General features: G+C 43.5%; 2 protein-coding genes across 2 annotated transcripts in view; both read left to right on the forward strand.

Moving 5' to 3' along the window:
* The first annotated feature begins 33,255 nt into the window (after positions 1–33,255).
* On the forward strand, positions 33,256–58,043 carry LOC311246700 (uncharacterized protein). The gene is made up of 5 exons (XM_084336917.1): positions 33,256–33,597; positions 50,922–51,057; positions 54,076–54,314; positions 55,920–56,283; positions 57,694–58,043. Exons 1-5 carry the CDS (start codon positions 33,538–33,540, stop codon positions 57,855–57,857), a joined length of 963 nt encoding a protein of 320 aa, XP_084193043.1. The 5' UTR covers positions 33,256–33,537; the 3' UTR covers positions 57,858–58,043.
* A 10,510-nt stretch (positions 58,044–68,553) lies between these two features.
* Positions 68,554–72,089, forward strand: part of LOC311245896 (carboxypeptidase Q-like) — a 52,657-nt gene continuing 49,121 nt past the window's right edge. The window contains 2 exon segments of the mRNA XM_084335921.1: positions 68,554–68,710; positions 70,378–70,546. Of these exon segments, the coding sequence (XP_084192047.1) occupies positions 70,378–70,546 (169 nt within the window). The 5' untranslated portion in view covers positions 68,554–68,710.

The following is a 72,089-nucleotide window of genomic DNA, read 5'->3' on the forward strand; positions in this document are numbered from 1 at the left end:
CATATGTATTCTCTAAGTGTTAATAATTTACATGTGCCCCTTTAAGGCTTATCCCTTTTCACATGTTTTTATTGGTGTTAACTCTTTTACATATGTATTTGCTAAGAGTTAATACTTTACATGTGTCCCTTTAACACTTTGATTGCCCAAGGTTAAATTCATGATATACCATCCGTTGCCAGCTCTATTTAACATGGAGAAGTTCCCCTTTGCAGGGCTATAACTTTTTAAATTCTATTGCTAGATTGCCATTATTAGGGCCCATTCAAGGTCCTATATGTATTGTTCATGGTGTAGCAACGTTAAACTTTTTCATTCACATATTCATACTAAAATATGATCTAAAGTATAAGTATGTTTTCATCTCTTTCTGCAGCTTTCTCCAGAACGTGATTTATAGCCCCAAATGCATTATATTGATGATGAAATACAGTTTGGTAGGAATCTGTGCGAGATCAAAAATTTCAATTGGACGTACTTCTAGAAGTTTCTACACGTCATCTGATGTTGACCGGATGGGCGAGGGGGCGTTTATAATTCCGTGGGCAACGTTTTACCATTCATCTAATGTGGGTCAAATGTTCATCATAGCAGTTAGTGTCGAACACGGTAATATTACACGCTAAAACTCACCCCAGTCTCCGCGGGCCGTTGGGCGATCAGCGTGGGGTAGACCGTTTTCCATTATGGGATGTTGAAATACCCGGTCCATTTCCAGGTTGTATAATAATATATACGTCCAAATCATGTTGTTTATTCGAGTTATTTGCAGCGATCGATGTTCACTGTGTGAAGACTGAGTCTCTCTAACATTAGCGAGTGCCCGGACCACATATGGAGTGAGTCCTGCCGGGTTAAAGGTAACATCCGTTTTTTCGATCAGATGGCGGTCTTGAACCGCTAGAGGATTGAGGAGATCACACTTGTGTCTCAGGGCCCCGGAAAGGAAATATGATTCCGATCACAGATTTTTGAAATATTGATATCAAAGACGAGTTACGGCATCTTCGGCAACTTGAGCATGGCGGGGAAGGACGCCTAAACTCATCCTTTGGCAACTAAAGTGTTAAGGCTTATCCCTTTCACATGTTTTTGTTAGTGTTAACTCTTTTACATTGTATTTGCTAAGTGTTAATACTTTACATGTGTCCCTTTAAGGCTTTCCCTTTGCACTTGTTTTTATTGGTGTTAACATCTTTACATATGTTCCTTAAGGATTGTTTCTTTTAGATATTCCTTTACACTTGTTTTTATCAATGATGTGAGTTGTTTTTACTATCCTGTGTTCCTCAGCCATGGCCTGTTGCCAGCTGGCACTTGTTAGTAATCACAGGGCAGTAAAAACAACTCACATCATTGATAAAAACAAGTGTAAAAGAATATCTAAAAGAAACAATCCTTGAGGAACATATGTAAAGATGTTAACACCAATAAAAACAAGTGCAAAGGGAAAGCCTTAAAGGGACACATGTAAAGTATTAACACTTAGCAAATACAATGTAAAAGAGTTAACACTAACAAAAACATGTGAAAGGGATAAGCCTTAAAGGGACACATGTAAAGTATTAACACTTAGCAAATACATATGTAAAAGAGTTAACACCAATAAAAACATGTGAAAAGGGATAAGCCTTAAAGGGGCACATGTAAATTATTAACACTTAGAGAATACATATGTAAAAGGAGATGAACCTTTAAAGGAACATGAAAGATAAACCTTTTTAAAAACACAAGCTAAAACGCACCACACAACATGAACAGAGAACACAACAAAGCATTAAAGGAATCCAGCAAACCTAGACTCAAATGCCACAGAGTCCAGGATCTGGAGTTGCTGCGTTTGGCCACCAGAGGGCGGCAGAAAAACACTTCACATTGTTCGAGCATGATCCCTGGCTGGGACCATGACAGTGTGTGCCTGATATAACTACTGTGCAAAGGGAAATAAGAATGTATGACACATTCTATCAAGAACTTATTAACCTTAATTACTTGGTGCTGTTATATCTCAGTGAAGAAGAAAATAATGCTGACCAAGAAATGTGGTTTCAGCCTAAAGCAGATAAATGTGAACAATTTATCACAAAAATAGAAGAATGGATTCAGGCTGCAACATGTAACAATGAGGTGACAAGTAAGGACAGTGTGTCTAATGTAGCCACAGGTGCTTCTTCTTCTACAAGTTCGGCGTGCATTAAAGAAGAAGCCACCAGAGCTGCCCTCATGGCACAGGTGACAGCCCTGACAGAAATACAGGCATTAGACAGAAAAGAAGCAAAGCTTAAAGCTGAACGGGAACAGTTAGAGATCAATACAGCTCTAGCAGTATCCAATGCAAAGATCAAAGTGTATCAGGAATGTGAGGAACATCGGAGCAACGTGAGCAGGAACAAACGCCTTGTTGACTACGCTGCGCCAGGTAAAATCTGAGTCTGGAGCTGGGTATGGCGGCACGAGTGGTGCCCAACCCACCAAGCCACAAAAGAAAGAAATGTCCACGGTTCCAGTGAAAAGTACTTCCAAGCAAAGACACGCTCAGCTGAGACCTGATACGGAACAATGTGATGATCATCAACTACACGATGACAGTCCTCAACAAATGGACAGTGCTAGAGAAATATATCAGCTCATGCAGCGACAGACAGACCTCGCTGAAATGCTCGCAAAGAACCAGGAGCTCTCTCGTTTGCCACAAAGAGACGTGCCAGTGTTTAGTGGAGAACCATTAGAGTCTCCCTGTCTCCCTGTGAGTTGCTGTCCTGGAGTGCTGACCGGAGTGTCGGACGTCCCGTGATGAAGGCTGGGAGGATGCGAGACCCTCTCTGCGTGCCCTCCTGTCTCCCTGTCTCCGGCGGCCTCGTAGTGGTGACCGGAGTGCTGGACGTCCCGCGATGATGTCGGGGAGGTTGTGACCCTCTCTGCGCCGCCCCCCATCTCCCTGTCTCCGGCTGTCTCGGAGCAATGACCGGAGTGTCGAATGTCCCGTGATTAAGACGGGGAGGACGCGACCCTCTTTGCGCTGCCCCTGTGCCTCAAATAGATTCGCTATCAGCTCTATCTTTAATCTTTCAAAATGTTCAGTTGCTATCAGCTCTATCTTTAATCTTTCAAAATGTTCAGTTGCTATTGCATGCACTCATCTGTGTTTCACTACACACTTGAGTGCATGCTTACCAACTGTTAGTCTGCAACACTACTAGACATCTAAGAAGGGAGATCCCCCCTTGAATGGCCCTTCTAAGGTTTCTCTCCTCCACACTGCCTGTGGAGCATTTTTTCCCTATTGTTAGGTTTTAGTGAGTTTTTCCTTACCTTCGCGTGGGGTATGTCTGGGAGTGCTTGCATTCTTTCATTTATTTACATTTATTTTAAATTTGTTGGACCTTATGGTGTTCTTGTTCTGTTCTTGACTTATTGTTATGTTTCTTCTTGACTTGTTTAAAGAAGACTTGTACGGCCCATGGGGACATTAACGTGTGTTGTCGGGCCTTACAAATTAATTTGATTTGATTTGATTTGATTTGAGTGGAGTTTCTGAAGAGGAACGGCTTCTGTTTCGGCTGCCTGGTGAAAGGCCACCTTACAAAGGAGTGTAAAAAGAAAATGACATGTGAACACTGTTCCATGAAGCATCCCAGCATGCTACACTTTGCAAAGCAAGACAAAGGTGCAAAGGAGAAGACAACAGAAGTTGCCTCAAAAGAAGATGAACCCGCCTCCCAAGGAAACGCAGCCAGTACAGAAGAAAACAAAGTGTTAAGTGCCTGCACTGGGGCCGGAGACAACTGCGTGCTCGCCATAGTGCCCGTCAGAGTAAAGAACAAGAAAAGCAACAAAGCTGTGGAGGTTTATGCATTCATGGACCCAGGCAGCTCTGCTGACGTTTTGTACAGAGACACTGGCAGAGCGATTGAACATTCAAGGCAGAAAGACGGAGCTAGTGCTAAGCACCATCAATGCAAAGAAGCGAGTGGAGAGTTACATCCTCACTGACTTGGAAGTTAGTGGGTTAGAGGAGAATAACTTCATTGAACTGTCCAAGGTGTTCACACAGAGGAACATCCCCGTCTCTGTGAAGAACGTTCCACAACAAAAGGATGTTGACAAATGGCCGTACCTCAACGAAGTCAGGTTGCCACGCATCAACGCCGAAGTGGAGCTTCTCATCGGAACAAGAGAACACAAGCTGCTAGAGCCGTGGAAAGTGATCCACAGCCAAGCAAACGGACCATATGCGGTCAAGACTGCTCTTGGGTGGATTCTGAACGGTCCACTGGAAGAGCCAACGGACACTACAGCACGTGACGGTGAACAATCAAGTGCTGCAGTGAACAGAATTGCTGTTGAGACTGAGGATATAGAACGGCTTCTTCTCCAGCAATATAACCATGACTTTCCTGAACGAAACTGTGATGACAAGTTAGAGATGTCACAAGAGGACCACCGTTTCATGGATCTTGTGTCAGGCTCTGCACGCTATGCGGATGGACATTACTACATAAATCTTCCGCTGAAGAAAGCGAGTGTCCAAATGTCAAACAATCGAAGTGCTGCTATGCAGCGAGCACTAAACCTCAAGACCAAGCTGAAGAGGAATCCTGAGTTCCATGCCGAGTACACCAGCTTCATGTGTGACATGTTTAACGCAGGATATGCAGTGAAAGTACCAACAAAACTGTTAAGTCATCAGGATGGAAAAGTATGGTACCTTCCCCATCATGGAGTCTTCCACCCACAGAAGAAAAAGATCTGTGTGGTGTTTGACTGCGCCGCCAGCTACCAAGGAGTCTCATTGAACAGTGAGCTTCTACAAGGACCAGACCTAACGAACACCCTGGTCGGAGTGTTGACTCGCTTCAGACAGGAGCCGGTCGCCATGATGGCTGACATCGAAAAGATGTACTACCAAGTGCGCGTTCCTGATGAAGACACCGATCTCCTGCGCTTCCTGTGGTGGCCCGAGGGAGACATCACCCAGGACATCGCTGAGTACAAGATGGTTGTGCACCTCTTCGGTGCGACCTCCTCACCCAGCTGCGCCACATTTGCTCTACAGAGGACAGCACAAGAGAATAGGAGCAAGTCTCCACCTGAGGCTGTAGATACAGTTCTCAAGAACTTTTATGTAGACAACTGTCTAAAGTCGGTCTCCAACGAAACTCAAGCCATCGCCCTACGAGCAGACCTCACCGCATTGTGCGCCGACGGAGGTTTTCACTTGACCAAATGGACAAGTAACAGTCGCAGGCTGCTTGCGTCTGTCCCAGACAATGAAAGAGCTAACGAACTGAGATACCTGGATCTGACCAACGATGCTCTCCCTATGGAAAGGGTCTTAGGAGTGTTGTGGTGCATCGAGTCCGACTCATTCAAGTTCAGGATCAATCTTAAAGACAGACCCGTCACAAGACGAGGAATCCTTTCAGTAACCAGTTCTATCTACGACCCACTGGGTTTCCTTGCCCCAGCAATCCTCCCTGCGAAGATGCTCATGCAGCAGCTGTGCAAAGAAAGGCTTGCATGGGACAACGAAATTCCTAAAAAGTTTGCCCAAAAATGGACCACGTGGCTGCAAGAGCTTCACCAACTGTCAGACGTGGGTCTGACCAGATGTGTAAGACCAGTGGACTTCGGACCTGTTGCAGAAGCACAGCTTCATCACTTTTCTAACGCGTCCGAAAATGGATACGGGACAGTCTCCTACCTCAGACTGACAAGCAGCAATGGACAGGTTCACTGCGCCTTCATGATGGGACGAGCCGTGTTGCTCCAACAAAGCAAACTACTATTCCACGAATGGAATTGACAGCAGCGGTAGTGGCCGTGAACACTGACAAGATGTTGAGACGAGAGCTCCAGATGGACCTTCGTGACTCGACATTCTGGACTGACAGCACAACCGTGTTGAGATATATAGAAAATGAAACACTGCGTTTCAAGACCTTTGTTGCCAACCGTGTCGCCACCATCAGAGATGCAACGAAGCTGCACCAATGGAAGTATGTCAATACCTCAATCAACCCTTCCGACTGTGCTTCCAGGGGGCTTACACCTACCAAGTTCATGGAGAGCCCTAGCTGGTTTCATGGTCCAGCTTTCCTTCGAGAACCAGAGAGTCAATGGCCGGACAGACCTGCCGAGATGAAGGTCGAAGAGGACGACAGCGAGGTGAGACACGTACATCTTACACACGCAATCGAAGACACAGATGCTGTGAACAAGCTGATAAACCACTATTCCAGCTGGTACAGACTGAAAAGAGCCGTCGCCTGGATTCTCCGACTGAAGGACATGCGGCTACAGTGCTGTAGGAAGAAGAAGACAGATCTACAAACAGATCCCGATGGTCAAACAAGAACTGACAACCAGAACGACAGCAAGTCGACGCCAGACCTGGGCACCTTGACAGTTGAATGTCTAACGAGAGCTGAGATGGAGATCATCAGATTCAGTCAAACCCAGCAGTTTCCTGAAGAAGTACTCATGCTGGAGAAAGGAAGCAACATGAAGAAGAGCAGGCATCTAACAAAGCTTGACCCAGTGATCCAGGATGGAGTTCTGAGGGTCGGAGGCCGTCTCTGTGCATCTGCTATGCCGGAGCATGTGAAGCATCCGGTCATCATCCCAAAGGATTCGCATGTCACTACACTGATTCTGAGAGACATTCATGAGAAAATCGGACACTGTGGAAGAAACTATATGCTCTCACATTTGCGTCAAAGGTATTGGATCCCCTCAGCGAACTCAATGGTGAGGAAGTTCTTGTCAAGATGTGTGGTCTGCAGAAAATTCAAAGGCAAGACCCTCGGACAAAAGATGGCAAACTTGCCTCCAGACAGGCTAGAACCTGACAAGCCCCCTTTCACTAACGTAGGGGTGGATTATTTTGGTCCGTTTGACGTGAAGCAGGGCCGCAGCACTGTGAAGAGATATGGTGTCTTGTTTACCTGTCTCACTACGCGAGCAGTACACATTGAAGTAGCGCACTCGCTTGACACTGACTCATGTGTGAATGCAATCCGTTGTTTTCTGTGCAGGAGAGGACAAGTAGCAGTTATGCGCTCAGACAATGGGACAAATTTTGTAGCCGCTGAGCGTGAGCTGCGAGAGTTGATTCAGCGGTGGAATCAAGCAAAGTTTCAAGATGCACTGATGCAAAGCGGAATCAAATGGGTTTTCAACCCACCTGCAGGCTCACATTTTGGAGGAGTCTGGGAGAGACAGATCCGATCTGTAAGGAAAGTAATGAGATCTGTGCTGAAGGAACAAACAGTCAGTGATGAGTGTCTACACACATTGCTGTGTGAAGTGGAATACATACTAAATGACAGACCACTCACAACAACAACAGACGACCCTTCAGATCTCGAAGCATTGACCCCTAACCACTTACTACTGATGAAGAAACAGCCAGTCATGCTGCCTGGACTGTTCAGCAAGGAGGATTCATATGCACGTAGAAGATGGAAGCAGATACAATATCTCGCCGACTTATTCTGGAAGCGATGGGTGCGTGAGTTCCTTCCCCAGTTGCAAGAGCGTCAACGGTGGACCCAGATCAAGAAGAATCTGTCAATTGGAGATGTCGTCATGATCTTGGATGAATCAGCGCCACGGAGCTCATGGTTGCTGGGAAGAGTCGCTCAGATCATTCCCGATGCAAATGGACTTGTGAGGCGTGTGCTGGTCAAGACGAAGACAAACACCCTTGAAAGACCTGTCTCATGTTGCAGTCTTCATATTCTACCGCTTGGTGACATGCACGCACGGTCTGAGCTGTGCATAGATATACGCACAATCTCAAGCACACGTTCATTTTGATAAATCCCACACTTTGCATAGAAATGATCGTACGCACGGTTTACACATTATCTGTGCGTACACACCATTGATAAATGAGGGCCCCCTGGTCCTCACAGAACCAGCCCCCCTCGACCCTGTTATCCTGCCTCGGCTGGAAATAATAACTTCACCCGCTGTTGGGTTTCAGCTATTCTTGTTCGCCCGTCTATTTCTGTACTCTGCTTTTGGGTTCCTGACTGTGTTAGTCATGACACCAAATACTGAAATATAGCAACCATAAGTTCACCATTGCCATATTAAAATGAGTCAATCTTGTTCTAAGCATTGGGCATTTCCCTGACCTCTAGAGCCAGGTAGTGGACTAGAGACAAGGGGGGGCAGGCGGGGTTAGACACGGCAGGCCAGGTACAGGAATAAACAGGCTACAAGCAAAAACCGATGACTGACTGGGTTAGCTGAGAATACAATCTGGCGTTGTCTTGCGGTATGAGCTGGGTATTAGTAGTCGGATGATTGCCGATCGCCAGCAGCTGTGGATGCCTCAGGACCTGCCTCCACACCAGGTTCCAATCCTGCAATTAACCCCACATACCCACACAGAGACAACGCCACTAGGAGCCAGGGGACATGACACCAACACTTACAGAGACACGTGCGAGCAGCCGCCTGTGGAGGTTATTCTGCAGCATCCTAAACAGCCAACATGGAACACATCTATTGGACTACAACATATAACGTATGACGTATACATCACGCCGGTTAGGGTACCTTATGTATACTGCATCTGTGTATACTGTATACTTTACTTACTCATAGTATATATTTAGATTCTAGTGTCTACTGTAACCATATTTATTGTAATGCATAATATAACTGATACAGACCCTCATCTTGATCACACTGCCTACTTGCTCATAATATACTCAGAGTTAATTATATTGTTATATTGTTTACACTGCTTATTTTTACTTTTCTACTGTACTATAATTTTATTACCTGTATAATGTCTTCTACTATTACCATGTACCTCCCCTCCCCCCTCCCCCATGCTGCTATGATGCTTGAATTTCCCCAAGGGGATCAATAAAGGGAATATCTTATCTTATTTTTACTTTTCTACTGTACTATAATTGTATTGCCTGTATTTATGTCTTCTACTATTACCATGCCCAAATCTGTACCCCCCCCCCCCCCCCCATGCTGCTATGATGCCTGAATTTCCCCCAAGGGGATCAATAAAGGAATATCTTATCTATGCGTATTTGTGATAAAAATTACACCTCTCAATCTGGCCATTAGGTCTCAGAGACATGCTATAAAAGAAAAAGTCTACATAGATATACCTGTTAGAATCTGACTCAAAATATTGATTGATTGATTGATTTTTATTGTGGAGTAAAAGACAGCATCCAAGGGCATCCAAGGGATAAAAACATTAGAAAGTGCAAGCACTTATTTCCATCATGGTCCCTGATTTTGGACATGGACAGACATCAACATAAAACATAATTTGATATGAATTTGATATGAATTATCCTTTTATTGACCGGAAGCCAATTTAGTTGCCGAAAGAAGGCTGGCCTTATAGGTGAGTGTGTGGAGGTAACTTAACCCTTTAATCGCCAAGGACGACTTACACATCATTCTCCGCCATGCGTAATCTGCCAATGACGTCGTACAGCGTCTTTGAGATCAATATTTCAAAAATCTGTCATGGCAATCATATTTCACCCACGGAGACTTGAGATCTCCTGTAGATCTCCTCTCAACTCTCCAACGGTTCAAGACCGCCATCTGGTGGCCGATCGGTGAATCGCCAAAACCGGAAGTGACGCGCCGGAAGTGGTGCTCGCCCATATTTTGTCCGGGCACTTGCTATCGTTAGCGGGACTCCATCTTTTTTTTTTAAACTTTGGCCATTCCCCTGGCTCTTTTATGTGTTTATCACATTTATACTGGTCAAGGATGACCGACAGAAACAGGCTGAAAGGGTTCAGATGGGGGGGAAGACACTCTGGGAAAGGCACGGCTGCAGTCGGGATTCGAACTCGCTAAGCCCCAGATCCGTGACGAGCACGGTTGTCCACGGCGCTGAAATAGCGCTCGCGGTACGTGGTGAGCTACTGGAGCTCCCCTACGGGACTCCATCTTGATACACTGGACATCGATCGGTTGCAAATAACTCGATAAACAACATGATTTGGACGCATATAGTATTATACAACCTGGAAATGGATCGCATATATCAACATCCCATAATAGCGATCTTTCTGCTCCACGCTGATCACCCAACGGTCATAGGAGGCCGCGGTGAGTTTCAGCGTGTTTGATTATTATTAACCGTATAATCTGCTCTGATATATATATCGCCCATACTACATGAATCATTTAACGTCGGCCACGGACTTATAAACCCCCCCCTCCCCTCCGGTCACCAGCAGATGATGCGGCATGACGTGTAGGACCTTGTACAATTGAAATTTTTAATCTGACGTCAATCGGTATCAAACTACATTTGATGATCTAATATATGTATTTGTGGCTATAACTCACGTTCTATGGAATGCTGCAGAAAACGATAAAAACATATTTATACTTTAGACCATATTTTAGTATGAATGTGTGAATGAAAAAGTAGAACGTTGCTACATCCTAAACGATAGATACTTGATGTTGAATGGGCCATAGTAATGTCAATTTAGCAATACAATTAAAAAAGTTATAGCCCTGCAAAGAAGGGGAACATCTCCATAGACAAATAGAGCTGGCAGAGGACGGTATAAGATCAGAATAATCCCTGGCAGATAAAGGGTTAAGGACTACCCTCAATAATTTATTTTGAGCTGTCTAAAGTTTGTTTTTTATGTCCTGTGGAGCGCCACTAAACCAGGAGGTGGCAGCATATGTAACGGATATGTGCCGCGATAGTGTGACTACGGCACATAGAAGTGTGTAAAACTCACTCCCCAGAGGCATATAAACCGAGCGCTTAGGGGGGAATTCCCTTCTTGGCGCAACGGTTTGTTATGTCGGCCCCGGTGCAGACGCTCGGGGTTCGACTCCCACTCGAGGCACGGTCGAATTTCGTGGCAGGTGCTAGGTGGCACCTGCTACAGTGGTGCCAGTGACCGGATACGCAAGAACCAACGCCAGCTTGGTCACCGGGAGGTCGTCGAACAGAACTACAGAAGAAAGATGCTGTGATCACAAAATATTTTTTTTTGCAATGAGGGTCAAGGCCAGCTTGATCATCGGAGGTCGGAGGAAGAGGAGGAAGAAGAAGAAAAAAAAATAAAGTTCCCTTGGGAGGTTTGTGTCGAAGTGACTGTGTCACGGTTGAGAGGACATCGTGTTCTTTCTAAGAAGAAGAGAGAAGAGGACATCGTGTTCTTTCTAAAAAAGGAGGACACCGTGTTCTTTCTAAAAAAGGAGGACACGTGTTCTTTCTAAAAAAGGAGGACATCGTGTTCTTTCTAAAAAAGGAGGACATCGTGTTCTTTCTAGAAAAGAGGACATTGTGTTCTTTTTGAAAAAAGAAGAAAGTTGAGTTGTTGAAAAGGACTGGTGGTCAGTTTTTGTTTTTCTGGTTTTGTTAAAGGTGCTGAAGCATTGAGTTTTTTTTGTGATTAATGGAATATGTATAATTTCTTTCCCTTCTTTCCTGATAGCTCGTTTTGTAGTGAGAGAAGGAAGATGGATCCCTATGTCGTAGAGGGGAGTTCATAATTTTTTTTTGATATTGGTTTATATACTTGTACATAGTATAATTGGGGATATGGTTATATGGCAGTGAGCAGAGCCTGGAATTTTGTTGTCATGTCACTGGAACTCTCTGCTCTGGTGCAGAGCTGGTGCCCTACAGTATACGGAGTCGGGAACTCTCTGTCATGTCACAGGGATTCTGTGCTTTGTGCAGAGGCCAATTATTTTTTTTATTTCTCACGCTCCTTGATTTCCACGTCCTGTGTTTGTATCTTACGTGTTTAGGTTGGAGGGCAGGTTGCCGTAGTTGCTGCAGTTAGCTCACACCGTGTGGTCAAGGGGCAGTATACTATAGTGACTGCGGTTAGCCTTTGCAGGGCAGTGTGCTGTAGCGGCTGCAGTTAGCTCACACCGTAGAAACCGACGTTGTCTAGGTCAATGGGCAGTATACTGTAGTTGCTGTGGTCAGTGCATATTTGTTTAGTCTGTGTACACTTTAGTCTTGCAATGTGTCACTGTAAGTAGTGTTACTGCATGTGCTCACAGGTAGGATATGGGACTTGAGTAGGCCGGGTAGGTTTGGTGTATAAGGCACCAAGCGTTTCTAGGAGGAACAGGGGCCTGATCAACCTTTTGTTTTCTCTGAACCTGTTTGACAGGTAGCTTCTAGCTGATTCTGAAGATGTGTATCTTCAGGTAAACCCGTGCCGGTTCTGACGTTGTGTTGGAGGTCCCTGTTAGTGTGTGTCATGTCTGTAGGTTCTGACGTAGTGTTGGAGGTCCCAGTTAGTGTGTCCTGTAGGTTCGGGATTTTAGCGGAATTCAGGGGGGGAGTATGTAGCGGGTATATAAAATATACTAATGTTGTATTCCACAAAGATCCCTCCCTAACGTTATTACTTTAATTTGTTTATTATTATCTTTTACTCATAGTCTTTTATTTTGAAGCCGTCGTCACTTCCTGCCGAAGTGACGTTTTTCCCCTTGCACCTCCCCTTTCGCGCCAGACTATCTGGAGTGCTGAAAGGGGTAAGACGTGCTTTCAGTGTCTGTAAATATATCAGGTCTAAAAGAACGCACTATTGTAAATAAGTTGCCGGGCAATGAACCGGAGTTGTATATAGTGGTAACTGTGTTAATGTGAACAATTCTGCACTTTTTGTAATGGGGTTTAACTATGGTGACTATCTTTTGTATGACACATGTGGACAACTAGTAGTTATGGGCTGAGCAATGCGTTGTAGGCCTCTTCCTGACATTGATTTCCCTCGTTGCAGCCTGTGAACTGGAGCCACCTAGTGGACAAGAAATAATGCCATATTATTCTTGCCTGTGGAATGTCTTTCCAGGTAATTGGAGATGTCTTATTATTTAATTTGTATTATTTCATTGTGTATTTTATTATTATTGTGATATTTCAATGTATCATTTAAAATGTTCAGACTATCTGGAGTGCTGAAAGGGCCTGTGAACTGGAGCCACCTAGTGGACAAGAAATAATGCCATATTATTCTTGCCTGTGGAATGTCTTTCCAGGAGAAATAAAACACTGAATTGCCACAACTGAGTCATCACTTCCACTGCACGACGACGACACAGAGGGTGGCCTTTAGACCAGTTACAGTGGTGCCGTTGACCCGGATGCCTTGGGTGGTGTGAGTTTAGGGGGGGTGAATGTAACGGATATGTGCCGCGATAGTGTGACTACGGCACATAGAAGTGTGTAAAACTCACTCCCCAGAGGCATATAAACCGAGCGCTTAGGGGGGAATTCCCTTCTTGGCGCAACGGTTTGTTATGTCGGCCCCGGTGCAGACGCTCGGGGTTCGACTCCCACTCGAGGCACGGTCGAATTTCGTGGCAGGTGCTAGGTGGCACCTGCTACACATAGTCAAAATTACTTTGAACTAATGCACCCGCTAGCATTTTGAGTGTTGCCCTAGTAGTTCCTCTTTCCTAGCTAACAATTTAGTTTTCTGGCTGATTTTAGTGTCGGCTTTTTTCGCAAATGGCCTCCCCTGTAAGATGTTTGTCTAGAAGGCAACCCAGATAAACTACAGCATCCTTGGTTGGTATTTGCTTCTAACCTACTCTTACCTTCATCTCAATTTCCTTACCCAAGCCGTTTCTTCGATCCAGACAGGATGGCCTCTGTTTTCCCTAGATGAAGAGACAGTTTATTATCCAATGTCCCCACATTTAATAGCTCCTCACTCAGGGTCCTCTCCACTACTGCCAAGTCCGTATGGGAGACCAGAATGGCTGAGTCATCCGCATAGAGAAAGAGGTCTGATGAACAGGCATTCTTCATATCATTGATGTAAATTAGAAAGAAGAGAGGCCCCAGGACACTCCCCTGAGGCACCCCTCACATCTCTAATTGAACCAATTGTATTGTATTGCAGTGAAGTGTGGGGTCCTCTTGTAAATAAAAATGGGACAAACACCCCTTTCCAAGATGGCAGCAAGGGAATTGTCTCTGCTTAGTGTTTGTTAATATCTTGTTAGTTTTATGTGTTTTTATTCACTTTTAAGACACTATTTTTAAGAACAAGTATTTTATCCTTCACCCTGCCATTTCTTCAACCCCAAATAAGGATTTTTTTTATTGTGGATTGGTGGACCATCCAGCCCTGCAACAGCTAGCTACCAGCTGCTAGCTGTTGCAGCTAGCCACCAGCAGATATATAAATTCCTTACCAAGAGCCTTGCAGCAGCTAAATACCAGCAGCTACCCACCAGCCCTGAAACAGCTAGCTACCAGCATCTACTCAACAGCCCTGCAGCAGCTAGCTACCAGCATCTACCCACCAGCCCTGCAGCAGCTAGCCCCAGTCCTCAGGAGCTAGCTATCAGCAGCTACCCTCCAACCCTGTAGCAGCTAGCTACCAGCAACTACCTACCAGCCCTGCATCAGCTAGCTATCAGCAGCTACCCACCAGCCCTCCAGCAGCTAGCTACCAGCAGCTACCCACCAGCCCTGCATCAGCTAGCTACTAGCAGCTACCCACCAGCCCTGCAGCAGCTAGCTACCAGCAGCTACCCACCAGCCCTGCATCAGCTAGCTACTAGCAGCTACCCACCAGCCCTGCAGCAGCTAGCTACCAACAGCTACCCATCATCACTGGTCTGTTCAAACCCTGGTGAGGCCTGCACTATCATACTCCTGGTGTGGCCTACACTGCACCCTGGATCATGTTAAACTGCTACCAGCAGCTACCCACCAGCCCTGCAGCAGCTAGCTAGCTACCAGCAGCTACCCACCAGCCCTGCAGCAGCTTGCTACCAGCAGCTACCCGAGGGAACCTGTGTCTGGCCTGTTGGTCTCCTGCCTGCCTGCCTGCCTGCCTGCTTACTACCAGTCTGGGTCAGCCTTCCTGGGACTGCTTCACTGCCTGGGTCCTGTGGACTGCAAGGTAGGGCACTATGCCTACCTCACCTCCCAGATGCGATGGATGCCTCCGCCTGACCCAGAAAGTGTCCATGCTGGAAGGGAGAATATCCATGCTCTACAGTATCAAGGAAGATGAGCACCTCTTGGACTCCTTGTTTGAGGCATCAAAAATCTGTCGACATGACCTGGGTGACTCAATCATCCCTGAGAAACCAGCCCCTGAGGAACCAGCCCCAGGAGACGCAGATCCGACCCCCTCAGCTCCACCCCCTGCAGGTGCAGATTCATCTGACCCAGAGGTTTTTCTGGGTCGTGTAGCTGGTACCTCAGTTATTGAGGAGTTGGGTAAGACAGTACTGTACACACAGCCTGAAGAGCGATGGATCCGAGAGGGAGCTAAGTCCAAGCGGCCCCCCATAAGCTCCACCCCGGACCCATGGTCTTTGGCTGGTCGGGGCCATCCCCGGGGAAACCGTATCCCCCATGCTCACCAGTCTGCCCCTCCGGTATTCACTACCAATCCCTTCTCTGTCCTGGATGATGACTTCCCCTCGATCACCTCGGCCGTTGCCCAGTCCTCCAGTAAAAGTAGTGAGCGACGTCATCTGTTAAGATTAGCAGTTAAAAAACACTCTGGTCGTTCTCTCTCTCCCAAGTCAGCTGAGGTCTCCCAGCCAGTTTTGCCACGACCATCCGGTCCCCCAAGGCCTCGCCTGGCCTCAAAACTGTCCCCGTCTCCACCAACGACAATCATAATAGGCGACTCGATAGTCAGACGCGTCTCAGTCAAAAATGCACACACTGTAATTTTTCCAGGTGCCACAGTGGCGGTCATCACGGATCAAATCCAAGAGGTTATGACATCCTTCCCCGCTGCTGATTCGCTCATAGTGCACGTAGGTACAAATTACGTTAGGAAACAGCAGTCTGAGCTGTTAACACTATGGCGTCCGTTCACAAGTATATACGTGTTTCGATAGTATACTCGTGACGAGTTGTTATTGTTTTATTCCATATTTATAACGCTTATTAGGTCCCAGATCGACTTGCAGGATCTTTCCACATATTTGATTTTCGAAACATGCAGTACCGGCCAGATCCGCTTAGGGGCGCCATCGCTCCACTGCAGTATCATTTAGGGGATTTCAAAAAAATTGCTTTTACAGTCCTGTGGGCGGATCATAGAGCCTTGATTCCAAATGAAGACCCTCCATCTTTGATCAGCTTGCCGAACGTATTTTACAGCGTGGAATAATGGGATTTATGATTAGCCAATGTGCATATCGATCTACCAGAATCCGATGACTGGTGAGGAAATGCTGCCGGCGATCACATGGCCTGACGGTAGGATAATATTACCCCAAATTACAGCTGGATTGGACATTGTTTTATAACCTAACGTGATAGACTACTGACATTGGCTACCGATAATCAATAATACTGATCGGCGTTCCCCGCCGCCCCCATTTCATCCATAGATGCTCTGTAATAGTCTGGATGCTACGCAGTTTGTTTTATTTAATTCGTATATATACAGCAGAAATGGCGTTTGATATAACGGCGCCAACGTTTAGCCTTTTTTGCAGCCTCCTGCAGAAAAGCCTAGACGAAAAGCGCGATATACCTTATATTCACGACGCTATAAAATGACAACCAACCGATGGATTTTTATTTTCTTTAAGCCATTATGAAGGCACAGTTTATGCACTCAAGTGACAATGAGAATGGACAGATAGCAATACAGATAGCAATAATACAATAATATTTTATTCAGCTGTTTGGTGTACTGAAACATCTTCACTACAGCGTCAGTATCTCCGGCCCCACCCCCTCTCCTGGCCGTGGCCTCGGCCGCTTCATCAGACTGCTAAGCCTAAACACCTGGCTCCAGTCCGCTTGTCGTACCCACAACGTGAACTTTATAAATAACTTTGACCTCTTCTGGCAGCGTAACAATCTCTTTGCAGTAGATGGTCTCCATTTAAACTTTGCAGGCGCCCGAGCACTTTCCTCCAACCTATCCTACAGCATCCATCACTGTTCTCCTCCCTCCACCTATGTCTCACAGCAGACCCAGACTGTGGCACTACTCGCCCACGCTCTGCCTGGTGCTGACAGGTCCCTCAACCATTGACGTCCCCCTGATCCCAGCCCCTACCACAATAGTTCCTCCATGTACTATAGTATTGCAATTGGGCTAGGATCACATAACAATAGTGTCAAAAACACCCCTGTCAGAATTAGTAGGCCCACTAAATGGAAAGAGAGAGGAATGAGAGAGGAAAGAGAGAGGAAAGAAACACAAGGCCCGAGCCTAGAAGAAGTCTTCAGCCCGAAAGGACTTCACTTTATGCACCTGAATGTGAGGAGCTTACTACCAAAGATCGATGAGATTCGTCTGCTGGCTTATAAAACACAGGTGGGAGTTATTTGTTTTACAGAGACCTGGCTTGATCCCAGTATCAGTGATTCAGAAATAGAAATACCCAATTACTCTGTAGCCAGAAAGGATCGCAGTCGTAACGGAGGGGGGGTCTGTGCTTTTGTGAGAAATGATATTAATTTTACTGTTAGGACAGACGTGGTTGATGAAGTTGAAGTTGTGTTGCTGGACATTCACCTGACAAAAACAAAACCAGTGCTATTGGGAGTATGTTATAGACCCCCTAATCAAAGTGCATTTTATGATAATCTAGAGCAGGGGTGGCCAACCCGCGGCTCGCGAGCCGCATGCGGCTCTTTGCCCGTCAATGTGCGGCTCTTCCATCCATAAAAAAAATAAAAAATAATTTTTTACGTTTTTTTTTTTTATGTCACTCATTCCACAAGGACGTAGAATACAAATTTAATTTCTTTTATAAATAGTCCATTTGCATGTTCTTGGTATCTGAATCTAGGGAATTTCTCCACCATTTTTCATCATATTGCAACACCGTTTTTTGCAAGACGTTCACAGAAAGGTAGAGAAACTAACTGCGTTCTGTTTTATGGCAATAACGTTCAGGTTTGTGGGAGATAATCCCAAAAAATAAGAGAAATAAAAAAGTTAATCCAGAAGTCAGATGATTGACAGGGGCTGGTGTGAGCTGGGTAGGGTTGTTTTTCAAAATTTGAAAGCCCTGAGTCTCTTCCTTCAAAAGACTACACTCACTTTTGGATGTGCCACTTCCTCCTGTCAATATGCGCCGGTTTCTGACTCAATGCCCTGAGATTTCTATAATCTTATATTTCACTAATAACAGTTAAAATAATTGGTAAACAAACGTAATGCTGAAAATATACACTTTTACTGTATATCTCGGGTTTAAGAGGTTAACCCTGTGAGGCCCAAATTAAAAAGACATTAGCAACTTCAGAGGCCAGAGGGTGGGACATATAAACACATTTACTATCAAATAGCATTGTGAGGCTGAACAACAGGACTATACATGTGCTTAAATGGGAACTATTTTATATGGCCTTTTTCAGTGTTTACCATTGTTTCTTAGCTATGTGGACTTATATTAATAGGATCTATGTCTCTAATTCTCATATTGGCGCATTCTTCCAATTCTCCTCTCACAATATTCACCCTCACTGAACTGAGTCATCTGAAAATGTGCATATCTGTGATGTCAGAGATTTCTCAGCTGCATAATAATGTGGCAGTTGATGTGGCAGTTGGCACCAGGCCACACAGTGGTTGAAGCCCAGCCTCAAAACGGCTTAAGATCTTGAGATAGAAAAATGCGGTTTTTGAGTACTTGATTAGAAATACAAACCGTACGTTAAATCTAGAGGAAGGAAGGACGTGGTACTTACCTCACCATTTGAAAAAAACCTAGGTGTTCCATAGACTCACAGGAATTGTGTAAAAGTGCCCAAATAGTGAAAGAAATAGTCAAATAGTTCCCCTTTAACATTTTTTAAATAAACATTCTTTTTTTAAATGGCTAAAAGTGATTTTGTAATTTTGCAACCGTGGGTCTCACAGGGTACTTTTAACCCTGTGAGGCCCAAATAAAAAAGACATTAGCAACTTCAGAGGCCAGAGGGTGAGACCTATAAACACATGAAGGGTGCCGTGACTGAAAAAAAAGGTTGAGAAACGCTGGTATATGGTGTGGCTCTTTGTGGTACCACAGTAATTTTTGTGGCTCTTAGTCTCTGACTGGTTGGCCACCCCTGATCTAGAGAATGTATTTTCTAACTGTGGTGTGACGAAAAACGAATGTATTTTGATGGGTGATTTTAATACTGATGTATGTATCTAACAAGGACTGTCCAACGTATGGTGCTTTTACTAGGTTTAGCAAACTGTTTGACTTAACTCAGCTGATTAATGAACCCACCCGAATAAGTAAAACTACCCAAACTACAATAGATCTTATCATGGTGTCAGACAAATGCAATATCTCACAACATGGTGTGATTGCTTATGGTATCAGTGACCACTTCATCACATACTGTACCAGGAAGGTTCATAGAGAAAAATGTTCTAGCCATAAAAACATTCAAATCAGATCTTTCAAGAACTACTGTGTTGAGACCTTTAGGGAGCAGCTTAGGAACATGGACTGGTGTGCAGTGTTGGAAAATTATTGTGTTGATGGTGCCTGGGATTTGTTTAACCACTGTTTCCTTCAGGTAGTGAATAGTATGGCTCCATATAAGCAAGTTAGATTAAAGCAGAGATCAAGCCCATGGCTTAACCCAGAAATTATAAATGCTATTAAGCAAAGGGAGGAGGCCTTGCTGAAATTTAAGAAATCCCATGAGCAAGCAGATGCTGACTGATTCTTGAGAGTTGGGACAAAACATGTCCTACATAGAAAAGTCTAATTTATATAAAAAATAAAGAAATTCATAATGAGTGATATACTCACAAAGTTACATCTAAAGGTATTGTGTATACTGATGTTATGTTTTAGCACATATATTTGTTTTTTGGGGGATATGTGTTTAAATGTATAATCTGTGGTTAGAAGCTCCCATGTTAATTATCTTGTCCTCAGCAAGGGGTCACATTATTGACCAGCCCAAAAAAGCTTGAAAGACCTCTCCACTTGTGAAAACATACATGTCAAATCAAAGATAATGGTTATACATGTATAAAACAATGCATGTCATGAAACTCAAATAATATTGTCCATAGAAATCTACCTATCAAAGTTGTGTCCTCAGTTTATGTCAACTCTGTCAGACCTTTTCATAAACCTAATTAAATCAGGCAATAGCATGGCCAGCTCTATCCCTGAGGACCCCTTTTCCTTCAAAGATTTAGTGTCTGACGGAGTTGACGTGTAAGCTGACGGAGTTGACAAATCCATCAATAACCTCATAATATGCTATTATTATACTATTTTTGAACATGGTAAAAGATTTAAATGTTATTTCAGAGTTGTATCTGCACAGAAGTGTGCATATAATAGCATGCATTACAATACACTTCTGACTTTTAGAGCATGGGCAGGCTGTGGTCTGCTTATTGAATAATTGTCTTACTTTCCCAGCACATGTTAATAAATAAATATAAATATATCACTTGTCTACGTTGATTGATTGATGTAAAATATGGTGCAGTGTGTAGTTTTCACTACCAAACATCTACACTCTTGCCTCTTATAGAGCGGGGAAGGAGTTCCATGTTGTCCTATCCCAGAAGGGATACAAGACAGAAGAAAACAGTTATTCTTGTTATTATACTGTTTACTTAGATCATCAGAGCAAATGTGCACAGTGGTAAACTGTGGATATTTCATCTTAATATCTTTATAATAATTCTTAATATAGGACTGGTTCATGCATGTCTAGATTGCTGCATCATCCTTTCTCTGACTTTCCATCCATAGTGTAATACATTATGGTATGGAGTAATCAACAGGATAATTCTTTGCTAGTCAGTTGTCACAATCTTATCAGTTGTAATATACCCTAGGAATATTGGAATTACTGTCTTCTTGAATTTTCTCCCACTGCTTCCACTGAACATGGATTTTGTCTGCACAAGCCAAGCCAGTGTGAAGATGGTTGCAATATCTAGTTGTAGAAACTACGCACTGCAGCTTTAACGTCAATCAATCATGTTTAGTAAATACACACCTGATTTTATAGTCTTATTCTAATACATTTTCATTACTTTTGTATTATAGGAAAGCATGGCTAGACAAAAATTGTCAGTTGAGGAGCGAAGCAGAAGAAATAGAGAGTACCAATGAAAGAGAAGAGAAAGATATACAGTGACGAAGAGAGCAAACATGCCTTGCAAGAGCAGGAAAGACAAAGGTGGAAAAAGAGGGTTCAAGACAAAAAAGTAATAGAAATAGACAAGATGGGAGACAGGGCACAGAGGTATCGGAGAAAATATTGGAGAGAGGTCCAGAAAAGGCGCAGATAGAAAAGGTCCTGTGAAGGTGCGGTGCTGGAGGCAGACACCCCCCCAGATCAGGATATTCTAGATAACAATGCCAGACAGCGCAGAGAGTCTCTCAGACAGGAACAGAAACAAAGTAAAACGCGAAAAAGGCATTCAAGAGAAATACAAACTTTAAAAGAGAAGATTACAAATGTAACAAAGCAACAAAACAACCTGAGAAAAACAATAATGTGCTGAAAAAAGGCTACAAATACATCACCACTGGACTCTCCAGGCACGGAAACAAAGAATATGCTATCAGGAAGCAAAGTAAGGAATCAGAAAATCCAAAAGGCCCTGCTATTCCACCACATCCTCAGAAGAGAGCTGAAGACAAACAAACAAACTCCTGGCCCACGGCGCCAAAAACCAGCACTGAGTGTCATCAGGCACGATTCTTAAAAAGTATCATCTTCTTCAACAAATTAAAGACTTTGGGTTAACCTATAAGTTAATGAGAGAAAGGGAGCATCCTCAGAAAAAGCCAACATTCATACAGGGTATAACACAGACTGTCCAGGATTTCTTCCTGAACTCTGCACGTGTGACGATATGTGACGATGGATAGTGCTAATGATGGCTTTGTCATTATAAAATATAAATGATTTCCCATATCTTTTAAAATCTTCTAAAGGGAATGGGTACATTTGGAAATTTTGCAATACAAAATTATGTAGGTTAGAGTTATCCTATCCCAAAAAATTTACTCATATTTAAATTCCCCATTAAGAAACACATCATTTAGACACTTTGCATGTGGCAATGGCATCCATGTATGGCGAAGGCCCGGACTGGCCATCGGGGCGTGATTACCAAAACAAGCCGCATTTCTCGGAGACGCTCTCTGATTGGCCGACGCCTGTTTCTACACTGGTTAAGCTTAGGCACTCTTCGAAATAGGTTAAGGTTAGAGTTTGTCTTAGAGCGTGACGGCAAGTTCTTTCGACGGTTAAGCTTAGGCACTCTTTCAAAGTTGGTTAAGGTTAGAGTTTGTCTTAGAGCATGGCGATAGAACGCCAGGTAGTTTGCAGGCTGTTTGACGAGGAAATGGGCAAAGACACAGCTCTTCACGGATTGGCCAAACGCGTCAGTGGCCAATCAGAGAGCGTCAGTCAGTGCCAATCAGAGAGCGTCTCCGAGAAATGCAGCTTGTTTTGGTAATCACGCGCCATCGGGAGCTCTGTCTGTCTGTCACACACACAAAGGGAGCCGCATGTGATTGGTGGAGGCGGGACCAGGCCACACAACTGATTGACAGTGGAGATGGCGAATGGAATGGCAGATGGCACTTCTGCAAAATGACAGGCTGAGACAGCGAAAGACAAAAAATGTCAAGCATAACCTGCGCTTGAAAATGGACAGTGAAAAAAGAGGAAGGGTCGAGCAGAGGGAGGGAGAGAAAAATACATACTGCTGCTGACTGCTTGTATTTCACAGAACAGTCAGATTAGGTTAGTCAGTGATAAAAATAAACATGCTAGCTAGCTAACATAGCTAACGTTACCATGCATCATCATCATCCCCTGTCACTTTTTCCCCCCCATAAATCTTTTATTCAACTTCAGTCCTGATAACCATTTTTATTTTTCATTGTTCTTGTAATGTCAGATTAGAAATGAAATACTCTCACTTTTGTTAAGAGTTGTTAAGTCTGACATTACAAAAACAAAAAATCCATCAAAATCAGTGTTGTTGCTAATCATTGACACGTGATGATTATAACAATTATTAGCCTGTAATAATCCCCCCCAGAAAAATCCACTTTGCATTTGGTATATTGAAAATATTTAAATGTTTGTGTGTTTTTTTTAACAATAATTTGTGATGCCATCACAAACAATGGCATTTAAAGGGTAAACATTTTAAAGGTCCTGCACCAGCATGCAGGGAATTAAGTCTGTAACAAAAATCTTCCTGGTGGGGGACCCCCAGACCCCCTGCTTAAAAAGTGGCCTGACTTGGGCTATATTTCGCACTATATTTCCTGGCCTGAATAATTCCCCCAGTCCGGCCCTGCGAAGGGGTGAAAAATGGTAAAATCTGCCATTTTGAAATCCAAAATTATGTAGGTTAGAGTTATCATATCCGAAAAATTATCCTATATTTGAATTCCCCACAAGAAACACATATTTTAGACACCCCTCATGTTAAGATTTCTTTAAAATTAGGCGACTACGTGGCGTAGTGGGCAAGGCGCTCGCCACGAATGAGGAGACGTTGGGCTCGCCTGTTCGAGCCCAGCGCTCCACATTGCTTTCAGTTTAGCTGGTCGTTCATACTAATACACATTGGCCGTATTAGGGGGTGGGAAACTGATGGGTGGGGATCGGGCGCTGTGGACAGCGACTCCTACAGGTCGGTTGGTGCGCCTGCGCAGTAGAATCAGGAAGTGTCGGGGGCAGCGTGAGCCTCCCACGCGTTACTCCTCGCCACTGAGAGATCGAGCTGCGCAGGTGAAAAGATGCGACTGCTGTTACCTCAAGTACCGGAGGGGACTTGTGCTATGTATGACTTAGTCCACATTGCAGCCGGCTTGTGGGAGGCAAGAAACAGCGTTCGTGACAGGGGAGGGTTGAATTGGATGATACGAAATTGGGATGGGAGAAAATATAGAAAATGGGAGAAAAAGTGGATACAAAAAAAAAAATCTTTAAAATTCATGTTTGCACAAAAGTATGGCCCGCCCTAATATGATGACCACTGGTGGCTAGCCAAGACCATCGATGTGGATACTGATCAACAAGATGTGAAAGTGGAATTTCTGCATCCCCATGGTCCAACAGAAAAGGTTCTGTTTCTGCCCAGTTCAAGACATCATAGTGAAACTAATCGGAAATGCAGAAGGAAACAAAGAGGAGAAGTGAGTGAGAAAGTGGAGATCAGGAAGTGGTGTAGAAGAGGTAGATGAAAACAGGGACGAGAAGAAGGGGTCCTGGTCTCCATTACTGTTTTTGTTGTTGGAAACAGTGCATTTTGTAATAGTTGGAAACGGTGTATGTAAAGTTTGTTGTTATTACAATTAGGTTAACAAAATGTTCAGTATAAGACAAGGAGTTATTAGTTCTTATCATTGTCACTTCCATCTGTTTAAAAAATGCATGTGTTAATTTATCAGAGATGCATATACAATTTTGTCAACTCTGTCAGTTTCTCGTCAACACCGTCAGATCTTTGTCAACACCGTCAGATGTTTGTTTTTGTTAATTTTGGGGGAAATTAAAATTCCTTCTTCAGTTTATGTTGTTTAAGTAATAAAGGAGCATCAGATCTTCATCCTCTTGTCTTATTTACTTAATGATCTTTTTTTTATCATATCAAAATGAAAAACAAAGTTTTAAAATGCAGATATTTCTAAATCTGTGTTTTCAGAATAGTGTGAAATTACACCTGAGGTTTATATATTATATTTGATTGCATACCAGAGTAACTAAACACTATTACAACATACTTCAGAACTTTAGATTCTTGTTGGACTGGAATAATTAGAATTATATACTTTTTTGTGTGTCTGACGGAGTTAACCCAAATCAAGTTTCAAAGGGAAACATGTGAATTTGTTGAAAATGTTTTTCTATGTAGAGCCCGCACCTTTACATGGTTAAATAGCTCAGACCTTTCTCTACATGAATATACAACTCTAATCAATATAGTGTGCATTCTCAAAATATAATATTAAAAAGTGTTTTGTCCCGACTCTCAAGAATCAGTGGTATATAAACAACGCAGAAATGAAGCTCAAAGAAGGATTAAGGAAACCAAAAAGGAGTACTACATGAATCTAATAAAGGAAAACAAAAATGAACCTAAGAAGCTATGGAAAGCTCTGAAAGACATGGGTTGTGGGGGCAAAGCCAGCAGTGGCAAGCACAATATTGGCCTAAATATCAAAGGTAAAATAGAATTTGATAAAGCACAGGTGACCAATGAATTTAATGCCTTCTTTACCTCAGTAGCCAACAAGCTTGTTGATGCATTGCCGCCTAAGACAGGAGTATATGGAGAGGAGTTTATTCAGAGGTTTTATTCTGGCCGAGGGGTACTGGCCAATTCGTTTACCTTGACCAAAGCGACAGTTGAGAAAGTAGCAGAAATGTTGGCCGAGCTTAATATAGCAAAAGCCACTGGCTTGGACAACATTTCTGCAAAGTTTTTAAGAGATGGGGCACAGGAAATAGCTCCCTGTGTTGCACATCTTATTAACCTCTCCCTGGAGCAAGGCATTGTACCAAGTGGTACTAAACATGCAAAGATTATTCCCTTGTATAAAAAAGGGAATAGCTCTGAGCCTGGTAATTACAGGCCAGTATCCATTTTGAGTGTGACGTCCAAGATTTTAGAAAGAGTGGTGCACGAGCAGATATCAGAATATGTTAGCAAGGACAATCTTCTATATGAATTTCAATCAGGGTTTAGGAAGTCATATTCTACAGACTCATGCCTCCTTTATCTGACTGATTTTATTAGAAAGGAGATGGATGAAGGGAAACTGTGGAATGGTCTTACTTGGTCTTCAGAAAGCCTTCGACACAGTAAATCATGGTCTACTGCTTAATAAACTGAAAGCTCTGGGACTGAATGATACAGCTGTAAAGTGGATTGCCTCATATCTGACAGACAGGGACCAGAGGGTAGAGGTCAATGGTTTTTTGTCGAATGCCAAACCAATAGTTTGTGGGGTGCCGCAAGGAAGTGTTTTAGGACCATTGCTATTTTTATTGTACATAAATGATATGAGAGAAGCATGTTCTTGTAATTTATTCTTATTTGCAGATGATTCAGCTTTGCTCATCTCCCATGGATCTGAGTACACTCCAAAGAAGGCTAGGAGAGGAGGTCAGGAATTGGCTGTCTGACAATAGGCTCTCACTTCACTTAGGCAAAACAGAGTCTATTTTGTTCGGATCTAAGCCAAGATTAAAAAAGGCTCCTGAACTCAAGGTAGAATTAGGGTCTGAGGTTATAGCAGCAAGAACGGCAGTGAAGTACCTGGGCTGTATGCTGGATGACAGTCTGGGGGGGGGGAGGGAATGGCCTTACATGTGCTGGGTAAGGTAAATGCCCGCACCAGGTTTTTGGCTAGAAAGGCCAATCTTCTTGACAGGGAAAGCCTTAGACTACTGGCCAACAGCCTGGTGCAGTGTAATTTTGATTATGCTAGTGTAGCCTGGTTTGAGGGACTGTCAGCTTCATTAAAGAAGAAACTACAGGTGTCACAGAATAAGCTGATCAGGGTTGTGATGGGCCTAGGACCTCGTGATCATGTTGGGAGGAGACATTTTCAGGAGCTCAACTGGCTACCAGTTGAGGCCAGAGTAGCCCAGCTTAGGCTCAACATGGTACACAAAATAATAAATAACAGGGCCCCCAAATATTTTAGTAACTATTTTCCTAGTGTTAGTGAATCACACAGCCACAGAACGAGATCTAGCATAGCAAACCTGCATCCTCCAAGGTGTAGAACAAAGATGGGACAGTGCTCATTTGCTCACAAAGGAGCACAGGAGTGGAATGAGTTGCCTTTGACCACCAAACAGATCGTGAACCTGTATAGTTTCAAGGTGAACGTTAGGAAATGGCTCCTAGAAAATGTCCCATTTTCACTAAGGAAGGTTCTAGTTTTTAATGTAGTGTAGTTTTAGTGTGTCTGTACATTTTGTATATTGTATTTGTATATTTTATTAATAATGTTGTATTTTACTTTTTAATTCTATTTTTAGCAATATACTGTAGGCTGATGGTAATATGTGTAATACATGTTTATGTAAATACCATGTGCTGCTGAGACCAAGGACCACAATGGAAATAAGTCTGTGACTTTTTTGTGCTATCCTTGATAATTTTAGGATGCATGACTTGTTGTTACATGTAATGTATTTTAATAATTGTCAAATAAACTAAACTAAACTAAACTAAACCCAATTGAAACCCTGCACACTGAGATTTACAAGAGCGTTCTCAGAGTCCACAGGAACACCTCCAACAATGGATGCCAAGGTGAACTATTCCCCCTTCTAATTGGGATTAAAAAATAACAATTACATTCTACTCACCTCCTCTACTATACAAGGCCTCAGGACTGCCCTTACACTATCTGGCCCAACCAAATGATAGATAAAAAGAATTACTAACTATTGGACATCTACCACAAAAACTCAAAGCAAACTTCAATACTAGACAGTAGTACATGGTGGCAGACTACCACTGTGATTGATTAGAAACAAAGAAAGACATTAACTATGTACAAACTGTGATCACACCCTAGTGGCCATAGAGATTGGCTGACACAGGCATACTTGGCTGCCTATAGAAGACACACATGCACCCATATACACATGCAAACAAACACACACAAGTGCGAACAAGGTCCTCGCCCCCCTGCTGTTCACCCTGTACATGCTCCCCCTCGGCCGCATCATCGGCCGGCACGGTGTGTCTTTCCACTGCTACGCTGACGACACCCAGTTATATATCCGGATCACACCATCATCACCTTCATCACCCCCCACACTGACCACTTGCCTGGAGGAGACTAAGGCCCCGTTTAGACGGAAACGCTAGCAGGTGAATCCGCAAAAATATTTTTACGGATGTGCCTTTCGTTTATACGGAAACGGCGTTTTTACGGGGTGAAACCGCAAAAAAGTGAGACTACCTTCCAGGGTGGAATTCCTAGAAACGCAAAACCTTTGCGCTCTCGTCTAAACTATCAAACCGTATAAATCTGTTAAAACGATGACCAAAGGGTTGTCACCATAGGGTTGTCACGGCTCTGGTCGCGCGTACTGCTTACGTCACAGGTAGCAGGTAAGCGCCAGTAGCCGAGACGTAAAAAAAGCAAGTATGTCTGACTATATCAACGGAGATCACTTGAAGGCTACATTGGCAGTACTTTTAAAGACACAAGAATCAGTCCAGTTTTAAGATACGCTATTGGAGCTGGAATTACCGCGGCTGCTGGCACCAGACTTGCCCTCCAATGGATCCTCGTTAAAGGATTTAAAGTGTACTCATTCCAATTACAGGGCCAGCAGGTGCCTCGACTGGCCCGTGCCGTTCTGTGTTCTGAACGTAGCGTTATAGCAGTACTTTTAACCCTTTCACTGCCACACGACAGAAGGTTAACCCTTTACTATCACACAACCGGCTGTCGTGTGGCAGTGAAAGGGTTAAATACACAAGAATCTGTCCAGCGGCGTGAGTGGACCCACTGTCTGTGAGTGACTCTGCTTTGGTCCAATCACATTCCCCATCCACAGTCTGTGAATCAGAGGCAGAGTAGGGCGGGTCTTCACAGCACGTCATGTGACATATGCGCCAATCGTGTGACAGCGGTGCTCCGTCGTTACAGCCTCGTCTGCACAGAGAATTCCACCCCAAAACGCTAGTCTAAACGCAAAATTAAAAGTGAAACCGCAAGACGACTTTTGCGGTTTCTGTTCACAAAACGCTCGTCTAAAATCGGTACCCCACACCAGGTCCGGTCAACCACCATCACCACCATCTCCTTCTCCGGTCAGGACATTCCCCTCTCCACCCTTGTCACCAACTTGGGCGTGAAAATGGACCCCCACCTCACATATGATACACACATCAAACACCTCTGCAAGACCTCTTTCTTTCACCTCCGTAACATCACTAAACTCCGCCCCTCACTCACCCTGGCAGATTCGGAGAAACTCGTCCACGCTTTTGTTTCCTCCAGGCTGGACTATTGCAATGCACTCCTCATCGGGATTCCTAGCAAAAGCATTAAAAAACTGCAAACCATCCAGAATGTCGCTGCTAGGATCCTGATGAGGGTGCGCAAATATGATCACATCACCCCCACCCTCAGATCCCTTCACTGGCTCCCCGTGGAACACAGAATTGAGTACAAGGTGTCCCTCCTCACTCACCAGTGCGTACACGGTGGTGCCCCTGCCTATCTCAAGGAACTCCTCACCCCCCAGTCCTCCTCCGCTCCGGCACAGCCTACCTCCTCAAAGCCCCCAGGACTAAGCTGCACTCCATGGGTGATCGCGCCTTCTGCTCCGCCGCACCCAGACTTTGGAATGCTCTCCCCATCCACCTGAGAGCACCACAATCCGTCGAGGTTTTTAAAAGGGGCCTAAAAACATTTCTTTTTAACAAGGCTTTTGCCTGAATTTTCTTTTACTTTTATTTTTTACTTCTATTTCATTTTACTATTATTTTTATTTTATTTTACTCTTAGGTTCTTCCATTTCACTGGTTGTTAGTCTTTTTAATTGTTTTTATTCATTTTAAATTGTTTTATTCATTTAACTTTTGTCTTTATCTCCTGTAGCACTCTGAGATTCTCACGAATGTAGAGCGCGGTACAAATTTAATCCATTATTATTATTATTATTATTATTATTATTATTATTATTATTAAACAAACACACACAGACACAAAACACAAGTGTTTACTGTTTCCTTTTCTTGTTCTTTTTTTAAATGTATTTATTCATTTATTGTATTAAATGAATTGTATTTCCCCCCCCCCCCCCCATCTCATTATTGAATTGTATTTTGTCATCTCTTTATTCCTTGACGCTTTGGCAATATTTGTTCATCTGATTGATTGAAAACTTTATTAACAGATTGCAGAATGGGTACAGTACAGTACGGCTCAATACACACAATTGTTAAGGGGATGCAGACCAGAGAAAGACTTTCGTCTTGTTTACATCAGGGTCCGCCATTTTCAATTCATCATAACATAATATGACACCTCAAACTTCGATGCCCCGAGTGGGATTCGAACCCCGGTCTCCCACACCGCAGGCAACAACACAGACCGCTATACCAAGAGGTGAATCCACTACTTCGCAACGTGTCTATCTGTCTTTGAGGATGTGAGAGTGAGTTTAACCCATAGCACCGCTACTCACCCCAGCCCTTCTTGACTGCGCTTCACGATACCATCCGTTACACTCACCCTCTCAAACTCACTCCACTCCACCCAAGGCACTTCGATGCCTCGAGTGGGAGTCGAACCGCGGTCTCCCACGCCGCAGGCAACAACACAGACCGCTATACCAAGAGGTGAATCCACTTCTAAGTACTGGGTTTATGCGTCTTTTGAGGATGTGAGAGTGAGTTTAACCCATAGCACCGCTACTCACCCCAGCCCTTCTTGACTGCGCTTCACGATACCATCCGTTACCCATGACATACAGATAGACAGTCACAGTACTGCTACTACATCTATACATTTATGACATACCAGATTTACAAACACAGTACTGTTTGTGATACAAGAAGAGTCTAAAAAAGAGAGTATATACATTTGACGTAGAAACTGTACATTGGAGGAGGTTGGGTAGGTGGGAATTTAATTGAATGTAATGTAATTGAGAGAGGCATACTACAAGAACCTAGGCGTCCACAAAGACGACTTCAAACTGGAAATGGTAACAACAGATGATGTACTAAAAAAACTGAGCGCCCTCTAACCTAACAAGGCCACTGGCCATGACAACATCCCCTCCAAATTCCTCAGAGACGCAGCAGCCGCCATCACCCCAGTCATCACACACATAATAAACCTCTCCATAAAACAGGGACACGTCCCCAAGGACTTCAAAATTGCGAGAGTAACACCCCTGCACAAAAAGGGCAGCAAATTAGACCCAGGCAACTACCGCCCTGTTTCTATCCTTACATCCATCTCGAAAGTCATGGAAAAAATTGTATAGGAACAGGTCGAAAAGTACCTTGCGGAAAAAAATCGAATCTACGAATTCCAATCTGGCTTCAGAACATCCCACTCCACTGACACATGCCTTCTCTATTTAAACGACCACATCAAGCAAGAGGTGGACGCGGGCAAAATACTGCGGCATGGTCATGCTGGACCTACAAAAGGCCTTCGACACTGTCAAATCACACCATTCTGATTGACAAGCTAAAAGCAATTGGTTTTGATAGTTTATCAGTGAGCTGGATACAATCCTACCTTGAGGGGAGGGAACAGATGGTGGAGGTAAACAGTACCCTATCCCCCCCCCTCACAGTGAACTGTGGTGTTCCACAAGGAAGCATACTAGGTCCGCTACTGTTCCTAATTTATGCAAATGACATGTCGTCAGCTTGTGACTGCAACTTGTTCCTGTTTGCGGACAACTCAGCCCTGCTGGTCTCTGACAAGAACAAGTTACAGGTTGAAAAAACCCTCAGCTCGGAACTAGGCAAAATCTGCATATGGCTCGCCGACAACAAACTATCATTACACCTGGGCAAAACAGAGTCCATTCTCTTCGGTTCAAATAACTCAGCAAGACCGACGGCTTCTCAGTTACAGTGGGTGACAATATTGTCACAAGGAAAGATAAAATTACCTACCTGGGTTCCATCCTAGAGGCTAATCTTTCCTGTGACAAAATGGCATCCAATGTAATAAAAAAAGTCAACCAACGAACTCGATTCTTGTACCGGATCTCCTCTCTGGTAAACAAGAATACCCTGAAGACTCTGGCAGGAGCACTCATTCAGGGGTACTACGACTATGCTTGCACCTCATGGTACCAAAGCACCTCAAAGGCACTAAAAACCAAATTACAAACATCTCAAAACAAACTAGTCAGACTACTGCTTGACCTTACTCCTAGAACCCACCTCACCCTTGCCCACTTTGCCAACCTAGGATGGCTTAGAGTAGACGACAGAGTACAGCAACTTGCAATGGGCCTGGTCTACAAGATACACTACACGACCAAGGTACCCATGTACATGTCAAAATACTTCCCAAAGGTCAGTGAATACCACGATCACAACACCAGAGGGAGCTCCACAAATCATGTGAAACCCAGATTCGGCTCAAACAAGGGACTAAACACGTTTAGCAATTATGCCACATCAATGTGGAACGCCCTACCCAAAGCTGTAAAGGAATGTGAATCACTACCCACTTTCAAAAACACTCTCAAAGAACACCTACGGGAGACTGCAATTAGAAACTGGCCCCTACAAATGTCCTAACCCAGTTGTACAGTAAAGACCAAGTATGGCTTTGTCAGTATTCCAATGTACAGTGTCCCCCCCCCCTACCCAACCCCCCCCCCCCCACCTCCAATGTACAGTGCCCCCCCCCCCACCTACCCAACCTCCTCCAATGTACAGTTTCTATGTCAAATGTATATACTCTCTTTTCTGGACTCTTTTTGTATCACAAACAGTACTGTATTTGCAATTCTGGTATGTCATAAATGTATAGATGTAGCAGTACTGTATCTGTATGTTGTGTGTGTCATATGATGAATTGAAAATGGGGGACCCTGATGTAAACAAGACGAAAGTCTTTCTCTGGTCTGCATCCCCTTAACAATTGTATGTATTGGGCGGCTACATGGCGTAGTGGGCAAGGCGCTCGCCACGAATGCGGAGACGCTGGGCTCGCCTGTTCGAGCCCAGCGCTCCACAATTGCTTTCAGTTTAGCTGGTCGTTCATACTAATACACATTGGCCGTATTAGGGGGTGGGAAACTGAATTGGATGATACGAAAATTGGGATGGGAGAAAATATATAGAAAATGGGAGAAAAAGTGGATAAAAAAAAACAATTGTATGTATTGAGCTGTACTGTACCCATTCTGCAATCTGTTAATAAACTTTTCAATCAATCAATCAATCAATCAACCAATCAATCAATCAATCAATCAATAAATCAATCAGGGCTTCCCTCTCCTCCTCCTCTTCCTCCTCCTCCTCAGGGGACTGCCCTGTTGAATGAGCGCACTGCGGCTCTGACGTCACCAGGGGGCCAGACTGTAACTCCAGCCTAAACAACAAGCCTCTCTCTCTCTCTCTCTCTCTCTCTCTCTCTCTCTCTCTCTCTCTCTCTCTCTCTCTCTCTCTCTCTCTCTCTCTCTCTCTCTCTCTCTCTCTCTCTCTCTCTCTCTCTCTCTCTCTCTCTCTCTCTCTCTCTCTCTCTCTCTCTCTCTCCGAAGAAAAGAGAAGAAGGAGGAGGAACAGACAGAAAAGAGGAGTCTGAGAGACATTCGATCCGAGAAGCGTCTCTCTGGGGAACGAGACTTTTCCGCAAACGGCAGAGATTATTTGACAAACGACAGATATATATATAAAAGAGTGATAATAAACAGAAACTCGACGGCGGGCGACTTTATTATTATTACGACTTTTTTTGTTGTATTGTTGTTTAGTTTCCCTTTAAAAAGTGTTCAGTGTTTTTCATTCTTTGATTTTTTTTTACCGTCATAATTCCTGGGAAATAATAATAAATATGAGGAATCTTTGGACGCTGTTCGTCATCGGGTTGGCGACTGGGTTTGTCAGTGAAAAGGTAAGTTGGAGAGTTTGCTTGTTATTGCCCGAAGTTTATTGATTCGTGATCTTTTAGGAGTGGCAGTGAGATATGATATTAATATCACGATTACCTGTGTGCGCGTTTTGGCAAGATTGTCTGGTTCCTCTGATTCATGGCATTCATGTACGAGGTTATGGATATTAACATTGACTGAATAGCCTAGTTTTATCTTAATAAATATAGTAGTATCTCTCTGTTCTTGCTGTTTTCAGTTTTCTTCCATATTCGGCCTGGGTTTGTTTTAAAGGCGCCTTACATAAGGAACAGTGACTTGTTTCTGTGGGGTATTTAGTTGTAGTATTATTTTTTTTACTAAACATCTAGTTACTTAACAACTAAATCAATTGGCTCTTGAAAAAAATGATGTTGACTTATACTATCAGTATTGTGATGATGATGGTGTATTTAACTTATTTCATTGTATTGTCCAAGAAGACACGTTTCAGGATATGTTTCTTGGGTTATTAATAAGAGAGAGGAGTAGCCTACATGCCAACAGTCACTAAATAATGAAAACTATTGCGACAGTGAGGAAAAGTTTTGGATGATGACTCATCTGGAGAGACTTCCACATCACTGTCTGGAGGCAAAACAATAAAGGTTAGGTTTTTGATTCCATGACAAAACGGTAGCCCAAGAGTAAAAAAAAAAAAGAAGATAAAAAGACCAAAGTTAGCCCACTGCCCCAAAGTAGGGTTTAAAAATACCAACTTTAGTTCACTCTCCCACTACTTAGTTCAGCTTTAAAGCCACAATCAGTGATCCAAACCTAATGAAATGGGTAGCCCCACCACAAAAACAAATGAATGTATGACATTGTCTGTGACTGGCTGAAGTCTTGATATGGGACGGACACTAGACAACAAGTAAATATGCGTTTTTAATTTGCTGTGATTTGTAACTGTAGTTTGTGTTGGTAAAGTTTGTTTACCAAAAAACTGTCCCCAACAAGACTGTCAACCGATGACTGTATTCTAGGTTGTGTGTCGGTCGTAGCTAGCTAGCTACAGCAGAGTACAGTACAGGGAATATGGATGCATGATTTATACGTAAATGGACTGCATTTGTGATGGCGCTTTTATCCAAAGCGCTTTACAACTTATGCCTCACGTTGCAAACCTGGTATGTCATAAATGTATAGATGTAGCAGTACTGACTATCTGTATGTCATATATGTCCTGATGAATTGAAAATGGGGGACCCTGATGTAAACAAGACGAAAGTCTTTCTCTGGTCTGCATCCCCTTAACAATTGTGTGTATTGAGCTGTACTGTATTGTACCCATTCTGCAATCTGTTAATAAAGTTTTCAATCAATCAATCAATCAAACGTTCACCCCGTTCACTCACTACATTCACACACTGACGGCGGAGGCGACCATGCAAGGTGCCGACCTGCTCATCGGGAGCAGTTGGGGGTTAAGTGTCTTGCTCAAGGACACTTTGACACGCTGCCGGGAGGAGCTGGAATCGAACCGGGAAACACAGAGAGAGAGGGACATAGACACAGAGAGAGCGAGACAGAGAGACAAAGACACGGAGAGAGTGAGACACAGGCGGAAAGAAAAGAGAGAGAGAGAGAGACAGACACACAGACAGACAGGCAGAATGAGCCAGAGAGACAAAGACCCAGAGAGAGTGAGTCACAGGCAGAAAGAAAGAGAGACACACACACACACACACACACACACACACAGAATGAGACAGAGAGACAAAGAGAGAGCGAGACACAGGCAGAAAGAGAGAGAGGGAGAACCATCACAACTCCAGTGATGTGGAGTATGTGGTGTCTGGAGTGTAGACTGTGGAAGCTGAAAGCAGTAGAATACATCCTGATGATGACATCATGGAGTTCTAGACGACCACTGAGAGTACGTGGAGCTCCGGTTTTAAATCACATTTAAGTCACATCACGACCAGCACACTGTGCACAGATGCCCAGGACAAAGCGGCAACGCAGAATTATTAGCTAGTAATTCGTGGTGGTGGGGTTTGTTTACCGAATCAGGAGGTCACTTCACAAATGACGGCAGGTATGTTGCCAGTCGCAGAAAAGTAACTAAGCTGCACACAATATTGATGCCCGTTGTATTGTCGTCGTCGTCGTCCCCCCCCCACCCCCCCCCCCCCCCACCCCCCCCCCCCCCCCCCCCCCCCCCCCCCCCCCCCCCCCCCCCCCCCCCCCCCCCCCCCCTGTGGTAAACCCCCACCCACTCTGAATTGGATAAAACAAACCCTAGCAGAATGTTCACTCTGTGTGGAAAACATTAAGATCACCTTCCTCTTCTCTGCTTTCTCTTCTTTCTCCTCCTCACCCTAATCTATAGTCTGAGGCCACTGGTAGCTGCATGTACATTCACACAGGAAGTGGCTCAGTGGCTGAACACGCATGTGCACACACACACACATGTACATTGTACATAATACACACAGGACACAGATACTACACATACACACATATACACTCACAAGTACTACACACAAGCACACACTGTTTGCTGACAGCTAGCTAATGATGACAGGTGTGCTCTGTTGTTACACAACATCTCCAGCTGTACCCCTCTCTCTCTCTCTCTCTCTCTCTCTCTCTCTCTCTCTCTCTCTCGCCTTTCTCACTCTCTTTCTGCCCCCCCCCCCCCCCCTACACACTGTGTGTGATTGATATGGTGTGTGTGTATTTTATGTGTGTTTATGCATGTGTGTGTGTGTGTGTGCGCACATTGATTTGCTTTCATAATCTTTACTGTAACCAGTAAAGACCAGATGGCTTGTGTATACATTGTGTGTGTGTGTGTGTGTGTGTGTGTGTGTGTGTGGAGCATGGGCGTGTGACGTGTGTGTGTTCCCAGCATTTTATGTGTGTTTATGCATGTGTGTGTGTGTGTGTGCGCACATTGATTTGCTTTCATAATCTTTACTGTAACCAGTAAAGACCAGATGGCTTGTGTATACATGTGTGTGTGTGTGTGTGTGTGTGTGTGTGTGTGTGGAGCATGGGCGTGTGACGTGTGTGTGTTCCCAGCTACTGAGTCAGTTCTTCCGGTTGGTCACTATGAATGTACTGCATACACTGTACCGGGCAGCATGACATATTATAGCTACAAGGCCTATATTTACTGTCCACTCTGCCCAGAAGGGCTGAGGCAGTCTTTTAGAGGAGGCTTCACATCTCTACACCAACACACCCCTCTCTCTACCTCAACACACCCTCTCTCTCTACCTCCTCTCTACCTCAACACACCCTCTCTCTCTACCTCAACACATCCTCTCTCTCTACCTCAACACACCCTCTCTCTCTACCTCAACACACACCCTCTCTCTACCTCAACACACCCTCTCTCTCTACCTCAACACACCCTCTCTCTCTACCTCAACACACCCTCTCTCTCTACCTCAACACACCCTCTCTCTCTACCTCAACACACCCTCTCTCTCTACCTCAACACACCCTCTCTCTATACCTCAACACACCCTCTCTCTACCTCAACACGCCCTCTCTCTCTACCTCAACACACCCTCTCTCTCTACCTCAACACCCTCTCTCTCTACCTCAACACACCCTCTCTCTCTACCTCAACACACCCTCTCTCTCTACCTCAACACACCCTCTCTCTCTACCTCAACACACCCTCTCTCTCTACCTCAACACACCCTCTCTCTCTACCTCAACACACCCTCTCTCTCTACCTCAACACACCCTCTCTCTCTACCTCAACACACCCTCTCTCTCTACCTCAACACACCCTCTCTCTACCTCAACACACCCTCTCTCTCTACCTCAACACACCCTCTCTCTCTACCTCAACACACCCTCTCTCTCTACCTCAACACACACCCTCTCTCTACCTCAACACACCCTCTCTCTCTACCTCAACACACCCTCTCTCTCTACCTCAACACACCCTCTCTCTACCTCAACACACCCTCTCTCTACCTCAACACATCCTCTCTCTCTACCTCAACACATCCTCTCTCTCTACCTCAACACACCCTCTCTCTCTACCTCAACACACCCTCTCTCTCTACCTCAACACATCCTCTCTCTCTACCTCAACACACCCTCTCTCTCTACCTCAACACACCATCTCTCTACCTCAACACACCCTCTCTCTCTACCTCAACACACCCTCTCTCTCTACCTCAACACACCCTCTCTCTACCTCAACACACCCTCTCTCTCTACCTCAACACATCCTCTCTCTCTACCTCAACACACCCTCTCTCTCTACCTCAACACACCCTCTCTCTCTACCTCAACACACCCTCTCTCTCTACCTCAACACACCCTCTCTCTCTACCTCAACACACCCTCTCTCTCTACCTCAACACACCCTCTCTCTCTACCTCAACACACCCTCTCTCTCTACCCCAACACACCCTCTCTCTCTACCTCAACACACCCTCTCTCTCTACCTCAACACACCCTCTCTCTCTACCTCAACACACCCTCTCTCTCTACCTCAACACACTCTCTCTCTACCTCAACACACCCTCTCTCTCTACCTCAACACACCCTCTCTCTCTACCTCAACACACCCTCTCTCTCTACCTCAACACACACTCTCTCTACCTCAACACACCCTCTCTCTCTACCTCAACACACACTCTCTCTACCTCAACACACCCTCTCTCTCTACCTCAACACACACTCTCTAGGGGTGGGAATCACCAGTTTCATCACGATACGATATCGATTCTTTGGACAACGATACGATATTTTCCGATATCACAAAGTCTGCCACGTCGATACGATTCGATTCGGGTGCCTGTGATCGATATGAGACGATATTATATGCCCATTTAACACGATCAGTAAATCAACAAAAAAAGGCAATGGAAATATCATTTGACATTTTTATTTTTCATCTCTTCCAGACATTTAAATGAAAAACAATCTGTTTTTGGTTAATTTTTCTTTTTTTCCCCGATATTAATATCCTATCACAGCGCTGTATTTTGGCTGGAAAAGGCATATTGGGAGTCAGAAGGTGCAGTACCGGCCAGATCCTGTTAGCCCCACTATCTCGAGAATGCAGTAACCCCCCCTCCTTCCCAGTCCTTAGTGGACCTCTGCTGTTCTCTCTATCGCTCCATCAGCTTAGCTTAGTTAGCTCACGCTAACGCAACGTTAATTTCGGTATTTAACACGACGTGGGCATAAAGGAATGGCGAGGATGGAAAGCATGTTCGATGCATTTGACCCCTTGTGGGGAAAAAAACAACAGGCACTTATTTCTGGCAAAATAGGGTGGACTCTGAAGCAATGCTGTCTAACGTCTACACACGCTGAGCTGCACTGAGCTACTGTTGTTGTTGCAGCCGGGCGGATATGCTCGCAATATGAATCGATCTTTTTACGTTGCATCGATCCTATTTGATAATTGATAATAGATAGATATATCGCGTCCCACCCCTAATCCTCTCTACCTCAACACATCCTCTCTACCTCAACACAACATCCTTACCCTGCCTCCACATATCTTCTTTATCTCAATGCAACCTTGCAACCTTCTTACCCTATCTCATGATACCCCAGAATATGAATGTGCATTTAAACGCCTTATCCTGAATAAGACCATGACCGGCATATCATTAATAGTATGATATCTGTTTTAGTTGCTGCTAGCTGCTACTGGCCTCAAAAAAAAAAAAACACAGAACGACTCCAACTCATTCAAAACTCGGCAGCTAGGCTACTAACTAGAACCAAGAGGAGAGACCACATCACTCCTGTATTAGCTAACCTACACTGGCTTCCGGTAACATTTAGAATTGATTTCAAGGTCCTCCTCCTTATATACAAAGCACTAAATGGAACAGGACCAAGCTACATTGCAAATTCTCTAGTCAACTATCTGCCTCCTAGAACATTGCGATCATCTACTACTGGTCTATTGAAGGTTCCAAGCCACAGTCTAAGGAAAATCGGGGATGCAGCCTTTGCAAACTATGCACCAAAGTTATGGAACACACTACCTATGGACATTAGGGAAGCTAGATCTCTTAATATTTTCAAAAATAAGCTAAAAACATACCTCTTCACCATAGCCTTCTAATACACCCCGCTGTTGATTGTACTGTAGCACTATTTTACTCTGGACAGTACAATTCTATTGCATAATTGTACTATCTATTCTACTATTCTATTATTGCACTGTATTATTTTACTCTGTCTATTGCTTTTTATTACAGGTTCAAAACTGTCAGGTATTAAACTGTGTGGGTATCAAACAAGAGACTGTCAGGCTTTAAAACTGTAGGACCCACTGGCCTAGAACTGCACCCTGAGAGAGGGAACTGCGCCCTGAGAGGGAGGTTTGCCCTGGGTGGGAGGTTCAAAGGGTCAAAGTGGGTATAAAACAGGAGGGAAGAGCTAAGTTAACACAACAATATACTCGTTATCACCATACATAGCGCTTATATTGAAATATGTTGACATTAGGACCGTTCTTTCAACCTAAAAGTGCACTTTCTTCAACCTTGAACCCGTGTTGCCAAAGTAAACAATTTTTTTTTAAAACAGTGCGCACGTTCGAGACACGGATATGAAACGAGTCATACGGAACAAATAACGTATAACGGAGGCTGAAATTAGAGCAATGTGAGTCACAAACTCACGACAGTAGTACACAACTACACACAGACGCATACAATTTATTCTGCATTGATTAAGTGATCATCAAAACCCAGCTTAAGCCGTTAAACCCATGTAGTGAATCGCGAAGCCAATACGCACACACACAGTCGAACTGGAACGGTTTACCAAACATACACTCCCAGCATTCATATCTTATATCCCATCATATCTTATATCCCAGCAACATAACATAACTTACTTACCCAAACAACGTGTCCCCGACGACCCCGAGTCCACTCATGCACAAATCCATTTCAAAACAGGAACAGGAGCTCTGACTGAGAGAGGGAAAGACAGACTGCCCTGCCCTCTGCTGGCGCGTGCTGTGCACTACAACCATTGGCGCACAGTCTGTGACGTTACGGTATTGAAAATCATACCGACGGGATTTCGAAATATCCTGGTATACCGTAATACCGTCATACCGCCCAAGCCTAGTGTAGTAGTGATGTGACGATTCATCGATTTGCATCGGTGCACCGGCATAAACGTTCACGATGCGAGTGCACCGGTGGAATAAGTGCGCATCGGCTACAATTCAGGCTGAACTCGCGATGCATCTTGTTGTAGTGCCTTTGCATCGGTCAAAACCGATTCATTCATATCATTTTCTCTCGTCCACTTCTGTCGGCAGTGAGTGCACTGCGCGCTGCGCACAGCACTCGGCGGAGCAGACACTATCTTTGATTCGCTACTACGGAAGGCGAGAGCCGCGTCACGGTTATCAACAAACAATGGAAGTCGAGAAAGAGATACACAGCGCGCCGAAAGGTACATACAAATCTAACGTTTGGCAATACTTTGGATTCTACAAAAAAGACGGGACAACTTGATAAATCGCAAAGCAATTTGCAAGCGATGCCGCGTGTCCCAATAAAGTACACGAGGAGTAGTACAACGAATCTGGCGACGCACATAAAGAGGCGACACGGTGTGGAATAATACTAGTATGTGTGGGGCTGCCTCGGATTCACTGCCCACTGTGCCCAGTGGCAGCGAGACCGGTGAGATGGCAGCTTTTTTTCACCCTCCGCCGGCTAACGAGTCTACCCGTTCAAAGGCAATAACAAACGCTATCGCCTACTTTATCTGTAAAGATATTGGGGCTGTCCCCGACTAAGGATTTGGATGGTCGACTAGGATTGGCCAAAATTTGCCGTTAGTCGACTATTGGTCGACTAAAAAAAAATTAATACAAAAAAAAAAAGTGTAATAATTTAAAAATGTTTGTTTGTTTCATCATTCCATTTTGGCTGTGGGGGGTGCTTAATGTCTGAAGGAGTCGACTGAAGGCTTCTTGTCCTCTGTGCAAAAACATGCAATTGGTCCACTGATGGATACACCTTGATATTTGTCTAGTCTAGTGTGTTCATTAGACGGGTGAAATCCTCTTTCAGTGCCTCTGTGCCTGTTTTCGTAGGCAGTTAGCCTTTGGTATGCGTGCCATTAACGTTAGCCACGCTTCTAGGCCTCTTTTTTTTTGGAAAAATTATAAAAAAAAAAATCTTTAAAAAAAAATTATAATTTATTTATATTCGACTAAGAGGTTGGCCAGTCGACTACGGCCCCTTTCGACCAATTAGTCGACTAATCGATTAATAGGGGTCAGCCCTAAAAGATATACAGCCATACAGTGTCACCGAGAACGAGGGCTTCCAACACCTCCTCCACATTTTGGAGCCCAGGTACCATATTCCAAATAGGAAGTTCTTTACAGAGAAACAAATTCTCTCTCTCTCTCTCTCTCTCTCTCTCTCTCTCTCTCTCTCTCTCTGTCTGTTCAATGATTTAAAGTGGCCAAACGTTACAATATAAATACTAATTGGGTTGATGATAAACATTTAATTTCATTATCTGAAATATTATAAAATCATTAAGTCTGCTATAAGCCATTATTATTATTATTATTATTATTATTGTCTCACAGTAGTGTGTATATACATTGTGTGTGTGTGTTTTTAGCTAAAGTGGATAGAAAACACAGTACTATGCAAAAGTCTTCTTAGGCACCCAAGAGTTTTTATATAAATTGTCTTACAGTAGATTATTTTATTTTTAATAATGATATAAGCTGCATATAAGGAATACAACCAAATCCTCTGTCATACCATAAAATTGTATCATTATTTTGCATCGTGTTGAATCGTATCGCCCCGAATCGCATTAGGTTGAATCAAATCGTATCGTATCTCAACAGGGGGTGAATCGTATTGTATCGCATCGCATCGCCCGGTGCTTCAAATGTATCGTTAATGTATCGTATCGTTGGCACCGTATCGAGATGCGCATCGCATCTGCCTCAGTGACTATAGTGTAGAGCTAGCTAAGTCTAGCTACTATTGTTGAGTATTAGTTGGGCGTGGAGCTAGCTAAGTCTAGCTGCTATTGTTGAGTATTAGTTGGGCGTGGAGATGGCTGAGGCTAGCTGCTATTGTTGAGTATTAGAGCTAGCTAAGTCTAGCTGCTATTGTTGAGTATTAGTTGGGTGTAGAGCTAGCTAAGTCTAGCTGCTATTGTTGAGTATTAGTTGGGCGTGGAGATGGCTGAGGCTAGCTGCTATTGTTGAGTATTAGTTGGGTGTGGAGCTAGCTGAGGCTAGCTGCTATTGTTGAGTATTAGAAGGGCGTGGAGATGGCTGAGGCTAGCTGCTATTGTTGAGTATTAGTTGGGCGTGGAGATGGCTGAGGCTAGCTGCTATTGTTGAGTATTAGTTGGGTGTAGAGATGGCTGAGGCTAGCTGCTATTGTTGAGTATTAGTTGGGTGTTCATCCTCTAGGGGTCATGATGAATGTGCACCACGCATTTTTGAAAAGATTCACATGAACGCTATTTCGGTTAACAAGAAAAGTCTGCGGCAATCAGGGTAAACCGATAACTCAGGGATATAATTACAAAATGTAATTTTACTGGTTTGTGAGTGAACTCCAGTGAAAACTGAAGTGTTGACTCATTCATATAGTGTAGTTTAATTTAATTTCTCAACATAATAGAATTGTGAAGGTCATCCTGGTTCTTTCAGAGAGCTGAGTTTACTAAATTATTCACTGACTCTCTCTGTCTGTCTCTCTGTCTGTCTGTCTGTCTGTCTGTCTGTCTGTCTGTGTGTGTGTGTCTGTCTGTCTGTCTGTCTGTCTGTCTGTCTGTCTGTCTGTCTGTCTGTCTGTCTGTCTGTCTGTCTGTCTGTCTGTCTGTCTGTCTGTCTGTCTGTCTGTCTGTCTGTCTGTCTGTCTGTCTGTCTGTCTGTCTGTCTGTCTGTCTGTCTGTCTGTCTGTCTGTCTGTCTGTCTGTCTGTCTGTCTGTCTGTCTGTCTGTCTGTCTGTCTGTCTGTCTGTCTGTCTGTCTGTCTGTCTGTCTGTCTGTCTGTCTGTCTGTCTGTCTGTCTGTCTGTCTGTCTGTCTGTCTGTCTGTCTGTCTGTCTGTCTGTCTGTCTGTCTGTCTGTCTGTCTGTCTGTCTGTCTGTCTGTCTGTCTGACTGTCTGACTCTCTCTCTCTGCCTGTCTGTCTGTCTGTCTGTCTGTCTGTCTGCCTGTCTCTCTGTCTGTCTGTCTGTCTGTCTGCCTGTCTCTCTGTCTGTCTGACTCTCTCTCTCTGTCTGTCTGTCTGTCTGTGTGTGTGTGTCTCTCTCTCTCTCTCTCTGTGTGTCTGTGTCTCTCTCTCTCTCTCTCTCTGTGTCTCTCTCTCTGTGTCTCTCTCTCTCTCTCTCTCTCCCCCCCCCTTCAGCACCTGTGCTAGTGGAACCATACTGCACACATACCAGACATTCCCAAGGTTTCAATGGGCTGTATTCACCCTGTGCGTGTGTGTGTGTGTTTTCTTTGCGTAGCAAATCTTCCCCTGTGCTTCTATTTCACTGTCAACAAGGCCGGTCTGGCTTTAGTTGCGTTTTTCAAGTGTCTACATGTTGTAAACCATGCAACCGGTTGTGAGAGCCGTGCTGTAGAACACGAGCCGTGATGTATGAACACGAGCCATGATGTATGAACAGGAGCCATGATGTATGAACAGGAGCCATGATGTATGAACACAAGCCATGATGTATGAACACAAGCCATGATGTATGAACACAAGCCATGATGTATGAACAACAGTAACACAAGCCATGATGTATGAACACAAGCCATGATGTATGAACAACAGTAACACAAGCCATGATGTATGAACAACAGTAACACAAGCCATGATGTATGAACACAGTGGTGTTTGGATGCGAGCAGCAGTAGGGCTGTAGGCTTCGACAGTGATGATGATGACGACCTGAGTCAATTATATTTAGATTCATAAGGTACCATATTAATTCAGTGAGGCTCGGTGACGCTGGTTTCAGGGGGTCGGCGCCTGCCATCGTTATCAAAAGATGTAAATGGTGCATTTTAGGGGGTGTAACGGTACACAGAAGCCACGGTTCGGTACGTACCTCGGTATTGGGGTCATGGTTCGGTACGAGTTCGGTACAACAGAAAAAAAATATTTATAATTATTAATATACATTTAAAAAAAAATTTTTTAATGTATTTATATTATATTTATTATAATTATTATTATTAAATAGAATAATTTTCTATAGGCTTGCCGTGGTAGTCGGTGATACTGGTGTCCTTCTGTGTTCAGGCATCCACTTGCCTACTGCCCCTTTAACAACTTATCCTTGCTAAGTTTCATTTTCACTTCTAGAGAGAATTTAACTTCACGACGAGACTGAATACTAGAGAACAGATGACATATTACAACAATGGCAGAGGATTATTTGGATTTAAACACCGTGGAGCTCAGATGATCTGTCCGGAAAAGTATGTTTCTTTTTTTTATTTGATGATCTGTGCCTGTGAGTCCGGCGGGGGAGAATGTTGATGTGTTTGTTGGCGCGTGTGTGTGTGTGTCGGCGACGCGTGTGTGTTTCTTTCCATTGGTTTCATTTGGTTAACTTTATTGGGCGAACAAGAAAACGAAAGAAAACTGTAAAATTGTAATGACCCTGCAGCTGTTCCAATGTAGATGTGCCTTCCTTCGGTGCACTTTCGCCCGCTCTGAAGTCTGACTCGGTGTGCCCGGCCACGCGCGCTGTTCTCGCACGGATCTCGCGAGTGCCTGCATGTGCGACTCACGTGTTTGCGCTGTGGGGCGTATTCGTCGTATGGCAGCACGTGCCGCACCGTGACGGCCGTACCGTAAATTCGCGGGACGAATACACGTACCGTTACACCCCTAGTGCATTTATATAGCGCTTTTATCCAAAGTGTTCCAAAAAAGTCCTATCCATCCAAGGGCCATCCACCATCAACCCACACAACATGTCGGCCATTGTAGTTTGCATATCTAGGCTAATGGGCGAGCTAACAGCTCAGCCCAACATAACCCGCCAGCCCAAAAAACGAACTTGGAACAAAACATACCCGGCTAGTTTAATGAAATATAGTTCTCCGGCCACACTCTCACGGCTCACCTGGCTCAACTGAACAGTCCGAAGGTCACAAATGAACCATTGTAATACAAATTTAGTTGGTCTGTATCCTTCATAACGAAGTCATTAGGCTATAATCCGCTAGCTTCTATCGTGAGTGAAACAATCTCTTTTTGTATTGTCCCAAGGTTTTCGTGTGTGGAGCATTTAAAATTTCCCATCCAAGGGTTGAATGGCCTCTTTTATCTCAGCTGATACCGCCAGGTGATGGGTGTGAAAGTGCTTCTCGAATAGCTTCTCTAATTGTTTTTCCAATTGCTTCTCCATCAGCTCCATGAGAAACGGCTTAATAGCAATCGGGCTATAGTGGCTTCGTGATTGGGGTTGTTGTACCCTGTCGGCTACCAAGGACGCATCACCGTGCCTATTAGTTTGTTTGCTCGCCATATTTGTCATAAAAGTAATAAATAGTCGAAATCACCAATTAAAAAAAAAAACTAGTGGGGCAATAAAAGTATTGGTTTGTAAAAGTTTAGGGGAGCAGGTGCGATCTGTGACCTCACTCCATGATGCCGGCCCCGCCCTCGACGCCAAGTATTGATATAAAAATCCCAATTTATCTTATCTTGGAAATCTTAGGAATGCTGTGCTTATGGAGAAAACGTTTTTGTTTCTCAATATCTCTGCGACGCCTGCGAGTTACAAAACACCCTGGTTCTCTGTAACCAGACCGGTCCCTCCTACATTACTGGTGTTCTACGACCCTGGCCACAGAGAGAACCAATGTTACTGCTCGTTCTTCCGGTTGAGCAGTTTCACTGTATCTGATCGTTAAACTGACATAACCATCATGTGCGCCATCGAAACATACTCGAGACCATACTTATGTTCTTGATTTGGAGCAGTGGAAAATAGTTTTAATCATCTTTGGAACGCTGTGAGAAATGTTACACGCGATTCAGGATATTTCCTCAAAGTGAAACCAAAGCCTAAGTCCTTTACGTTCTTCCTTCTACCCCTCTGCATTGTCGAAGCAGATTGTTTTTTTGTCGGTTAATTTCCGTTTCATAGCATTTAGAAAACCCCTTGTTTTCACGAAAAAAAGAGGATTCCATGATAATCGTTGTCATTTGTCGGCCTATTTATGAATCGCTTTCAAATAAACGCTAGATTATCGATAGTATATGTGTACGTGTGCACGCTAGTGCCGCGCGCTGAAAATCGATTCTCTCAGTTCCTGATCGCTCTTAGAGTCAAACAGCCATATCACAAAAAAAAGAAAAAGCTTATCTCCGTGAAAACGGGTCTGATTATCCTAATACTGGTAAAATAGATTCCTTACCCGAGATCAGATGGTATCCAAATGGATTATTCCAATTCCTGATCGCCATTCCGAAATTCGATCCTTTTATTGATCCACCGCGTATACTGTAAAAACACATAATCCCCGCTGCACTGAGGGTCCAGCATGAAGCTGATCGACCCCGGTTACATGAGTGAGAAGTCAAATGTGGAGTCCGGGTCTCTTTTTTTCATTAATTTTCATTGAGTCCAATCCAAAAGGGTGAATTACCATCTGGGAGACGATAGGGGGCACTTTTTTCACATCGGAGCGCCTGGGGTGGCTGATTTTCCAACGGTAGACTCGGTTGATGAAATATGAATTCAGATCGCTAATAAAAAAAAAAGAGAAAAAACGAATATTCTCGTTATGGGCATTCAACCCGCGGGGGGTAAACCCGAGAAAACTCGGGTTGGGCATCCAAAGTGTTAACACTTTGGTTGCCTAAGGTTAAATTAATGATATACCATAGATTGCCAGCGCTATTTGTCTATGGAGAAAGTCCCCTTCTTTGCAGGGCTATAACTTTTTAAATTCTATTGCTACATTGCCATTATTAGGGCCCATTCAAAGTCCTATATGTATTGTTCATTGTGTAGCAACGTTAAACTTTTTCATTCACATATTCATAGTAAAGTATGGTCTAATGTATAAGTATGTTTTCATCTCTTTCTGCAGCTTTCTCCAGAACGTGATATATAGCCCCAAATGCATTATATTGATGATGAAATACAGTTTGATGGCAATCGGGGCGATATAAAAAATTCCAACTAGACTTACTTCTAGAAGTTACTACACGTCATCTGATGTTGACCGGATGGGCGAGGGGGCGTTTATAATTCCGTGGGCAGCGTTATACCAATCATCTAATGTGGGTCAAATGTTCATCATAGCAGTTAGTGTCGAACACGGTAATATTACACGCTAAAACTCACCCCAGTCTCCGCGGGCCGTTGGGCGATCAGCGTGGGGTAGACAGTTTTCCATTATGGGATGTTGAAATAGTCGGTCCATTTCCAGGTTGTATAATAATATATACGTCCAAATCATGTTGTTTTTTCGAGTTATTTGCAGCGATCGATGTTCACTGTGTGAAGACGGAGTCTCTCTAACATTAGCGAGTGCCCGGACCCCATATGGAGTGAGTCCTACCGGGTTAAAGGTTGACATCCGGTTTCGATCTGCCGATCGGCTACCAGATGGCGGTCTTGAACCGCTAGAGGATTGAGAGGAGATCACACTTGTGTCTCAGGCCAGCGGAGGGACATTATGGATCAGATCGCAGATTTTTGAAATATTGATATAAAGACGACGTAAAGCGTCCCCCGGCAACTTTAGCATCGCCAGCAAAGACGTCTAAAGACGCCCCCTGGCAGTCAAAGTGTTAAAGAAGACGTGTCCGGCCCATGGGGACATTAACGTGCGTTGTCGGGCCTTACAAATAAATTTGATTTGATTTGATACATCTTGATATTTGTCTAGTCTAGTGTGTTCATTAGATGGGTGAAATCCTCTTTCAATGCCTCTGTGCCTATTTTCGTAGGCAGTTAGCCTCTGGTATGCGTGCCATTAGCGTTAGCTACGCTTCTAGGCCTCTTTTCTTTTGGAAAGAATGGTAAAAAAATATATATATTATAAAAAATAAATAAATGTTTTATTCGACTAAGATGTTGGCTAGTCGACTACGGCTCCTTTCGACCGATTAGTCGACTAATAGGGGTCAGCCCTATTCCATACAGACTTGTAAATATTGTATTGTAATATGTATATATTAATATGTGTATATTGTTTCATATGTATAGCCATTACGTATTCATGTGATACTGTGATGAAATATCTACCTTCAATCTAGCCCTGCTAATTACTGATCATGATGTCAACCTAGCCTGTTGCTGATTGTTGATTGTTTCCAACTGCATGTTGTCAACTACAGCCTAGTTAAAGGTCCCATGCATTATATGGCTTTTTCCAGTGTTTAGCATTGTTTCCTAGCAATTGAGGATTCTATCAATGTGGTCTGTGTCGTTAATTATCATATTGACTCATCAGTCTAGTCTCGAGTTCATGAGATCTTCCCTCACTCAACTAAGCTGTTCTGATTTGACGGTATTGCTGACGTGAATAAGGTGCTGATTTGGTTGTAGCGCATAGTGTAACCCGACACTTCCTCAAACGGGTTTTCGCAGAGAACGAGCGAGAGAGAGGGAGAGAGAGAGAGAGAGGGACCGGCGGGACCGCATGCAGAAGTGTGTGTAAAAATGTGTGTGCGACATCTCTCTCCCTCGTCGGAGCATTTACACACAAACTTGACTGTGTGTGTGTCGGGGACGCATCTCTCCTCTCTCTCTCTCTCTCTCGTATGTATCACGCTGTGTGGGTGACTCTCACTGAAAGCCCTTATGGGCGGAGCCCATCCAATAACAGCCTGAAATCCTGAGGCTGAAAAATGATGCTTTTGAGTACTCTATATTTAGAAATATAAAACAATGCATTTTTTATTTTTTTTTAGAAACCTTACAGATGTCTTCCATAGACTCACAGGAATTGTGTAAATAGTGCAAGGAATAGCAATGCATGTCCCCTTTAAGGCTTGTTTGTTGCACCTATTCATTGCACACTGATGAAGGCCGGACGGCGGTCGAAAACGTTTTGTGCATATAGAAATTGTGCATATTAAAATAAAATAACGATATTCCTCGAGTGCGGTCCCTACTCCCTACGCACCTGTCTGAGCGCAGTGGTTACCTTTTCTACTTACAAATACTAGAATTCAGACATTGCCATGTCTGTACTATGTAAAATGCAAACGTGCAATTTCCAACAGGAAACGCGCTTCCTGTGTTGCCCTGACAACGGGCACTTTCATCGTTACAATGAAACGGGTACACGATACAAGATGTACGTCTTGCAACATATACACAGTAGCAGGATATGGGGGCTGAAAGTTTCCCCAACTCCTGTGTTGACATCAGAGAAAGAACAATTGTCACATAGACATTTTCTAAGCAGGTTAATGGGCAAATACAAAAATTAAGCTAGCAATCGGAGTGAATATGTGAAGCAGAGGATGAGAGAAGAGGTGTGTGTGTGTGTGTGTGTTGTGTGTGTGTGTGTGTGCGCATGCGTCTCCTCATGTCTGTTCCCTGTCCCGTGTTTGAAGCTGTCAGTCTCTGTCTCTCTGTGTATCATCTTCACTCATTACTGTCACACTACTACATGAGCTAGCGGGAGGACAGGCTTTCATCTGCATTAGAATTAGAATGTCTTTATTTGCCAATTACTTTTACACATGCCAGGAATTTGTCCTCTGCATTTAAGCATCATACTAATGATTTAGGAGGACCAACTCCAGTTATAATGCCAATGCGCCGAGGAGGACGGGGAGAACATGCACACTCCACAGAGAAAGCACAGATTTCTGTCCCTCATGTTTTGTTTTCAATGCCGATTTGAAGAAATTAGTAATGCGGATAAACAAAGTTATGTTATATTGTGTTATGTAGTGTTGTACTGTATTTACTGCTGTCAAGAGACTCACGTTTTTTCTTTTTGTACTATACTGTAAGTAAAAGTATAATGTATTATACTAAATTATGTTATATATCAAGTAAAATTAATGGAAATGTAAGGGGGTAGGGATCAATAAGCTTAGCTTCCCTCTACTCCTTTTTTTTTTAACATGTCAACTAACTAACTAAATTGCACTTGACTTTTTGTTTATAATTTATTTTTCATTAAAGATTGTTCTGTTTGACGGAGCTTGATATACCGTGATTTGTTTGGAGGAATGTGGAGAATACAATTCATTCATTCATTCATGATTGAACGCATTTTAAATGTTTCATCATTGAATCTATAAATTCTTTGTGGTTTGATAAATAATGAATCCCTCCCTCTCTCCCTCCCTCCCTCCCTCCCTCCAGCTCCTCGTCCGGTCTCAGCCTCCCTCTCCATCAACAGATGACCTGTATATTGAAGGCCGCTCATCAGGTGACTTCCCTGTAGATGACGAAGATGACGAAGACTTCAACTCAGGCTCTGGATCAGGAGATGTTGTCTGTAAGTCCCTCTGTTTACTCATAAGTCCTAAAGTCAGTTATAAATTGTTATTCCTAAAGTCACTTATATTAATTCTTATTCCTAAAGTCTGTTATAGATCTTTTATTTTATTTTTTTTATCCACTTTTTCTCCCATTTTCTATATTTTCTCCCATCCCAATTTCGTATCATCCAATTCAACCCTCCCCTGTCACGGACGCTGTTTCTTGCCTCCCACAAGCCGGCTGCAATGTGGACTAAGTCATACATAGCACAAGTCCCCTCCGGTACTTGAGGTAACAGCAGTCGCATCTTTTCACCTGCGCAGCTCGATCTCTCAGTGGCGAGGAGTAACGTGTGGGAGGCTCACGCTGCCCCCGACACTTCCTGATTCTACTGCGCAGGCGCACCAACCGACCTGTAGGAGTCGCTGTCCACAACGCCCGATCCCCACCCATCAGTTTCCCACCCCCTAATACGGCCAATGTGTATTAGTACGGACGACCAGCTAAACTGAAAGCAATGTGGAGCGCTGGGCTCGAACAGGCAAGCCCAGCGTCTCCGTCATTCGTGGCGAGCGCCTTGCCCACTACGCCACGTAGCCGCCCTGTTATAGATCATTCTTATACATTTGTACTCCTAAAGTCAATCAAGAATTGTTTTTGTTCATTTTAGAAATATAGTGTCTACATTAGTGTTCCCTTCATCAGCTATTTAATTTGGTCAGTAAAATGCCAAATTGTTTTGCTTTTGTCCATTGTTGTTTGCGTTTCATTGTGTTTTTGACAGATTGTCAAATCAGCAGTCAGACCAGGGCCCTATTCCCCGTACCTGGTTCAACTAAGACTAATTCGATCAAAAGTCCCATTATCCAGATTCAATTAACGGGATGTTTGAATCCAGGCTTTATGTTCCTCGAACGCTGATTCACTCTCGTTAATTCGAACCAGACTTGATACTCAGGATAATTGCGCGCGGCCGCCTCACCTGAAAAGACAGCAAGTGTCGATCGCAGAAATCCTGATTTTCTAACTGCATTGATTGATTGATTGATTGATTTAAAACTTTATTAACAAGATTTCAGAATGGGTACAATACAGTACGGCTCAATAGCCTCGCCGACAAATTAAATGCATAATCTATAGGCTAATTTTAAGTCCCTCATTACCCCAATCAATCAGATTATATTTCTTTAAATGTGCCTGCTGGCAGTAGGCTTAATGGAATGAATAATCAAATGAGATCTTGCTAGCGAAAATAATTAGTTCAACTCTTTCAGAATAAGGATAAAAACAAGCCCAAATAGTATATCTAATTGATACAAATTATGTTATGAGGATATCTGTACTGTATGTGCTTAGGTATTTATTATGTACTATATAAATATTATACATGGTTCCCAAAGAGAGGCTTGGAGGGAGGCTTGCAGTTACACTATTAATCAGGTTTTAATCTGTTTCGGACCTAATCCATACATGCATTGAATGAATTGATTAACCTTTGGTTTATACCAGTGACACCTCATGTTCATCATCAGATAACGGTGCTTGAAAAGATAAATGCATTTTCTCAAATTCATTAATCAAAATCGTCAAACGCTCATTCAATTTATCAAGTCACGTCATCAAATCCATCAAACAGCACATCTCCTCATATATTTTAAAGTTAAACCCAGTTACAATATCACAATAACGTGTGACACTGTCACAGTGACAGTGATACAATTAAACAATCCACAGATTCAGATTCCTCATAATTCATATCCACAATCCGTGCATAGACGCTTCAATGTATGCTTGAATGAAACACAATCCGGGCGCTCCGTTAAGCAAATACACAGCGAAGAATATTAAACTAATCGGAGCCAAACGCCAGATAGGTTTCATTCATTAAAAATATCCCAGCGGGATTCACATTTGCAATGATCCGTTTAGTCCGTTATTAAAATAACTGTGTGTCGCAATCGCGAGCGCCGTATGCGTATAAATATGACGTGCATTATATAGGACAAAGTAAATTCATTGGCTGAATATGATTTATTATCAGCCTTTTAGGTCTATTATTTTACATTTCAAAAGCCCCCTCTAGAAGAACGAAGCACAAAAACATAATTCAGAATGGTATAATGGGATCTAGACTGTGAGAATTATTTCAGGAAGGGAGCTGGCATTTCTTTGCGAGGGTGTGGCCATGCAGGTTATCCAGCTAACTGAACTAAACTCTGCCCTCGACCAGGTTCAAACTTTCTGATCTGTTACCATGGCGATTTAGACAATCCGACGTCGGGGAATGGAAAGGTCCAGCTTCATTTGTCACAACCAGACATCACTACATTTCTGTTGACTTGGTCTGTAACCTGTTTTGACTTGGACTTGTCTTGTTCTCTAGTCTGTTTTGACTTGGACTTGTCTTGGTCTCTAGTCTGTTTTGACTTGGACTTGTCTTGGTCTAACCTTGGTTTAACCTGTGAACTCTGTGGTGCAGTCAGATTAAAATCGTGACTCTCAAAGTGAGGAAAGTCATTAATCAGTCATCCCCCCTGGATTATGTGCCTTTTTTCCTTTTTTTACTGTGATAATGATTATTATAATACTGAGGTAATATTATAATGAGGTAATTTATAAAGTCATGAATGATTGTCCTACCTCACTATTCTGTCATGAAGCTCTGTCCCCCAAGTCATCATACGAACGGTACAACTTCCCCCAGGAGTAGCGCTGGACTGAGGGATGTCTGGAGTCAACCCTGACCGACTCCTACCACTGGAGTAGAGGAGAGTCGGATAGACTCTCCACCACTATTTATTCACCTGCAGATGGCGGCATCATAATACTGTGTGTCTCACGTCAGTTCGTTCGTTCTGACTGCACACATTCTGAACAGATGTTCGTGAATCATTTTGCCTGTGTTGTTGCTCTAATGTAACTCCAGCCCAAAATAATTAACCAGACCAATGTAATGTAATACAGTTTTGATTTGATTGATTCCTGCTCTCCAGCGCTGTGTTTTAATCGGCTCTGATCGCTTCCTCCTCTCCAGCTCTGATTGACATCGTCCAGAACGAGGCCACGCTCAGGAACTTCTCCTTTAATGGGGAGGCCCCGCCCAACCAGGAAGTAGTGCCTTCTGACCCGCCAACCACAACACAGGCCACTTCTCCCAACCAACCAACCACGGCAGAGGACGCCACCCGGAATCCACCAACCACAGCGGAGGATGATGTGACATCATTGTATATCCTCCCAGAGGAGGAAACTGAGACGGAGTCGGAGATAATGGTAGAATAATTCTTACTTTCCTACACAAACTTCACGTCTCTCTTTGTAAACTGTATATCTGTATATATTGATGAGGTAGCTGTTACATGTGGCTTGGCTGTTTCTCTAGTTTATCTATTACCTCATTTGAAAGTGCTTTGGAGTCAATAGCTGCTTGGACCCCTATTGTATTTGTTGGGATTGTTATTATTGTCGTTCTTTCATGCTAAAAGTACCTGGGTCTCAGAAAAAACGCCACAGGTTGGAAATCTCACCCACTACTCGGACAAAAATGATTGCAAAACTTTACATTTTGGCCTGTAACTTTTCAACCCTAAGTCTTAGAAAAGCGTTGTGCTATCACAACCATATTTGGTGCACATGACTTGTGTAGATACGAGGTCTGAGTGACCATGAAAAGGGTGGTGCGATTTGGCCAATAGTTGCTAGCGAGGCAGTCACTGTAGCAGCATAATACGTTTAAATAGCCATAATGTTCCCGTTTGGCCATTTTGTTCGCTCAAAATGTGAAAATGCCGTTGACAAAACATATCCTTAGTGGCTTACACTGAGGATGCAAAGGTCACTGGTTTGAATCCCAACCAAGGTGTCCAATTCTAGTTTGTCAACTATGTGGCAATTTATGCACGTGGTATGTTTTCATGTTCTTCTGTAAGTCATATTAAGTTGAACTGACTTTTAACAGATTTGGTTAATTTCTCCGCCATTTAGAATTTTGTCCAAATCTGTGTTTTCCGTACTCTTATAAATCTTTACCCATTTCTAACATCCTTTCCATGCTTCCTAACATGCGTCCTATGCTTTACATCACCCTTCCTAATACGTTCTATGCTTCCTAACATCCTTCCTATGCTTCTAAATCCATACATTTAGCTTGGACCCTGTAATTGTAGCTATATTTCTTATTATTTGTGTTTTTATTATGGCTAGTTAAGTACAATTTCATTATACTCTACAATGTTCTCCAGAATATAATTAATATGTTCTATTAATACCGGTCTCTTTCTCCCTCCCCATTTCTCTCTTGACTCTCTCTCCCTCCCCATTTCTCTCTTCTCTCTCTCTCTCTCTCTCTCTCTCTCTCTCTCTCTCTCTCTCTCTCTTTCTCCCATTTCTCTTGTCTTTCCCCCCTCTCCCTCCCCATTCTCTCTCTCTCTCCCTTCTCCCTCCCCATTTCTCTTGTCTCTCCCCCCCCCCCCATTTATCTCTGGACTCTTTCTCCCTCCCCATTTCTCTCTTGACTCTTTCTCCCTCCCCATTTCTCTCTTGACTCTCTCCCTCCCCATTTCTCTCTCTCTCTCTCTCTCTCTCTCTCTCCCCATTTCTCTGGTCTCTCCCCCCTCCCCATTTCTCTCTTGACTCTTTCTCCCTCCCCATTTCTCTCTTGACTCTCTCCCTCCCCATTTCTCTCTCTCTCTCTCTCTCTCTCTCTCTCCCCATTTCTCTGGTCTCTCCCCCCTCCCCATTTCTCTCTTGACTCTTTCTCCCTCCCCATTTCTCTCTTGACTCGCTCCCTCCCCATTTCTCTCTTCTCTCTCTCTCCCCATTTCTCTTGTCTCTCCCCCCTCTCCATTTCTCTTTCTCTCTCCCTCTCTCTCCCCCTAGCTGCCAGACATCGGAGGATCGTCAGACTCCAAGCATCTCTTAAGTACCACGACTGTTTACCCTGAGCACCCCGACTACCTCAGTCTACCGACCGCTCAAACCAGCTCATCCACAGACGGCAGCAACGATATTCTGACCACAGAATATGAGGAGGGAATCACAGGGTGGACTGACAATGGGGTGGAAACCATCACGGAAGACGACGGGGGAGATGTTAAAAAAGTCGTGGTGGAAGTGGCCAGAGAGGACGTCGGTGAAGAGGCCGGAGGAGGGGTAGACGGGCGAGGCAGCAGGATGTACGAAGTTGAATCCCCCAAGGAAGTCACATCTGAGAATATGTGGGAGAGGACCGAGGTGCTGGCAGGTACAGACGCGTGTTGGGACACATTTTATTTAAAATATTTATACAGTAAAACATGTAGGAGAAGAGGGAGGTGCTGCAGGTACAGACACGTGTTAGAATAAAATAAGATTTTCCTGCCGCAGTGATGGTGGTCTGATACTGAGATGTTTCCTCTCTCTGTTCCAGTGGTGACGGTGTTCTAATACTGAGATGTTTCCTCTCTCTCTGTTCCAGTGGTGATGGTGTTCTAATACTGAGATGTTTCCCCTCTCTGTTCCAGCGGTGATGGTGTTCTAATACTGAGATGTTTCCTCTCTCTGTTCCAGTGGTGATGGTGTTCTAATACTGAGATGTTTCCTCTCTCTGTTCCAGTGGTGATGGTGTTCTAATACTGAGATGTTTCCTCTCTCTGTTCCAGCGGTGACGGTGTTCTAATACTGAGATGTTTCCTCTCTCTCTGTTCCAGTGGTGATGGTGTTCTAATACTGAGATGTTTCCTCTCTCTCTGTTCCAGTGGTGATGGTGTTCTAATACTGAGATGTTTCCTCTCTCTGTTCCAGCGGTGATGGTGTTCTAATACTGAGATGTTTCCTCTCTCTGTTCCAGTGGTGATGGTGTTCTAATACTGAGATGTTTCCTCTCTCTGTTCCAGTGGTGACGGTGTTCTAATACTGAGATGTTTCCTCTCTCTGTTCCAGTGGTGACGGTGTTCTAATACTGAGATGTTTCCTCTCTCTGTTCCAGTGGTGATGGTGTTCTAATACTGAGATGTTTCCTCTCTCTGTTCCAGTGGTGACGGTGTTCTAATACTGAGATGTTTCCTCTCTCTCTGTTCCAGTGGTGATGGTGTTCTAATACTGAGGTGTTTCCTCTCTCTGTTCCAGTGGTGATGGTGTTCTAATACTGAGATGTTTCCTCTCTCTGTTCCAGCGGTGATGGTGTTCTAATACTGAGATGTTTCCTCTCTCTCTGTTCCAGTGGTGATGGTGTTCTAATACTGAGATGTTTCCTCTAGTGTTCAGGGAATGTCTTGGTCATAACAAGATTGTGTATTTAAGAAGTGTTGTGTTTGGGTGAACACATTTTTGGCAAACCGTTTAGTAGGGCTGACTCCTATTAATCGATTAGTCGACTAATCGGTCGAAAGGAGCCGTAGTCGACTGGCCAACCTCTTAGTCGAATATAATTAAAAAAAAATTAAAAATAAAAGAATTATCATTCTTTCCAAAAGAAAAGAGGCCTAGAAGCGTGGTGGCCAATCAGATCGCAGAACGCGGAACTGGAAATCCGTTGGTAAAAAAACTAGACTCGTCCCGGGCCGGATTCAAACCCAGGACGTTGCGATTGGCGCAGCGTGCGTCTTAAGTGTTGCGCCACCCGGGGGTGCTGGTGTTCTGATATTGAGATGTTTCCTCTCTCTGTGTGTTGCAGCGGTGATAGCCTGCGGGGTGATCGGCTTCCTGTGTGCGCTCTTCCTCCTCCTGCTGCTGGTCTACAGGATGAAGAAGAAGGACGAGGGAAGCTATGACCTGGGAGACGCCAAGATGCCCCCGACAGCCTATCAGCAGGCCCCCACCAAGGAGTTCTATGCCTAATCGGACCAATAGGGATGCAAGACGGGTCTTTGAATCTGTCTGAAGTTGTATTTTGGATCTAAAGCCGTACTCATGCCGTCTTTGTGGCATTAGGAGTGTATTTCTTGACATCTCCCTGGGACTTCACCAGACTCTTAAAACACCTCTTCTGCTTTCTTCATCTTTGTCCTTTCAGCTGAAACTATTTTTTTTTTTATTATTATACTTATTTTTCTTTTTTACCTAGGGAAGATTTGTTTTTTTTTTACCTAGGGAAGATTTGACAATGGAGCTCTTCTCAGCAACACCCTGCTTCACACTCTCGCACAGTTCTACACATTCACACCTGGGAGCTGCCCAGTACAACCACAGACACTTGTCCAAAATCAGGTTAAGTGCCTTGCTCAAGGGCTCTTCAGCCCTAGCTGTTGAGGGAGGAGGATAGGGGATTCACCAAACCCCACACACGGATATCCTTGCTGGTCCAGAGAGAATCAAACCGGCGCGACCATCTGGTCACAAGCCCCGCCTCTAACCTTTAGGCCACTGCTGTGCCTATTGAGCTTTTCTATATGGACTGTCCTCCTTTAACTGCTCAGGAGTAACCACCTTCCTGGTTGAATGTCCTCCATCTTGCTTAGATCCATCGGCTGACTTCAGACGAGTTAAAAGGGGAGGAATCGAGGAGACTGGAGATTGTCCAGTAGTCATGAGCATCAAGTTAAATACTCCAGGGGATCTTGAACAATATCTTACTGACATTCTGACAATACATATACTGCTTGGACCCCTCTTCAGATCAGTGTATATACTGCCTGGACCCCTCTTCAGATCAGTGTATATACTGCCTGGACCCCTCTTCAGATCAGTGTATATACTGCCTGGACCCCTCTTCAGATCAGTGTATATACTGCCTGGACCCCTCTTCAGATCAGTGTATATACTGCCTGGACCCCTCTTCAGATCAGTGTATATACTGCCTGGACCCCTCTTCAGATCAGTGTATATACTGCCTGGACCCCTCTTCAGATCAGTGTATATACTGCCTGGACCCCTCTTCAGATCAGTGTGTATACTGCCTGGACCCCTCTTCAGATCAGTGTGTATATACTGCCTGGACCCCTCTTCAGATCAGTGTGTATACTGCCTGGACCCCTCTTCAGATCAGTGTCAGTGAAGCATGGGACATTAGAAAGGAAATGACTCCAGGAGGAAGGAATCTACTTCAGACTATTCAGACTCAACCGCATTTGTTGCTTTCTGAGAAAGGAATGGACTTATTGAGATGCATCCTAAACGTTCCCCCCCCCCACATCTGTTGCCAAGCTTGAGGCGTACTAGGCTGGCCCTGGTTCACATTCTAGAGATTATTTACATTTAGTCACGACGATCAGGGCGAGAGCCAATCAGGCCCCCGCTTGGTTCATAGGTGGGAGAAATGTGATAGACAGTCGGGTAGACGAAGGCAGGTAGATAAAAGGCACTATATGTGTAGAAAGATAGTCACTTAGTAAGACAGATAGACATGTAGACAGACAGACTGACATGTAGATAGATGGATAGACAGATGGATAGACATGTAGACAGACAGATAGACACGTAGACAGACAGACAGACATGTAGATAGATGGATAGACGGATGGATAGACATGTAGACAGACAGATAGACACGTAGACAGACAGACAGACATGTAGACAGACAGACAGACAGATGGATAGACATGTAGACAGACAGACAGACAGACATGTAGACAGACAGACATGTAGACAGACAGACATGTAGACAGACAGACAGACATGTAGACAGACAGACATGTAGACAGACAGACAGACAGACATGTAGACAGACAGACAGACAGACATGTAGACAGACAGACAGACATGTAGACAGACAGACAGACAGACATGTAGACAGACAGACAGACATGTAGACAGATGGATAGACATGTAGACAGACAGACAGACAGACATACATGTAGACACACAGACAGACATGTAGATAGATGGACAGACATGTAGACAGACAGACAGACAGACAGACATGTAGACAGACAGACAGACAGACATGTAGACAGACATACAGACATGTAGACAGACAGACAGACATGTAGACAGATGGATAGACATGTAGACAGACAGACAGACATGTAGACAGACAGACAGACAGACAGATGGATAGACATGTAGACAGACAGACATGTAGATAGATGGATAGACATGTAGACAGACAGACAGACATGTAGACAGATGGATAGACATGTAGACAGACAGACAGACAGACATGTAGACACACAGACAGACATGTAGATAGATGGATAGACATGTAGACAGACAGACCAACAGACCGACAGACAGACATGTAGACAGATGGACAGACAGATAGACATGTAGACAGACAGATAGACATGTAGACAGACAGACAGACATGTAGACAGACAGACAGACAGATGGATAGACATGTAGACAGACAGACAGACATGTAGACAGACAGACAGACATGTAGACAGACGGACTGTTTAGAATGATCTCAGTTGAAACTATGCAAAGGGGGGATAACTCAAGGACCTTTACAGAAATAGATAAAATATCATTTCCCTTTTATTTTTGGCCAAATTGGCTTAGTTGTATAACACGTTGAGTTGTTGCATTTCATGCTCGCTTTATGTATGTGAGAAAAAAATATGATCTATTATTTCATAATGCTGTTTATTTTCTATGGGAGATTGTAATGCTCTGCAGGTACATATTCGTGAAGAAATAGTTTTGTTTTCGCTTATTTTTTTTGGCACATGTACAATTGACTGAATATAATTGTGCTTTATATCTGCATTTGTTCGTGATTTTTTTACAGCATATTCCAGAGCCATAGATAGTATGGATAGTGCAGTCTTCACTGACAGCCATGCTAGCACCACAGCCCTGCTCCATAACCGTTGCTAAGAAACCGGTGATACTAATACCAGCTGGTCATCTCACCGTGATGATGTCATGGAGGGCAACAATGTGACACATAAGAGAAGAGTGTCCATAGGAGGACATGGGACAAGCTGGACTAACTATTGTCTCTATGGCTCTGGCTTGTCCAAAGTCCTGTTGTTTTGATGTCGTTTGAATTGTATTTCCATTATGAAGCCATCTTCAGTTTTTCTTGAAGGGAATTGTTGTGTTTTTTTTTGTCTTTGTGTACAACAAGTCTCACCTCCCTGCATCTATCCCGTAGAATAGTCCCATCAGCAGTGTAGCAGGCTTGTTAAAAGTGGGACCTCTTGTCAATGTAGCCAAAAATAATGACTATAATCCAAAGGATGTATTGTGACCAAGCCAAATCGCATTCCTCTCTGACTGCTAACCTACATACATTCTTAGTATGGGAGGCTCCAGTGGGAATGGAACCCCTAACCCTGGTGGTGTCGGATTTAAAGAGACCCGTCGTGATGTTTAGAGAGCGACGTGGGACCGGGCCCGGTCGGAGGAGCCCTGTCTCGGTCCTGAGGCCGACCGGGTTCGAAAACCGGTGTCTCCCACACAAGAGACCAAGCCACCGCCAGTCAACCAAAGGGGTGTTTTTTTCCGCTACTGGCTTTCTGTTGTATTTTTATAAAGCTACCCCTTTCACACACACAGGGGAAACCATTTTGTAATATCATGTTCTGTGTGACGTGCCAGGAGCAGCGTTCTGGATACAATAAAGCATTGTTTCACTTCAGTCAGGAGTTCATACGGGTAGTTTGGAAACCAGCAGACATGCATTTTAAAATACTAGAATCTACAGACCACATCCATTCATACTGCTCTATATGAGATCTGACAGTCTACAGACCACATCCGTTCATACTGCTCTATATGAGATCTGACAGTCTACAGACCACATCCGTTCATACTGCTCTATATGAGATCTGACAGTCTACAGACCACATCCGTTCATACTGCTCTATATGAGATCTGACAGTCTACAGACCACATCCGTTCATACTGCTCTATATGAGATCTGACAGTCTACAGACCACATCCGTTCATACTGCTCTATATGAGATCTGACAGTCTACAGACCACATCCATTCATACTGCTCTATATGAGATCTGACAGTCTACAGAAGACATCCGTTCATACTGCTCTATATGAGATCTGACAGTCTACAGACCACATCCGTTCATACTGCTCTATATATGATAATGTCACCATGTGGTTTCAGGACAGCTATGGACAATCTTGGTATTACATGAACAGAAACTCTTGTTTTGTAAACGTGACATGTTTCCATTCCTGTACAGATCCATGCCATGTATTTCTCTGCTCTTTTCAGTGGTTTATTATATCTACGGTACATACAGTAGGCTTATATGTTGACATACTATACTGGTAATTTATATGCTTTAATTTATACTTAATGAGAACATATTATAGATTCATGTAATATGTCCAAACTACAATATGCCCAGATGGTCTCACCCTCTCAAGTGGCTGTACTGCGCTGGTATACAACCCTTGTTATTATTTTTTTTTTTTAACCGTTAAAACTGGGTTCAGTCCATTTCAGTGCAATCAATTCAAGGAGTAACGAGTCATTTATCACATGTCTTAACCAAAAGCACCTTAACCTACATACATTCTTAGTATGGGAGGCTCCAGTGGGAATCGAACCCCTAACCCTGGCAGTGTTAGTGCCTTGCTCTACCCATTGAACTACATGGAGAATCGAACTCCTAACCCTGGCAGTGTTAGTGCCTTGCTCTACCCATTGATCTACATGGGGGAATCGAACCCCTAACCCTGGCCGTGTTAGTGCCTTGCTCTACCCATTGATCTACATGGGGAATCGAACCCCTAACCCTGGCAGTGTTAGTGCCTTGCTCTACCCATTGAAACCCACATGTAGGGTACAAATTGATTGAACTGAAAGTGAACTCCTCCCAGCACTGGGTTTTTGACCAATCAGGTCCATCTACAGTGGTGGGTGGGGACCAGCGGAAAGTAGCCAATAGAAGGCTGTGTTACTGAAACGGTGTGTGAGGTTTGTTACTGAATAAAGACGTGGCTTGATGCTGGATCTGGAGCTGCCTTTCATTCTGTGGGTTTGTTTGACTCTTCATTTAATTATATGAACGCCTCGGTCTCTTCCTTCCTCTCCTCTCATTGAACTCCCTCCACGCCTTTCTTTCCATATTATGATCTTATTATTAAAGGGATAATTTGAGATTCATAATGATATAGACCCAGTGTCTTTAAAGGAACACACCAACATGGGAAATGTGCTTCACCAGAGTCAGACAAATGAATGAATGAATGACTTTTATTTATATAGCACCCTTCACAGCACAAATTCACAGGGTGCTTTATTACACTACAGCTTAGTATATAAAAAAAAAATCAGAAATAAATGACAACAACAGACAGTAGTTAAAAAACAGTGAAACCAGATAAAAAAAAGTAGAATAAAATAATTTAGATAAAATCATCAGTCACTAATTAAAAACAAAACCATAGGAACAGTGAGGACAAGAAAGAGTGCCTATGTGTATGACCAAAGGCCTGTCTAAACAAATGTGTTTTTAGTTGTTTTTTAAAAGAGTTTTCAGAGGGGGCAGTTTGCAGGTCCAGGGGGAGAGCGTTCCAGAGCCTTGGTGCCGTCACCTCGAAGGCTCCATCACCCCTTGTTTTGAGCCTGGACCTGGGGACCACCAGGAGGTGCTGATCGGCAGATCTGAGTGAGCGGGTGTTGGTGTAGGGATGGATGAGTTCAGTGATAAGTAGATAGGGGCCTGACCGTGAAGTGCTCTGAAAGTAAAAGTGAGGACAAGAAGATAGATGCCAATTTCCTCCAAAGCTATCCGGCTGCAAGCTAGCCAAGCTTTGCACAAATGAATGGAAGCGGATACGGATCAGCTAGCTTAGTTGTTGGCCAAAAACACCTCTCCTGGAGTTTTAAACTAGGCTAGCTGATCCACACAGCTTTCTACTGCTGTTTTTTTTCACAATCTAATATATATATATATTTTTTTACAAGTCGATTATTAATTTCAATATATAATATTCGTTGACAGCCCTACAAGTACAATTAGTTACTGCACACTACATCACCCCTGAGTGGAACATGGAAAGCCAAACTTTCCCCCCGCTGTACCGAAAACCCGTACCGAACCGTGACTTCAAAACCGAGGTACGTACCGAACCGTGGTTTTTGTGTACCGTTACGCCCCTAATGTACATTAAACAATAGACAGTAGACTACACTCATCATTTCTCATACATTTAATACTATGTACAGTATATCAAACAATAGACAGTAGACTATACACACTCCATATTTTTGCTACAATGTGTATATAGTAACATGTTATTAAGCATTAACAATAAGCTTTGTTTTGAAGCCTTTTTAAGGCTTGTCAGGGGATCCAGTCGTGTCTTTTCATGGTCATGTCTGAGTCAAACCAGCAGCGTAAGCAGAACATAGGCGGCGAGAGAGAGAGAGAGAGAGAGAGAGAGAGAGAGAGAGAGAGAGAGACAGATGTGTCAGAGTAACCATAGTAACCAGACTGAAGCAGCTGCCAGCTCAACACTATGGAGGAGTCTGAACTATGACATCACCACTCCTTAGTCATCAGATTTACAGGGATATTTTGACATTAGTCTTTAATTTTACCTCACCAGACACTTGTCTAAATAAATGTTGGGTTCAAGTTTCTTCTTCTTCTTCTTCTTCTCGACTCGCCCTAAAATAGCTTGCTTGTGTTCCTCTCTCTAACCAAGAGGCACGGCTACAGCCACGATGCTAACCGACCACGTTAGAGACACTTAAAGGAAAAACTCCACCCTAAAGCTGAATTTACATGGTGCTATTCAAATGCTTTGAGACAATTAAGTCAACATCTATAACTAGGGGCAACTGTCTCCACGGGAAACCAGAGCATCTTGAATTTGTGACGTCATCAAGTGACACCCTTTGGAGCTGTATATGGAGTGGCTGCAGGGTTTGTCTATTGATGACATCGTCACAAGAATCTTGTCTCAGAGGGCGGCTGGGTGGCGCAGCGGACTAAGCGTCCTCGTCACCAACGCGAGAGACACTGGTATCGTATCCGGCTGTCAGCGTTGCCTCCGGCTTGGGCCGGCCGTCATACTGACTCGATTGGCGGTGTCAGCGGGAGGGAAGCCGGTGGGGTGGTATTCTGGTCGTTGTAAACAGCGACTCCTACAGGTCGGTCGGGGCGCCTGCACAGCGAGGACAGGAGATGGTGAAGGTAGTGTGATCCTCCCACACGTTACACTTCACCAATGAGAGTCCGCGCTGGCAGGTGAAAAGAGGCTGCTGGCTGTCTCCTATGTATCGGAGGAAGCATGTGATGGACTTCAGGGCTCCCTCTAGACCGACCAGTGGGGGGCACATGCGCGCAACGACCATGAAGGGGAGGGGGGAATTGGCATAACGACTAAATTGGGATGGGAGAACAATACAGAAAAAATGGAGGAGAAAAAGTGGATACAAAAAAAAGAAATTGGACCATAGTTTAATTGGCCTCTAAATACACATTCTAAATGTATGAGAGGAGAATAGAACACATTTTTATGATGATCATCAAGGGCGTCACTTTGTGGAGGAGACACTTTTTCAGATAAAAAAAACAACATTCGGCAATACACTAGTACCATACTATCTGTTAGCAACACCATGTAGATACAAATGCTGACAGACTACAGACCATTATCACAACCTTTAGGACAATATCAACACCTGTATATTCATACAGGATTTATACCACATGATTGCATCAATATCAACGTATAGCCTACCGAACTCTGGCATAAGCACACACACACACACACACACACACACACACACACACACACACACACACACACACACACACACACACACACACACACACACACACACACACACACACACACACACACACTGTCTCACCTCCACCAATAGTTCTATGATTCAGATTCAAACACACACACACACGCACGCACGCACGCACGCACGCACGCACGCACGCACGCACACACACACACACACACACACACACACACACACACACACACACACACACACACACACACACACACACACACACAAATCCACTATATCACATTCATATCATTCTCAGGATCTAGGGGTAACAGTACTGTATATTTGAATACCGTTTATGTCACAAATGTATCAGTACTAAATACATATATGTCATGTATGTTGTGTATGTCATAAATGTCTATATGAATTGAAAATGGGGGACCCTGATGGAAACAAGACAAACGTCTTTCTCAGGTCTGCATCCCCTTAACAATTGTGTGTATTGAGCCGTACTGTATTGTACCCATTCTGCAATCTGTTAAATAAAGTTTTCATTCATTCATTCATTCACACATCCTGGCATTGGGAGTTTTCCAAAAAAACAACCAATGTAGTTGTACCGTATAAAACCCAACACCTTGGAGACAAGAACTAACGTGAGTCTACCTCATGTGATGAGAAAACATTTCACCATATCGCTGGTCATGTCTGCCCATAAAGCTGGACCTGTAACGCTATCTCGTGAACCAGTCCGCCTGCATTTATATAATCCATACTTAGGTCCTGGTTGTGGGTTTTCATTGTTCAATCAAGGTTTTTCCTTTTTTTCTTTTTCTTTAGCTGCTCCATCATTTTTGATCCATGTTTGTTGAGCTTACTTTAAAACCCTTTCACTGCCACACGACAGAAGGTTAACCCTTTACTATCACACAACCGACGGCGATGCTCCATCATTAGCATCATTAGCTCCGCGGATAATGATGCTAATGATGGAGCATCGCCGTCGGTTGTGTGATAGTAGTAGGGCTAACCTTCTGTATTGTCACAGTGAAAGGGTTAACCGGCTGTCGTGTGGCAGTGAAAGGGTTAAAGTCTGTCTTTCTCTGTAAACCTTCACACTGCCCATGTCCTTGGGTCCCCAGAAACACATGATGCACGAATGGACCAACTGTTCTCCAGACAATGTGAAGGACGCACAGGATTTGTTTCTTCAATATTTACATTGCATTGTACAGAATGTTCTCTTATTGTGCAAATAAACCTTTCTCAAAGTGTTGTTCTCATTTCTTACATTTCTTTGTGGATGTTATTTTTCAAAACATTTGGAACAAATTATACTTATACAAGTGGTGGGGATATCTTAAATGACACCTCTGATGATCATGAAGAGAGAGAGAGAGAGAGGGGGGGGGGAAGAGAGAGAGAGAAAGAGAGAGAAAGAAAGAGAGAGAGAGAGAATTCAAAACAGAAATTCCTATCGTTTTTATATGATTATGCATAGCCGCCTTCTTGACTAGTATGGTAGATGGCTAGATGATGATCGTACAATGCAATGTGTTGTGTAACTTGTAAAACGTCAATCGTGTCACTCAAAAACAAAATTACAAACATCACAAAACAAACTGGTCAGACTACTACTTGACCTGAACCCCAGAACCCACCTCACCCCTGCCCACTTTGCCAACCTAGGATGGCTTAGAGTAGACGACAGAGTACAGCAACTTGCAATGGGCCTGGTCTACAAGATACACTATACGACCGGGGTGCCCATGTACATGTCAAAATACTTCCCAAAGGTCAGTGAATACCACAACCACTACACCAGAGGAAGCTCAACAAATCATGTTAAACCCAGATTCGGCTCAAACAAGGGACTAAACACGTTTCGCAATTATGCCACAACAATGTGGAACGCCCTACCCAAAGCTGTAAAGGAATGTGAATCCCTGCCCACATTCAAAACCGCTCTTAAAGAGCACCTACGGGAGGCTGCAATTCTAAACTGGCCACCGTAAATGCCCAAAACCCCCACCACCTCCTAATAGACAGTCTCCTCACCACCGCATGTATATATTCCCTCCCCGCCGTATGTATATTTCCCTCCCACCAACCCACCCCCTCCTAATGTACAGTCCCCTCCCCATCATATGTATATACTCTGTCAGGATCTAGGGGTAACAGTACTGTATATTTGAATACCGTTATGTCACAAATGTATCAGTACTAAATACCTATATGTCATGTATGTTGTGTATGTCATAAATGTCTATATGAATTGAAAATGGGGGACCCTGATGGAAACAAGACAAACGTCTTTCTCTGGTCTGCATCCCCTTAACAATTGTATGTATTGAGCCGTACTGTATTGTACCCATTCTGCAATCTGTTAAATAAAGTTTTCATTCATTCATTCATTCATTCATTCATTCATTCATTCATTCATTCATTCATTCATTCATTCATTCATGCCAGTAAGTCATGCTAATTAAACACCTTCGAATTGAGCTGCATTGAGAGAGAGTGAGAGAGAGTAAAGAGAGATAGAGAGGAGGGGAGAGAGAGAGAGAGAGAGAGAGAGAGGGGGATAGAGAGAGAGAGAGGGGGGGAGAGAGAGAGAAAGAGAGAGAAGGAGAGAGAGAGGGGGGGAGAGAGAGAGAGAGAGAGAGGGGGGGGAGAGAGAGAGAGAGAGGGGGGAGAGAGAGAAAGAGAGAGAAGAGAGAGAGAGAGAGAGAGAGAGAGAGAGAGAGAGAGAGAGAGAGAGAGAGAGAGAGAGAGAGAGAGAGAGAGAGAGAGAGCGAGAGAGAGGAGAGTAATAAGAGAGTGCGAGATGGGGAGGTACGCTGCGGATTCGCTACGTTTGTCCCTTCCACCACGCCGTACTTAGGTGCACCATAATAAGGAAGTTATGAATATGATGAAGTTGGAGTAAACAGCTGTGTGTTTCTGTGAGCAGCTCTCTCTCTCTCTCTCTCTCTCTCTCTCTGTGGGCTTCATTTCCTTCTTGATAATAACGTGTTGTTGTAACAGGGTCGTAACTCTAGCAAAGCTAATCTTCTGACTGTGTTGGTGGCCAGCAAGGTTTGTGGTCTCGTTATTATCTTCCAGAAACGATTTGATTTGAGATTTAATATTAATAAGGTTGGTGGCAGCAAAACTATATCACCAACCAAGAGGGAGACGTGTCACATTAACATAATAGTTTCTGTTATTAAAACGATAACAAAACGCCAATCACGTTTCGGGGGAAATGAGTCATTGAGTCCAACTGTTTCTACAGGGTTTGCTGTTGTTGGACCAGATACACTTTTATAGAATTAGTCTCTTTAGACTCTTTTTGTATCACAAACAGTACTGTATTTGTAAATCTGGTATGTCATAAATGTCTATAGATGTAGCAGTACTGTCTATCTGTATGTCATGTATGTCATGTTATGATGAATTGAAAATGGGGGACACTGATGTAAACAAGACGAAAGTCTTTCTCTGGTCTGCATCCCCTTAATAATTGTGTGTATTGAGCTGTACTGTATTGTACCCATTCTGCAATCTGTTAATAAAGTTTTCATTCATTCATTCATTCATTCATTCATTCATTCATTCATTCATTCATTCATTCATTCATTCATGAGAGTGCAGAAGTGGTAGTTAATACAGTAGCATTCTCAAAGTTATCCACGTAGAGTTGTGTCTTGGACATGTTATTGACTTGCAACGTTTAATTATTACATAATAGAATAACTCTAAGCCGCATAAACTGAATTTGATAATTCAGTGACTAACCTTGGTAATTAAGACATAAGACATAGAAAAGCAGAGGGGAGTTTGTGTAAAACAGCTGCTGTGTTGACGCTGCCTACTTCATCTTGTCCCATATAGAGACAATACATTGAGTTGATGATGTTGTTTTTAACACATGCAGACACCTTACATATAATGTAAATATTAACTAATTCAGACACCTTACATAGAATCTAAATACAAACATATTGAGACACATTACACGCAATTGTAAATACATTTGTCATTTAGCTGACTCTTTGTTGTTACTTTGTTATGTTGTTACTCAGCTGAAAGAGTTGTACCCTTCCTGCTGACCTGTCGTACAGAACTTGTACAGTAAGTCACTTGGGATACAAGTTCTGTACGACAAGTCAGCAGGAAGGGTACAACGCTTTCAGCTGAGTAACAATGTTAATCAAACAGTGTTGAAACTTGAGTGCTGCAGACAGTGTTGATTGCATAGCAGTAGAGAGTAGAGACATATTAGTATAGTAGGTAGTAATATAGGCAATAACGATTATTTATTGGAAAAGTGCATGATAGTAGAAGACAGTATGATGGTTAGTTTTTTTTTTTTTTTTTTTTTTTTTTATTGCAAAACAAAATTGTTAAAAGTCAGTACTCAACACACAATGCATAATGAAACTAACAATTAAGGTGGCTAAAATGACATGCAAGTACAGTAACAGAAAACAAAAAAAAGTATATAATAATATTTTACCGTATACAGTGTATATCCAACGAAATTACCAATTGTACCAATGTCTTATACAGGATATACTCCTAATACCTATTATCTAAAACCCTACACACATATGCTCCAGCTCGAACCGGTTAGTTCTTTTTAATTGTATTTAGAATGCAAAAATAAACAAATGCAGACATCTTACATAGAATATAAATATAACTAAATCTAACAGTCTAAATCTACAGTCTCTTAATGACGTCTCTTGTGTCTTTCTCAGATGGCTCAGGGGGGCAGGCCAACTCTTGTCCTCTCCTCCTCCCCCCTGTCTCTCTCCCTGTCTCTCTCCATCCTGGTGTCTCTCTGTGTCTGTCTCCCACACGCCGCCGCTGGACCGCTCTGGGCTTCTTCTGGAACCATCGACACGTCCCAGGGTATCAAACAGAGAGGTGTGCAGATACGTCTCAACCTTAACCTTTATATAATCAAGTCTCAATAGAGGGTAAAGACTTTTTAACCTTTAAGATAAGATGTCTCCCAATCTGTCTCTCTCAGAAGCATTTTTTATTTTTTATTTTTTGATATTTTTTGCACAAATCTCTCCAATATTCAACACATATCTTTCCACATCACAATATGCAATGTCCAAGATTTGCTTTTTTCTTTTTTTGTAAGAACATACAAAACATGTAAAAGACTCATACAAATACATTAAAAACTGACATGGAAATTAAAAAAAGACTTACGAAAAAAAATACTATACATTGTGCATATATATCCCTGATGCATATACTTTACATGTAGAGCGATCTACCTGCGAGCAGGTATGTGCTGCATCTTCTATCGGGATGCCATCCTTCTCCATATTGCATGTGAGAGAATGGTCTCAGATATACGTAGGTGTGCATGAGAGCATGCATGCATGTGTGTCTCAGATATATGTACGTCGTGGGTACGTGTATCACGTAAGTATGTGTGCATGCCTCATACGTGTGTGTGTGTGCATCTTTCTGGTGTGTGACTGTACTCCTACCTCTTGTGTGTGCCTCTGCCCCCTATGTGAGTGTGTATCTCAGGTATGTATATGTATGTGCGTCTCAGCTACGTATGTGTGTGTCCCCTATGTATGTGTATATCCCCCATATGTGTAAGTGAGAGCCTATGCTTCAACTATGTGTATATGTACGTGTGTGTATGCCTATTTCCTATAAATGAGTATGTGCATGTATGTGTGCCCCTGGCATGTATATCTCAGCCTTGTGCATATGAGTGTGTGTAAATCTATTATACACATACGAATATGTGTATCCTACTCTCAGAAGCATTTTAATGTAGTGAGTTCTCTGCTGTGAGCTCTAGGTAGAGGAAGCAAAATAGAGATGTCAGGTTGTGAGCTCTAGTGCAGTGGTTCCCAAACCTCTCCTCGAGGCGCCCAGCCCAGCCGGTCCATGTATTTGTTAAATTCCACCACCGGCACCTGATACAACTAATAAAGGGCTAGTTAAGTTGAATCAGGTGTGCTGGTGGTGGAATTGAACAAATACATGGAACGGCTGGGGCATAAAAGAAAAAATGGTTTGGTTCCTGTTGGTTGTCAGTTAAGGCCATGGGTAGGTATGGAATTTATTTAATTTAATTTTTTATTAAATTTTTTCCCACAGCGACTATGGATAGGTAATTTCTTTATTTAATTTAAATGTTCACGACAACATGGATGCATGTACTCTGCCAGCATGTTGAATATCCATAATACTAAAGGTTTGACTAAGATTTTTATGAAACTTTATTGTAATAATTTTTATATATATATTTTCTTTACTCATAAAATAAATTGTGTCGAGGGCGGCTATGTGGTGTAGTGGGCAAGGCACTCGCCACCAATGTGGAGACGCTGGGTTTGCATGTTCGAATCCAGCTCTCCACATTGTTTTCAGTTTGGCTGGTCGTCCGTACTAATACAATTGGCAGTATTAGAGGGTGGGAAACTGATGG

This window comes from Notolepis coatsorum (genome assembly GCF_963971535.1).
Source record: "Notolepis coatsorum genome assembly, chromosome: 19".
Classification (NCBI taxonomy): domain Eukaryota; kingdom Metazoa; phylum Chordata; class Actinopteri; order Aulopiformes; family Paralepididae; genus Notolepis; species Notolepis coatsorum.

Coding starts and splice junctions, on each gene's coding strand:
- LOC311246700 (XM_084336917.1), top strand. CDS start 33,538: ATGAGGAATCTTTGGACGCTGTTCGTCATCGGGTTGGCGACTGGGTTT. Junction 54,315..55,919: donor AGACGGAGTCGGAGATAATG/GTAGAATAATTC, acceptor CTCTCCCCCTAG/CTGCCAGACATCGGAGGATC. Junction 56,284..57,693: donor GAGGACCGAGGTGCTGGCAG/GTACAGACGCGT, acceptor TGTGTGTTGCAG/CGGTGATAGCCTGCGGGGTG.